The following is a 72,089-nucleotide window of genomic DNA, read 5'->3' on the forward strand; positions in this document are numbered from 1 at the left end:
ATCTTCGAATCTCCGGAATCAACGGGTAGAGTCCACGAACGCATCTACCTCGATACAGCACCTTCCTCGTTGCCTGATCCTTGATCAAAAAGAAGAAGGGGTGAAACTCAAGGAATACATGGTTATCAATGGCAATGCGATGAACGGAGAGAAGGTTCATTGAGGCACTAGGAACATGCAAGATTTTCCTAAGATGAATTCTCCTACGAGGGGTTTTAATAATTGAATGACCAATGTGACTGATCTTCATACCTTCTCCACTAGCAGTGTGGATGTGATCTTGCCCGCGGTATTTTTCCCGCATGGTCACCTTCTCGAGTTCACCGGTAATGTGGTTTGTGGCTCCACTATCCACATACCAGTTTGTGTCCATGCCATATGATCCATCTGCTGCACCCGCCATCTTCTCATCTTGATCTGAATCCTCATCTTCATCAAACCTGTACCAGCAGTCCTTGGCTGAATGGCCAGGCTTGCCGCAGGTCTGACAACGGATGGCGTCAGGGCGCTTGGTGGAGTTTTTGCGGCGGCCCCTGTTGTTGTTGGAGGAGGGACGACCGCCGCCGTTGCTGCCGTTCCCGCATGCATCGCTGCGAGAGTCGCTGCGGGAGTTGTTGTAGTTGGTGCCTCCTGCACTCCTGCCCTTCCCGCGCGGCGGCCCGCGGTAGCGTGAGCCACCACCGCGGCCGCGCATGGCTGCGTTAGCAGACGACTTGAAGCCGCCGTTGGCACCCTGGAACAAGGCCACCCTCTGATCGAAGTTACTCATCTGAGCAAACAGTTCGTCAAGGGTGACAGGTGAGGTGCGGGCATCGAGGGCGGAGACGAGGGGCTGGTACTCCATGTCCAGGCCGGCGAGGATGTAGGAGATGAGCTCGTCCTTGTCAAGGGGCTTGCCCGCCGCGTCCAGTTCGTCGGCGAGGGAGCGCATGTGCGCGAAGAAGGCCGCGATGGACTGAGTGCCCTTCTAAGCGTTGGAAAGCGCGATGCAGATGTTGTTGATGCGTGATAGCGATTGGGACGAAAACATGTTCGCCACCGCTGTCCACAGCTCGTGGGCATGGGCGATCGATATCACCTGCACAAGCACCTCCTTGGAAAGGTTATTGAGAAGGTATCCTAGTACCTGTTGGTCTTCCCGGAACCAGATCAGGTGAAGGGGGTTGGGAGTGGTAACCTCCTTCCCGTCTTTGTCCTTGTTGACGACGACCTTGGGCGGCTCCGGCGTGCTGCCATCCACATAGCCGAAGACGCCAGCACCACGAAGCTGAGGCGTGATCTGGGTCCGCCAGAGGATGAAGTTGGTGCGGGTAAGCTTCTCGGTGATCTGGCCAAAGAGACCAGGGCTGGTGGTGGAGGACGAGGCCATGGCGGAAGCTTTCTGGTAGCTAGATGCGATGGAGGAGTTAGGCTCTGTATACCATGTGAAACACAATGGTTGGAACGTCGTACCCTGTTCTGGGCGACGGCTTCATGTTATATAGCAGGGTCGCGACTCCCTGATCGCGTACATGAGGTGGTTCAGATTACAACTTGTAGTACAAGGAATAGACTAGGAGGTTACAAAGAGATAAGATGAAATCCTAACAACCTAGCTATCTGCCGTACGCCAAGAGGTCAGGGCCTTCTTGTCACGTACGTTTAACAATGCTTTCTTAGTAAGGGAGATTCAGAGCAGTATGGAGGAACGTAATACTAGTATTACTCATATTCGTCGTATAGGCAATAAGGCTAGTCATTCCATGTCTAACTTTGGTAGATTGCAAGGCCGGACGGCAGTTTGGCTGGGCTCTGGTCCAATGGAGGCCTTGAACATTGTTTGACAAGAATGTAATCCATATTCTGTTGAGTAATACAAGTGTTATTTTGCAAAAAAAAAAGAAGAAAAACTCCCAGAGATAGGAGTAAGGTCTTTACCTTCACCGTGAACAGTCATGTATACAATCTTCTGTCATCCACTGTGGCTCGTTAGATAAGCTCATTTCTCCTTCCCCTCTCAATGCCAGATTTAGCACCACGACAGCTAGCAATATCCTATGAATTATTATAATCTTCAAAGTTGAAGCCGAAGCGTCTTTCACCCTTCCATCGAATGGCGGGTCTGTCAAGATACTTGTTCCCTCTATTTGATATACATGGTATTTTTGTCAGTGTATATAGCCGTGCAAGAAACGGCACTTGCTTACCCAAATGTTGTCTACAATGAGCGCATTACTAGTCTACCTGACCCAAGAAAAGCAGGGTTCCGAAAGAATGCATGATGCTGATCGTAATGGGAGTACCATAGCTAATACTCAAGGAGGAGCATGCATGGTCCTGTCCAGATCCGCCGTGGCGTGGTCTTGGCCACGGCTGATGGGAGTATCATGCATGCCAATTAGACAATTTTAATGAGGCGTCATAGAATTAAATTAAGAAAGAGAGGGTTGAGTATCATGTCATGATACCGTATCATAATAAATACTTCCTCCGTTCTTAAATATTTGTCTTTCTAGATATTTCAACAAGTGATTACATACGGAGCAAAATGAGTGAATCTACACTCTATCTAAAATATGTCTTATATACATCCGTATGTGGTAATTCATTTGAAATCTCTCAAAAGACAAATATTTAGGAACGAAGGGAGTACTATGCTACTATGAATCATGCAACAATAAATAGAGTACATGATGCTAGTATATAATATTATGCATTAGGGAGATGGTATCATGCACTAGTATCATAATCAGCCTGATAATCACGATGGCTTGGACTAGTAAGCCGTTACACATGTGGCCCAGTAAAGACATGGTACTCCCTTCATTTTAAAATAAATGTCTCAACCTCAGTATAACTTTATACTAATTTCAGTACAAAGATGGGAGACTTATTTTGAGACGGAGAGAGTATTAGATAGTAGTGGGATACGATTCGATGGAGGCTGGACATGCATACTGCAACAAAACTGTCCAGCTCAAGCAGGAGCGATAGACAGCAGCGGCAGGAGAAAAGTAGCTGGAGACCTGGAGTGGAAGGCTCCGTTCACCCGGTAGCTAGCTCAGGTCAAGCTAAGATGATAAGGCGTGAGTGCTGCTGACAGTACGGTGTGTGGCGCAAACCTGCGGTAAAAACTGCATTTAAACCGCTGGGGAAATACAGTGCTAGCCGAGCATTTGAAACGTATGCAAACAAACCTCCTACCGGCGAAGCCAAGCTGCGGAAGCTGCCGCTTTGTGCGCTCCTGTCGACGAGCAGAGGTACGCTACTCTCTGTTCTTGATCGCTTCTTGCGTGTGAAAATTTACACACCCTGTAGAGGTATTAGTAACTGAGCACACTCTGTAGAGGTATTAGTAACTGAGCACAAGTTAGGATGCCTGGATCATAGTGAATTCCAGAGCGTTAATTACTTGTAAGTTTTGGCGTGGTTTGCCATGTGATCCGCCGGTGAACATGATAGATAAGCTGCCATGTCTGTGTGCTCTGTATTTTTGCAGGTAACACATACGTACAGGGCTCCTTCATGTCTGTGACGCGACTCAGCATGGTTAGTCTGCGGGCGTTTCTGCTGCTGCTGTTTTATGGAGCTGGCAATATAAATTGCTCAACGGTCAACCACGGGAACAGCACAGACATGCTCGCGTTGCTCGATTTCAAAAGGGCTACCAGCGACCCAACAGGTGCCTTAAGATCATGGAACAGAAGCGTCCACTACTGTAACTGGACGGGTGTCATTTGCAGCTCAGTGAATCCAGGGCGCGTCTTCGCTCTGAAACTCCCCGGTAAAAGCTTGTCAGGCGAGATCACCCCCTCACTTGGGAACTTGACGTTCCTTAGGATCCTCAATTTGTCCTACAATGGCTTCGCCGGCCATTTACCTCCCCTGAACCTGAACCAGCTCCGTGAGCTGATCCTCCTTGACCTCAGCTCCAATTCATTTCAGGGGACAATTCCTGACTCACTCACAAACTGTTCAAACCTAAAGCTCCTTAATTTGTCCTCCAATGGCTTCTCCGGCCAGTTACCTCCCCTGAACCTGTACCAGCTCTGTGAGCTGGTCAGCCTTGACCTCAGCTCCAATTCATTTCAGGGGAGAATTCTCGACTCAATCACAAATTGTTCAAACATAATGGTGATGGATCTGTCTAGAAATATGCTACAAGGCCCGATCCCCACCAAAATTGGTTCGCTCTACAATCTAATTGCTATGGATCTTTCTAAGAATAATCTCACCGGGGTCATCCCGCCAAGCATTAGCAACGCCACCCACCTTCAAATTCTCATTCTTCGAGAAAATGAACTAGGAGGGAGCATTCCTGATATGTTTGGAAAATTGTCAGACATGATCGGCTTTACTGTAGGTGCAAATAGCCTTTCGGGTAGAATACCACCTTCAGTCTTTAATTTGACTTCTCTCCAAACACTAGGCTTGTATGCAAATAAGCTACAAGGGGAATTGCTGCATGACATTGGCGATACCCTCCCTGAAATCATATTTTTTTCGTTGGGCGATAACATGCTTCAAGGGCACATCCCAGCTTCACTAGGCAACACTTCAGGGCTAGAACTAATAGATTTATCATCTAACAGTTTCGTTGGAGAAATTCCTACTTTTGGAAAGCTACCAAACCTTGAGTACCTAAACCTTGGGCATAATATGCTTGAATCAAGTGAAAGGCAAAGATGGGAATCCTTGTATGGACTAACAAACTGTAGTAATCTACATGTGCTCACATTAGATAATAATCAGCTGCAAGGAGCCATACCGGATTTGGTCGGTAGGTTGTCCACTCAACTCGAACATCTACACCTGAGTGGAAACAATCTGTCGGGAATAGTTCCTTTAAGCCTAGGAAACCTTAGTAGCATAATCGATTTGAATCTTAGCAACAACAGTTTAACTGGTAGAATTGAAGGATGGTTAGGGAGTCTAAGAAATGTGCAATCAATAGATCTTCATGGAAATAACTTCGTCGGGCCAATTCCACCCTCTTTTGGCAACCTTTCAGCACTCTTTAAGCTGGACCTTAGCTACAATAATCTCCAGGGTTTCATACCTCCTATATTAGGAAAACTTTCACAACTCGAAAAGCTGGACCTTAGCTACAATAATCTCCAGGGTTTCATACCTCCGGCAATTAGTGAGCTTAAGCAACTCAATGGACTATATCTCTCATCTAACAGGCTTTCGGGGAAAATCTGATGATAATCTGGGCCATTGTCAGGGCCTAATAACCATCCAAATGGAGCACAACAATCTCACGGGTGGCATTCCAACCTCATTCGGCAACCTTCTGAGCTTGAACATGCTCAACCACTCCAATAATAATTTATCGGGTACCATCCCAGTAGTTCTAGATAACCTTCAACTTCTAAGCAAGTTAGACCTATCTTATAATCGTCTCCGAGGAGAAATCCCAAGAAATGGAGCGTTTGAGCACGCCGCAGCCGTTTCACTTGATGGCAACTGGGAACTTCATGCCCAGATGCTTCTCTGAGAACAGGAAGACACTATTTTATTAGGGTGTTGATCCCAATAACTGGCTTCCTGTCACTGGCATTGTTGACTTGCTTTATAATCCATGAGAAGATACCACAAGCAACATTTTCAATGTTGCCTTCTCTCGGGGAGAAATTCCCTAGAGTTTCTTACTGGGATCTAGCTCGAGCGACAGACAACTTCTCTGATATTAACTTGATTGGCGAAGGAAGTTACAGTTCAGTGTACAAAGGAAAGTTGAAACAAGTTAAAACGAAATAGCAGTCAAGATACTTGACCTTGAGATTCCGGGCGCCGAAGGAAGTTTTGCATTAGAATGCAAAGCACTGAGAGGCATTCGTCATAGAAACATTGTTCCTCTCATAACTGAATGCCCTGCAATTGATAACAAAGGCAATAATTTCAGAGCTCTAATCTATGCTTTCATGCCCAATCGGAACTTGGACAGTTGGTTGCATCCTCCAGGGAATCAGGCAGCTAGAGGGCATTTAGGCTTAGCTCAAAGAATAAGCATCGCTAGTAACATAGCCGATGCATTGGACTATCTACACCATGATACTGGGAGGCCCATCATCCATTGTGATCTGAAGCCGAGTAACATACTCCTAGACATTCATATGAATGCTTGTCTGGGAGATTTTGGCATCGCGAGGTTCTACATTGATTCTAAACTGAGAACAGTCGGAGATTCAAATTCAGTTACTGTAAATGGAACTCTGGGATATATGGCTCCAGGTATAGTTGTTTGGCATATAATTATTTTTTCAAAGTGTGTGCATATAATTATTTACCACTTCCATGATTATTGATTTGGTCTCTGTTTTTAGAGTATGCTGAAAGCGGTCATGCATCTACTTGTGGGGACGTATATAGTTTCGGAATAGTACTCCTGGAGATGCTGACAGGAAAAAGACCAACAGATCATATGTTCAGGAATGAACTCACTATTGTCAGATTTGTGGAAACGAATTTTCCTGATCACACATTAAATTTTCTGGATTCCTGTCTGCTAGATGAATGCAATGATGCTGTCAACCAAGTAGCAGCAGGACCGGAAAATCCGACGATCTTTCAGTCCTTGTTGTCTTTGCTACGGATAGCGCTTCTTTGTACATGCCAATCCCCAACTGAACGGCTTCACATGAGAGAAGTAGCTACCCAAATGCGCAAAATCAACATGGTGAACAGGGGAGGGAGAGTGAGGAGCTCAACTTCTTTTAAGAGACTTGTCAGCTGGGCTTCTCAAAGGAGCTAAAGAAGGAAAGGAGGTGCAATTAGAGTGTGTTGATAAAATGATCCCTTCTAAGAATGTAATGTACACCAACTTGAATTGCCTTTCTGGATTAATATCCTATTACGGTTACAACAATTGTCTTCTATTATGTGCAAGCCAAAAGCTGTGTGGAAAAACCAAACTGCCCTGGCATCGGTGTGGTGGCCGTGGCCTGGATGCTATAATCGTGTGCTGCTATAGGGATGTCGGTGGCGGGGTTGTGCGGGGTCGCAACCGACTAGCAGGCAACCGATGTGTGTGCACTGAGGCAGACCCACACCCCATGACGGGCAGACCACACTGGGTGTTACCTTTCGCAACATGCACAATGAAAGTCATGCACTATTTTTTATAATTTGTTGACATATTTCAAATTTCAATTTAGTTCTCGAATTTTATGAACTAAATGTGCTCCCCAGAGCAGACTCCACTGTCTATTTTCCATATATATATAATGAAAACAGAATATAAGTTGAAATGACACTCGTCAAAGGAGACATTTGACATCATGCCATGGTTGTGCCATTTGACAGCCCATGGAGACGGGAAGGCAGTTGCTATTAACATAGAACTGTCTACTGCCCTGTCTCCTGCCCCCGATGTTAACTGCAAACGTGCCAATAACCATTTGTTAACAAAACTCGGTGTAGTCTGCGCTCCCTCAGATACTAGTTTCATTAAATGTTTGAAGTTTAAATTAGATGGACAACCTGTCTGCTTAAAATAGTACTGGTAGAAAATGGCAAAAGGGGGAAAAGTTATGAATGGTTTGCCCAGTTTAAACTTGTGACCAATCCTAAAATGGAAAAATAAAGTGGGCAAGTGCAGAAATAATAATATGTACTCTCTAAAATTAAATGACGCGCATTTTGTTGCACGTTCCAGAGAAAAATGATTAGTCTAAAAAGTAGCTTTTGCTGCAATCTGAATAAACCTAACTAGTTAATATTTTCCAAAAGGAAACATTTAGAAAGTTACCATTTCAGTTATTATGCAACAGAGAATGACCACACGCCATTATTTATATGATCCCCAAACTCGCTCACACATAAAATGCACTTCTAAAACAACAAGGAAAGATTTAATACCAAGCTGAAAAAAGCTAGAAACATCATCGATTAGGAACAGAGATAAAGAACCACCAGTTTGGGACTTGTACGTTTCTAGGTACAAGTCGTCTCTAAAACGACGCATAGTAGATGAAACTGAAGACCAGTCATAGGAATACTGATAATGGTTTATTCAGCTAACGTCATCACAGTATCTAAAAGCTAAAGTACCAACGCAACAAGAACTCACTTAGTCCTGATAGATGGGCTTATTCAGCTAGCGCAGAAAGCTCTCCATAACTTCCTCTTGCACATTTTCCACCAGTTCTCTGTTTTGATCTTCTGTCTGTAGAATTCAGAGTCTGCACCCGCCCTCAAGACACGATCTCTCACAGTTATTAACAGTTCATCTAAAGCAATGATTTTCCTCACAAGAGAGTTCTTCTCATCCTCAATGTCAATACAAAGCGAGAAGGCCTCTATCTCTGCAACATTTGTGTCACCATCCTTAATCAAAGCTTCTTTATATGATCTTAATGCTTTTATAAGGATAGATGAATCCTTTTCTGTGCCCTCAGAACCAACATCTTCAACACTGTTTCCAGTAACCTCAGATTTTGAGTCCTCCTATGATAAAATGGAAATTCAGTGTAAATAAGAATTCAAGTGTTTATGCAGACAAATATGTGCAAGGGAATACAATCTAGAGATTCTGATCATTTTGTCTAGCTTTTACAGAGACAATGAAAATGAAATAAATTACTGATACACCACTGCCATCTAAATCTACTATATCATTATATAATACAAAAGCAATTGAAAGATAACAGTTCATACTTGATGAAACTAACGAACGGTTAAATTTAATTAGATTTGAGTGCCTCATTAACTATAGAAACAAACCAATATGTAGGCTAAAAAAATGTGAAGATTTTACGGACTTAATGGATGGCTAATATATATGCACCTATAGCTAGAAAGCACAGATATATGTTGTGCGCCTCCAAAAACATGGAAGATGTTAGATAGTGCCGTTGGGATAATCATGTGCACATATATATAGCAGTTGAAATCAAAGATTGAATCGTGTTGCGTATGAATGAATATATTGGCAAATGCTCAGTTCTCACTGACATCAAATTATGAAGGACATATTTCTTAAATAAGACATAAATTTGAAACCGATGTAGAAGACCAAACAATTTTAAAAGGAGAAAGAAAACCTAACTTACCATTGGGCATAACTTATCATATCTGAATGCTTAAACACTACTGCAAAAACTAGCTATTCGTATGCTAGTTATTGATTATGTATGTGGAGCTTTATAATAATGCTATCATATAATCTGTAGAAATCCTCCAAATATTTAAACACTTCTTATAAATCTAGGCTATTAATGTACTAATTAAAGATTCTGTACGTGGAGCTTTATATCTCAATGCTACTGCTATCATACGACCTGCATAAACCCTCTTATAGTAATGTACAAGTAGTCGAGGTTGTCTATTTCAACCTCCGTCCCAAATTACTTGTCTTTAGATTAGTCTAGATAATGTATGTGGAGTATTTTTTTGAAGGAATGGGAACAGCACTGCTAGCTCCTCTAGTACGAGTTATTCAAAGACATGTTACTTTGACTAAAACTGATAGCATATCTTCATATATAGCAATACAATCGCCTTAGAAACATCATTGCATAATATTTATGGACCAAACACAAAAAGGAATCCTTAGCACCAAGGTCACATTGCTTACCGAGATGTATACCATAGAAGGAGGCCAGGCCGAGTAGGGATGGACGGGGAAGATAGGTTGCTTTCTATTCTTCAAATGCTGCTTCAGCTCCGCTGTTTTCAGAGACATGGACATGAACCACTCAGGGGATTCGTACTGATCCGTATAATTCCTCCATGGGCGAAGTGCAAAGTACACAAAACCATTATAAACCGTTATAAGCCGCACTGAGATTTTCTCTTTCACTGAACAGCTGGTGACCTCCATAAAGCTAGCGTGCAACGCGAACATCTTGTCCAGCACAAATCTCTCGATGCCGTCATTGCCGGCTGTCGAGATCCAAATACTAAATGTGCATTCCTTCTCATTCACAATACAGAGCCTCCCATCATTGGTCTGACCAATCTTAAATGTTTGGTGTACCACTCTCAGGGGCGGCGGCATATACATTCGGTAGAACTGAAATGTGTCTGTGTTGAGCACGAAAATGTACTCGCTGACAACCACCCCGCTCATGGACTCGCATTGCCAACATATAAACCTATCCAACACGGTGCAGGCTGTTCTCCTGAAGCCCTGAGGCAGCGGCGTCGAAGTCTCCGGGAAGATCTGCCACTCCATGGTGTCCGATGAGAAGACAGCGAACCGTGCGCAAGGCCGTGAGTAGTCCTGACGGACACATACCACACGGGACGGCATCTGATCCTCTTCGCAGGAGAATGTGTGGAACCCCAGGGTGGTGCCGTCGGGCATGTCATGATGATCCTTGGGGCGGAGAAACAGAGCCATCGTTTCGGGGTTGTACCGAACTCTCTGCTTGGCGCTCTGGTGCTTGATGGCGATGCAGCCGCCATTGTAGGAAACCGACGGATCCGAGAAATCGAAACGCCAGTCTGAAGTGTCGTCGTCTTGGAGGTGGGTGAATCCGGCGGAGGGGCGGCCTGAGGCGGGGAAGGGAGCTATTGTGTGTGCGAGGAAGCGAGGGAGGAGCCGGGGTGCTTGGAGCGCCTGGAGGCGGCGATGGAGGCTGGGGAGGTTAGGGAGGCGGAGGAAGATCTCCCGGAGCAGGTCGTCGTCGAGGTCACTTATGGTGGTGGGAGCGGGTGGTATGGGGTGTTCCGGCGGCGGCGGCGACGGGTGGGAAGCCATGGCTGGTTGGCTGCCGAGGAAACAAAGACCTATCCGCCCTTGGAAGAGGAATGAGGAGTCAACGACACAAGAGATAAGGGGAAGTATTAGCGAGATAGAGGCAAAGGATAAGTTTTGACTTCCACGTCTAACTGCCTCCTTCCTCTTCTCTAGCGATGTAAATTCTTTCTCAGATACAATAGCTCAATTTGTTGGGGCAACTCTAACCGATCCCTTTAAAATTTCGCCGCACCTAGCCGATGCCCTAAAGTTACCAGAGTACAAATAATTTGCATGAATTCAATCAAATTTAAACCAAGAGATGATGCATTTAAACATAAGTTCAACACATAAAGTTCTCGCAACCGAACATTAAACATAAATTTAAACTAAAACTACTTTCGGCCGAAGTGGAGGTTGAGCCAATCCTTCCGGGTGAGGCCACCCTTGGTGACAGCTGGATCCGGGTCGGTGCCGCCGTCGTCGTCACCGGGGAAGACGCTCCGCCACTCCTCGACGTCGATCTCATCGTTGTCACCGTCGAAGTTGCCCTCCTCGTCGGAGATGACGATAACTTCACCGTCATTGACAGCGAAGATCGCCCGTTGCATCTTCACTAGCTCCGGGTACTGCCGGCGAAGGTCATCCATCTAGGCCTTGGCGGTGGCCTCGGCCTCGAGGCGCTCCCTCGCCTCCCGGTCCTCCCATGCCATCCGAGCGGACACCGCCCCCGGCTTCGGGGGACGAGGTCGAGCGGATGAGTGCCGACGGGAAAATTGAGCCTCGTGTTGCTGCCATAAAAATTGAGCCTCGTCCATTATGCATCATGTTTTCCTATTGATATTTATTGCAATATGGCTTGTTATTCCACTTTATAATACAATTATTATGCCTTTTCTCTCTTATTTTATAAGTTTTACATGAAGAGGGATATTGCCGGTAGCTGGAATTCTTGACCGGAAAAGGCTATATCGGAGACACTTATTCTACACAACTCCAGATGACCCGAAAATTGACGAAGAATTATTTTGGAATATATAAAATTTATTGGCGAAACAAGTAACAGAAGGGGGGCCCACCAGGCAGCCACAAGCCTGGGGGCTAGCCCTACCCCCCAGGCGCACCCCCTGGACTTGTGGGGCCCCTGGCAGGCCTCCGAAGTCCATCTTTTGCTATAAGGTGCCATTTGACCTAGAAAAAAGCAGAAGGAAGGTTTCGAAACAGAGCGTCGTCGTCTCGAGCCAGAACCTGGGCAGGAGCATTTTTGCTCTCTGGCGACTACGTCAGGGAAACTTCCCTCCGGGAGGGGTAAATCGAAGTCATCATCATCACCAATGATCCTCTCATTGTGGGAGGACAAATCTTCATCAACATTTTCACCAACACCATCTCATCTCAAACCCTAGTCCATCTCCTATATTCAATCTTTGTCTCAGAACCTGGAAGATTCTGTAGATCCAATTCGTTTTCAAATTTGAATAGTATAAATTTGAATTTGATCAAATTGGATTCAAACACTATATTGCTAATATCTCTTGTTTGAAAATAGATTTTAAAATTATTCTTTTTGCACTTTGTCACTAAATTTGTCGTGCATCTAGTAGCACTTAATTTTTTTTTGTTTTATTTTCAAATTTGTTTATTTGCAAAAACAGTACTGTTTTAGTAATTGCTAGGTTAAATTCTATTTCTTTTAGTTTTAGTTGCTTTCAATTATTTTTCTTTTGTCATTTTTTGATAAGTTTTGAATTGTTTCTGTTAGTAACAGTAGGCACTTTTATTTTTAATTAAAATATTTTTTTTATTTTGTATGAAAACTTGTTTTGATCATAAGTGGAATTTTATAATAGCTTTTAGGTTGATTCTTTTTGCATAGAAAACTTTAGGTAAAATTATTTCTGTTATTTTAATAAAAAATATTTCTTTTCTGTTAATTTATTAGATTAGTATTTTATTTTATGTTAAGTTTTTAATTAGGATAAAAAAACTAATTTGTTGAGTAATTAAGTCATAGAATTTTTTGTTATAGTTTTCTTCATAGTTTTCTTTGAAGTTTCCTTTTGAATTTTGATTTGGTTTTTCTTATCGATTTTCCTTGTTGTTTTTATTTATTGACTTTCATATATATTACTAGAAAATGATTGCTAGATTGAATGCTTATATGAATGCAATGTTTGTTTAATATAGATTTCATCAAAGAGTGACGAATAGTATCAAGTTATTTCTAAGAGCGTTATAATCTTCATCAACTTACCAGGCAAGTTCACTTTGACTATATGTTTATACCTATGTTTTTATTGCATTTAGTGTCACCTTTGTAACATTTCCTCCAGTACTGATATTGATTCTTGTAGTTGGGTAGAAGCATGAGGTAGGAACCCACACCCTTGATACTTTGCCCCGAGAGTGTTATTTATTTTATGCACGCTATAATAGACAGGGATTGGTACGAGAGCTTGGGAGTGGTGTGAGAAGGAGGACTCTACATCAATGACGACAACTTCAAGAAGGCAACTATAAGACCTGCATCTACAAGACCTCAAGACTTCGAGACTCAGGACAAGAATTCAATACACACTACTGGGTGCGAGATGGTTTTGATGGACACCCTCAAGCAACCAGTGGATGACCCGGGATGCATGGAGAAGTGCCCTGTCATCTTGCAGAAAGCTTCACCCTGACTCAAAAAGATAGAAGAATACTTCATACCCGGAAGCTTACCGGTGCAGCCACAAGTCAATATGGGCTCTGGCTTGGTTGATCTTAGAGGTGACTCTGGCTGGACAGTTTCTAGCAGATGTAGTTGAAAGGTAGGATTGGATGGGCACTGTCAGCGGTCAAGGAAACTCTTTGAAAGACCATGTTTCAGTTATCTTGTTCTCAAACAGCATGAAGTGCGAAAACGTAAAAGGAGGGATCGAATATTGTGGGATACGTCTCCAACATATCTATAATTTATGAAGTATTCATCCATTTTATTATAATTTTGTATGGTTCGGTGCACTTTTATATTATTTTTATGGACTAACTTATTAATCTAGTGCCCAGTGCTAGTTCTTGTTTTTGCATGTTTTTTGTTTTGTAGAATTACCATACCAAACGAAGTCCAAACGTGATAAAATTTTACCAAGATTTTTATGAAATATATGTGATTTTTGGGAGGAAGAATCAATTGAAGACGGTGCCCGAGGGCCTCACAAGGCACCAAGGCGCATCCATGTGGGCACGTTGTAGGTCAGTTGATGCCCTTCTTTCACCGCCTTCTTTCACCACAAGAAAGATAATATCCAGAGAAAAATTCCCTCAAAATTTTAGCCCAATCGGAGTTACGGATCTCCGGGAATATAAGAAATGTTTTTCGGCTAGACACAGGAGCGTAGAAACAAAAGAAAATGGAGAGAGAGAGAGAGAGAGAGAGAGAGAGAGAGAGAGAGATCCAATCTCGGAGGGGCTCTCACCCCTCCGGACACCATGGAGGCCAAGGACCAGAGGGAGAACCTCTCCCCATCTAGAGGGAGGCCATCGAGGATCAAGCCGGAGGAGGAGCCTCTCTTCCCCTATCTCTCGATGGCGCCGGAGTGCTGCCGGGCGAACCATCGCCGTGGTGATCGTGTTCATCAACATTACCTTCCTCATCTCTTTTCAGCGGTCCACTCTCCTGCACACCGCTGTAATCCCCTACTTGAACATGGTCCACATCTCCTATTTTGACTAAGACAACAGGCATGCCAACAACAAGTCTATGCTTATCTTTTCATCGGGTTTGGCAATCCTAGAAGCTTCATCACAGAAATAAATAACATGACCATCAATATTTTCTACCAGGAGATATTTAGTCCCTTACGAAATAGCATATAAACTAGGGTTTAAGCTTTTGTCACTCTAGCAACCCATCATCTAATAACTACTCCACAATTCATTCCCTTAGGCACAAATATGGTGAAGTGTCATGTAGTCGACGTTCACATGACACCACCAAGGGAATCACAACATACATATCATCAAAATGTCGAACACATATCAAGTTCACATGATTACTTGCAACAAGATTTCTCCCGTGACCTCAAGAACAAAAGTAACTACTCCCAAATGATAATCATGCTCAAGATCAGAGGGGTATTAAATATCATAATGGATCTGAACATATAATCTTCCACCAAATAAACCATATAGTAATCAACTACTAGATGTAATCAACACTACTAGTCACCCACTGGTACCAATCTAAGGTTCTGGTATAAAGATTGAACACAAGAGATGAACTAGGGTTAGAGAGGAGATGGTTATGTTGAAGAGTTGATGAAGATTAGCCTCCCAAAGATGAGAGGGTTGTTGGTGATGACGATGATGATGATTTCCCCCTCCGAAAGGGAAGTTCCCCTGGCGGAATCGCTCCGCCGAAGAGCAAAAGTGCTCTTGCCCAAGTTCTGCCTCGAGACGGCAACGCTCCATCCCGAAAGTCCTCCCCTTATTTTTTTTTCTAGCTCAAAATGACTTATATACCAGAAGATGGGCACCGGAGGTGGGACGAGCAGGGCACAACCCACCAGGGCGCGCCTGGGGTACCTGGCAGACCCAGGTGGGTTGTTCCCACCTGGTGGGCCTCCTCCGGTACTTATTTGCTCTGATATTTTTCATATATTTTAAAACAAACCTCCATAAATTTTCAGCTCATTTGGAGATGTGCAGAATAGATAACTCTGATGTAGCATTTTTAGGTCCATAATTCCAGCTGCCGGTATTCTCCCTCTTTGTGTAAACCTTGCATATTATGAGAGAAAAGGCATTAGAATTACTCCAAAAAGCATTATTATGCATAAAAACATTGTAAATAACAGTATGAAAACATGAAGCAAAATGGATGTATCTAGTAGTTGCGGATGCTTGCTAGAGGTAGAATCATAAGTTCATATCATCCAAATATGAAAAGTATGTTAGCTCATGCCTCTCTCTCATACAAAATTGCAATATTGATTACCGATCTTGTTATCAATTGCCTAGGACAATTCCACACACCGATCCATCATTATTCCACACTCGCTATTTGTAATATATTGTAACATATTCTAACTTTATTTAGGCAGCACCTATTTTATGTTTTAGCTCTGTGATGTACTGCAAAGCTATCCTAGTTATACCCACAACGTAGATTTATCTCCCGTTTCTAGATGAAAGCAAGCGCTCGGTGTACGAGTCGTATCAGTGGCAGATAGGACTTAAGAGAATATTGATCTTACCTTTATCTCCTTATGGGTTCAACATTCCATACTTATTACTTCCATCTTTCGATATTGCTACGATGATTCCTTGCACTTGGGGATTATCAAGCTCTTTTCGTGCGCCGTTGCCGGGGAGTAATGGCTTGGGATTAATATTTTTGTGTATGCTTGTTTGCTTTCTACACTAAGTAGATTATATTTTTCCTTATGATTTTGTTCTTGCTTTCTTTCTTTAGTTGTGGGTGAAACAAAAAATTAAATGCAAAATACAAAAAATCCACTTGCCTCTTATGCCTAGCTTAATGGCTTTCAACATAGCGCTGCTTGGGAGACAACCCGGAAGTTTTGGAGAATATTTTTCTTATTTTTTGTAATATAAACTTTATCATGTGTGCCATTTAAATATTTAAAAACAAAAATATATAGAGGGGAACCCAAAAATATTTCCAAAAGAGAAGTGATTGGAAGGTTATGCATTGGAGAAGTGAGGGTCGACCTTGAACACTTGTGTTCATGCTCATGGAAAAAATGTATAATTTTTCATGTAAGTTTCTCATAAAAATAATTATACCCTTGTATACCACTGTACCATAAGACTAATGTGCCAAGATTTACCTTTAGGATGCTTAAATTGCTTGTTTGGTGTGTGCAGTGCAAAAACATAAACTTTTGCTGTAGTATTTGAATTTACATTTTTTTACTGAACATGCAAAAATTCTGAAATTTTTAAACAATACTTCTATGCAAAACAATTTAGTTTTTCCTATTTATTCAGAATTTTTTTGAGTTATTGAAGTATATGTACCATCTGCATCATTACATACTATCCTGTTTTCACAGATTATTGTTATAGTTTCTTTATTTGCTTATGTTTGAAATCTTCTTGAGCCCCATTGACTTTGGAGCCATAGAATTGTGATAGCAAACAATGGATAATTTTTTATTATAAGTATACAATAATGTTATAGCAAGACATGATGGGATTTGATGTTATATGTACTAACCCCTCTAATAAAAAGTTTGGTTAAGTTTTGTGTGGATGAAGTGTTCGAAGATTGAGGAGGTATCGATATGAGAAGAATAAAGAGAGGAAATTGTTCAAGCTTGTGGATGCCTAAGGCATCCCAAGTAAAATATTCAAGTATACTCAAGCATCTAAGCTTGGGGATGCCCCGGAAGGCGTACCATCTTTCTTCTTCAACAATTATCAGTATGCCTCGGTTTTTGTTTTGTTCATATGATACACGTAAATTCTTGGAGCATCATGTGTTTTTTATTTTTATTTTAGTAATGCAACATGCTGGTATGAGATAGTCCTTGGTTGATTTATAGAAGGTTGTTCGTACTTCACTTAAAAAAAATTGAGTATGGCTTTATATAATGCTCTTTATGCTTCACTAAAATCTTTTGAGTATGTCTTCATTGAATGCTTTGTGTGCTTCACTTATATACTTTGATCTTGGATATTGGTCTCCCTATATTCATTGTAGAATACTCTATGAAATTCACTTATATCTTTTAGAGTATGAATAAAATTATGAGTGTCGTTTTGGTGCTCGGGCTCAGCTGCACCCGAAATCTGAGCCACTAGCAGGTGCATCGGGATGGACGAAAGAGTGTCAGATGCGTCAGGGTTGGAGCGGCGAAAAATGAGGATACACTCGATATACGGCTTTGCACAGTGCGTACAGGTGGGTCACTTTCGTAGCTGGCGGTGTCTGTCCGTGAGTGTTGGGTCCTGAGCCGTGGCCCATGCCGTAGGACGAGACTTGCCTTCTCCTCGCGCGTGTGCCCATCCATGCTCCCGCATACGTGGCTTGATTTGATTGGAACAAAATAAGGCCCAACCCCACCCCCTTAAAATCAGGGGGAGATGATTAGATTAGAAAAGAAAAGAGGAAAAAGACAGCCGTAAGATGAAGTGGGAGTACGGATGGGAGCATGGGGAGGGAGCATGCAAGCCGGATCCCACGCCGTAAGCCCAAGTAGCCCAGCTCGATGGTCGAAGCTGAGCCGTCCTATCTACTGCGTGGGCTTTGCAAGGGAGAGAAAAAAGTAATTACACCGAGAAGTGCGTGATGCTCGCAAGCATGGCGGCGGCGTCGACGGTGGCTACGACCCCTTCCGGCGGAGCTGCGATGGAAGCCGACGGGTTCGAGTTCTTGCTAGATCGAGTAGACCGGTCAGTTTTTTCACACCATTAGCTCGTCTGAAGATCTGCTTCCGTGGATCGCCGTCATCCCATCGCCACCGCTTATTCCAGCGTCGGTTTCAGGTTCCTGCTTAGGGAAGAATTCACGGACAGCTTGGAGCACCCATATCATGTGCCACTGGCGCTACTGTCGTCACGTGAGGAGGCGCCTGCTTTGCCGGCGGATTCCAATTTGGGGCTCCGGCTGTGCGCAACGGGTAGGGGGCTGCAGCACAGGGCGGTCTGCAGGCGAGTGTTGCCGGGGGAAAGATGCCTCGCTGACCCAGTCTGCGCAATTCACTGGGAAGGTGAATCCCGAAGCCCCTGATGGACGAATAGGTAATCCAGTCAACTTTTGTTTGTTTGAATCCTGTTGTGCGTGGCCATCCTATAGATGCTCGAAATCCTCAGGGTTAGTTCGTATAGTCGATTTTATGATTGGTCCCATGTGTTTGGCTGGTTTTTGCCGCCTGTTCCGCGTGCTCAAATATGGGTGTTAGGTGATTTTTTTTCAGAATTTTGGAAAACTGTTGATAGTTGATAGAACTTTCTGGGTAATTCAGGTTGTGCTTCGGTAGTGCACCACCAGACCAGACGCCGTGTGCCTCGCGGATGAGTGTGTTTGAACAATCTATCCACAAATTTCCAGAAGAACCTGCGAAAAGAGTGGTGAAACCTGATATTGGGTTGAGTTTTTACTCGTTGGGTGACGCTTATGATTTACAATTTGTATTCTTTGGTGTGTTGTCTGATCTGTGTTGGACGCTTATCCATCCATGTATTAAGTGTTTATTGTTTTAAAAATTTGTAATGATCCCAGGTTGGGATATATATCTAGTTAGTAGTGACCTGAATAAAAACAGAGACTTAAGCTTTCAGGTGAACTAGTTGTGTATTTTGCTTGGGCGCTGTGGTCTGTCAGTTTTGTTGGCGATTTTGCAGCTGGTGAACTGGTTTATGTATTTTTGCTGGCCCGCGTGAGGTTGGCCACGTGGAGTGGGAGAACATGTGGTGCATCTAGTTAGTAAGCCTACGGTCTCGGTTAGTGTGATGTAATTCAAAATTGGAATAGCTAGCTGCTCCGGTTTGAACAGGCTTGTTGGTTGCAGAGCGGTTGTGTGTGTCCATGGCAACGGTGGCTATTGTTGGCGAAGCAAGTGACATGACTACGACCACGCAGTGAAAGGTCAACGCCGCAGAAGGCGCACTGGATCATGGGAAGAAGTGCATCATTTGGCACTAGGGCGGAGGAAGACGAGCACGCAAAGATGGTGTGTTTGAGTACGAGCAGTCGGCGGCTAAAGGAGGTGGGGCGAGGGAACGAGTGGACAGGGTTTGTTGCTGGGCTTGAGCGAGATGGGTAAGATAAGTATAAGTGGCAGTTGTGCATGTCCATCAGGCCATGCAGATGGCTCACGACAGCGCGGGAAAAAAGGAGGGTCGTGCGAGGCGGTATGTTCCGGCCGAGCGGTGAGGTCGCGCACGTAATAAATAAGGTGATGGCCCACTTCTTTTTCTATATCACGTACGCTATGAATACCGGGTGGAATACTACTTACGGCGGGAATCCACATGTGACTGGATGGCCAAGATATCAGGTACATCTGAGCTCGGGCTCAGAAACGAATTTTCGTAAAATTATTATCAAAAATGGGTTAGGAAGAGTGTCAACTTTATGTAACAACAATCCCACTATTTTGGAGGGTGTTGAATCATATTGCAATAATTATGAAAGTGGATTTTGAGAGGTCGTGACTTTATTTACTGATGAATCCACTACTTTGGAAGAGGTTTCAATCGATTATTATGAGAACAGAGTTGCTATCTATGATGATTATGGTGATGACATGTATGATATAAAGAATAATAAAAACCATGATCCTTGTCATCATGATTTTAATGCACAAACTGATTATGCCAATCCAGTATCACATGATAGTTTTTTTTAGTTTGCTCCCACTAATATTGATGAGAAGAAATTTGCTTATGTGGAGAGTAATAAAAATCGTATGCTTGTGGATCATGAAAAGAATGTTTTATGTTATAGTTATATTGATGAATTCATTCATGATGCTACTGAAAATTATTATGAGAGAGGAACATATGCCTGTAGGCTTCTCAATAATATCAAGTTTCCTCTCTATGTATTGAAAATTTTGAAGTTATACTTGTTTTCCCTTCCTATGCTAGTTGATTCTTGCTCCAATAAATTGTTTGCTCACAAAATCCCTATACATAGAAAGTGTGTTAGGCTTAAAAGTTCTAGTCATATGCTTCATGCTCCCGTTATGTTTCAATTCTTTACTTTTATGTGAGCATCATTGAAATCATCAATGCCTAAAAAGGTTTACAAAAAAGTGCTTGTGTGGAGGCAACCCAATATTCATACCTACTATTTTTGTGTGTTCACATGATTAAGATACTATAGTAATCATGTTTTATAGCTTTTGTTTCAATTAAGTGCCAAGTAAAGCCTTTGGGATAGTGTGGATGATAGTTGACTTGATTTTGTGCAAAACCAAAACCTTTGTGACAAATTTTGGAATTACCATAATTCATTTGGATGTGATAAAATTCTGAAAATTTTACACATGATTTATATACAAATTGCCTACTTTTTATTAATTTTTCAGAATTTTTGGACTTACAGAAGTATGGTTCTAACTCAGATCATTAGAGACTATTCTGTTTTTGACCAAATCTATTTTGTTTGCATAGTTTGCTTCTTTTATCATTTCCTTAGCTTATATTGAGTGGTATAAATTGTAGAAATGATAGACTACAGTAGGCATTATGTGAAAATATTGAATCTTGTCTTGACAATACCAAAGTGAATGATTTATATATTATCATACTAACCTATCTCACGAGTTCCGTTAAGTTTTGTGTGATTGAAGTTTTCACGTTTTGGGTGAGGTATCGATATGAAGAGAATAAGGAGTTGAAAGACCTAAGATTGGGGATGCCAAAGGCACCCCAAGGTAATATTCAAGGACGACTCAAGCTTCTAAGCTTGGGGATGCCCCAGAAGGCATCCCCACTTTCGTCTTCAAAAGTATTTGTATATCTTACTTGGAGCTATATTTTTACTCATCACATGATATGTGTTTTTCTTGGAGGGTATTTTCATTTTGATTGTTGTTTTAATAAAGTAATTAGATCTGAAATCTTGATTTGGATAGTCCTCACATTGCTACTTAATTGATTAAATACTCATCTATCTTCACTTATATCTCTGAGAGTAGTTTGTCATTCACTCAAGTGATTCACTTATATCCTAAGAGTAAATTGTTGAATGAATTGAATATCATAAAGTTGAAGTTATATGTGCTTCATATGCTTGCATCATCACTACAAAAAAAATACATCCATGACACTTCTATGACGCTAATTGTGACAAAAACATGTATCATCATAGATGTGGTGGGCTCCTGCTTCTATGACAAAAAATCATGACAGAAAATGGGATTCTCGTCCTGGGCGGGCCTATACGCACCTGCATGGCATTCTTTGGACCGTCCATGACCTAAAAAATCAATGTAGAAGTGAGGGCGAGGAAATTTCGTGGAGTTATCTAACACCTGGCTGACTCCATCGCCTCCAAGGCTCCGTCCATCTGACCGATCCTTCGATCTAGGCCACCATGACCTTCTCCACTATTGTTTCCACCATGGAAATCGAGAAGCCGACATGTCCCAAGGTGTCATCAACGAACAAAGCTTCGCACCACGCCCTCAGAACCTTGTAGGCTGATATGGACGTGCACGACTGGATTCTAACCGATCCAGATATCCAGAGCAAGACCTCTGACGGTCGTTCTAAAACATGTCGATGGCCTGATTGAGAAGCACCGATCATGCAAGCCGTTGCCGTCATGCAAGAAAAGCACAAGGACCGTCACCTTTATCATCATGGTAGCATGCCCCCACACGCCGCCCCAATGTAGCCTGCCGCCACCTGGCCGGGGGCCGGCACCACCACAGTTCCTAGCTGCCAGCGCCGTCAGGCACCAATGCACCAGCCTGCAGTCATGTCCTAGAGCCGTCAACCCGCCCAAGCCCATCTGTATCGCCCAACATCGGTGCTCACGTCTGCAACAATAGGGGTGTCCTTGCCGCGGAGCAACCGCAAATCCGTTGTCAACGTCGGCTCGTGCTCTGCTTCGAGATCCCGTTGCTCCACGCAGCTGGATCACCACCAAATCACGAGATGCCACCGTCAGATAAGTACGGTGCCGCTACACGCGGGAGAAGGCCGACATCTCGCCCCACCTGGCCCGTGGTTACCGCATGCCAAATGTGATCCGGCGGCAGCGAGATCGGCTGGCGCCCAAAAATGGTGGCCTTCCTCCAGCCTCCGTGCTAGGGACCAAGAGGCATCAGATCCCCGTTGCCCCCTTCATCGGCGACGTCCGGCTTTGTCCGGCGATGGCCTGGGGGGGGGGGGCGAAGAGGGGCGGTAGCAGAGGGAGGTGGCGGTGGCTAGGCGAATAGAGTTTCAGCCCCCAATCGCCTGGAGGGGGCGACGCGAGGAGCAAGGTGCGTACTCCCTCTGTCCATATATATAGGGCCTAATGCGTTTTAAGGCTAACTTTGACCACATGTCAGAGCAATAATACATGACATGCAAGTTACACAAAGCGCTACCATACCGTCAAATTTGTACGTGAAAGAAACTTTCAATGATATAATTTTCATTATATATCTCATATACTATTAGTCTTATCAATAGTCAAAGTAAGTATCGAACAACGCATTAGGCCCAGTATGTATGGATGGAGGGAGTATGTGTGTTCGTTAGATCAAGCTCCTTTCTTCTACCCCTCTTACTGTTAGATTTAGCACCACGACGGCTAGCATACCGAAAAAGGGTTTCACAGCGCTTTATATTATAAAGTCAACATCATCACAACATCTGGGCAGACCGATACAACACACACCATCACCGCACACAACACACACACCCAAGACATGATACAAAGGTGTCGAGCACCGTCCCCCAATGCCACCGCCAACCAAGCTAACTAAAAATGACAAAGGATAACCACTTCAAGAGGACGGAGACCTCCACGAAGAAACAAGGAGGGGGGAGGGGATACGGTCATGACAGAGCAGGGACTGCAAGACAGTGCCTCCTAGAAGGGGACGCCCATGGATAGCTGCCACCGTCCGATCCGTAGATCAAGTTTTCACGCGGAGTCACATGCGAGGGGTAGGAGCACCGCCACGGCGCCTTCATGAAGGATACGACGACCACGGACGCCGCCGCCGTCGGCCAGTACAAGGACTGGGAAAGTGATGAACTCCGGCACTCCCACCCCTCCGACATACCCTCGCTCTGCCAACCAGCCGCAACCAAGCCCCCCGCGAGGCCATGGTTGCCCGCCCACACCCGAGACGTAGGTTCCGTCCACGAACACCACGCCTCCCACCGCCAGGGCCGCCGCCCAACATCCAAACACCCCCAAGTTCATCCAAAAGGATCAACTTTGGACCAAGGGGACACACCAGACCGACGAGCCGCAGAATGTATCCCACCTTGAAGATCGCCGGTGCTACAGCCGCCTGCACGCGGCTAAGGAAAGGGGAGGGGTGGGGGAGCCGACGCATCCAAACCGGCACACCCCTGTGCTGGTGACAGGGGCCCAAGCAGGTCGGAACCTCCCATCCCTCTAGCCCAATCCCTCCCCCCCGGACACACCCCCGTGCTGCCCCGCCACGGCGACCAGCGCAGAACCGCACAAGGCCACCAACACAGCCCCAGCCACCGGCAAGGAGTGCCCACCAGGACCGCCGCCCACCCCCGAGGAAGCTCACCGGGGAGTCCAACCGCGCCACCGTTGCTGTCCAGCCGGCGGGACGCCTGGAAACCGAGCAGCCCACCCACCTATCACCGCCGCTGCGCCTCTGCCCCTACCAGCCATGGCCACGGCAAAGGCGGGCGCGCGCAGCCCACGCTGCTCCCGGCCCGCGCCGCCTGGGCCCAGATCTGGCCGCACGCCGACAGGGTCAACGCCGCCGGAGCCCACCGCACCCCACCACGCCTCAGCCCCTTCACACCGCCACCCGCAGCCCGCGTCTTCGCTGCCTGCTGCTGCTGCCGCGCCTGTTGGGGAACAATTTCAAAAAAATTCCTACGCACACGCAAGATCATGGTGATGCATAGCAACGAGAGGGGAGAGTGTTGTCTACATACCCTTGTAGACCGTAAGCGGAACCGTTAGCACAACGCGGTTGATGTAGTCTGTCGGGGATATACCCCGCGGTATGACCCGGCCGGGGATATGACCCGGCTGGGACTTGATGTTTCATTGGTGACCCGACAGATTATAAGCCGACAGACACAGTCATGTAACCCGGCAGGCACAGTCATGTAAACCGGCAGACACAGTCATGTAACACGGCAGACACAGTCATGTAAGCCGGCAGGCACAGTCATGTAAGCCAGAATGTTAAGCCGGCAGACGGTAAGCCAGATGGTAAGCCAGATCGTAAGCCATTCGGTAAGCCAGACTGTAAGTCAGATTGTAAGCCAGATTGTAAGAAGCCCAAGACGTTAAAGAAGCCCATGGAGAGAAGCCCGTGATGAGAAGTCAGAATAGTTTAAGTCTTAGTCCGAGATTGACTCTACATGTAACCCGCCCCTCCAACTTATATAAGGAGGGGCAGGGCTCCCCAAAAGAGGGGGAAGAGATAAGAAACAATCTCTAGGGCTAGACAAAAAGAGTCGGCTTACCTGCGACTCCCTCATGATCATAATGAGACCTAGCCAAAAACATCATGTAGGGCTATTACTAGATGATGTTTCCCGGGGCCCGAAGCTGTCTAAATCCTTGTCTTGTGTGCTGATCCGCCTCGTGACTCTCGTCCCGCTTAACCCCTCTCAAGCTACCACATAGATGCGTTGGCCTCGCGACTAAGTCCTGACACTGAGGACATCTGTCGTGACAATTCCACGACAGTTGGCACCCATCGTGGGGCCCGCACACGGTGGTGTTGAGTTCTTGGAGGGATCTTTCACCGGGATCGAGAGGTTTGCAATTTCTGATGAACAAGAGCCGGATGGAAAGGATCTACATCAACCTCAATATTATAACTGCGCAAGTCGGCAATACCATCATCTTCCTCTATGGCCTATTTTGCCCTCGGTGTATCAAGTTTCCATCGATAAGTCGCTGCTTCGTTTCATGAGAGAACCGGCAATCCGTCGAGTCAGAAGATGAATCGGTATTTGCTACATTAAAACATCAAACTCTGGCAAGTCACGGTATCCTGGTCGGGTTCTATGTCAAGATATTCACTGAATAAACAAGGCAATAGCGCGACGGGAAGGATGAGAGTGAGTTTTTTAATATCAGTGTCCTGTGGAATTCCCTGCATGATCAGATGAGCCGTTAAACCGCCGCACTTTGGGCCATTGACCCGGCTCGCTGTGCGCCTCCGTCATCCTCAGCCATGACGAGCCACCGTACAATAACATTGTTGATCTGACAGTCCAAGTACAGATGATTTCCACCAGAGCGGCCGATGCTGTCCGGCAAGACCGAGGCCGATTCAGAGTATTTCTCCGCATGAAGAAACAGTTGCTTCAGCCCCGTGAAGTTTTTTCGGATCAACCTAGCACACGCACAGGAACCAAGGGTCCAAGTGCTGATCGATGCAAAAGGCAAAATCTGATGGATTTTCTAGCTCCAGCACGTGAAAAAAAAACATTAACTAAGTATAGCTATTATACACGCATGTACTTGAGGAAGGATGTAATAGCCAGCTCATACGTATAGCCTGATGGCCGTAGAGCCGCCGTCTCCGTTGACCCGCTTTGCCTCGTATGTTCCCTCCGCGTGGCCGCGCTGAAACGTGAGCAGAGGGTGTGGCAACTTCTCCTTCTACCACCGTTCAACCGCAACCGGGAGGACTTGGAGGTAGGCGCAGACTCAGCAAAGCCTCTGGTCGCGCCATCTTTGGGACGCGTTGAGCCATCCTCGCTCCGCCGTGAGTCGCCGCCGAGTGCCACGATCCGCCTGCCTTTGCCACAGAGCCGTCTTCGAGCACTGCCTCTGTCAGAGCTGCCGCGGGCCGCTACTTCAACCATCTGCAAGAGCCACCTCGTGCTTGCTTCCACTTCTACTGCATCCCCGACAGCGTTACGGGTGACCTCCGTCAACTTGCCGAGCCGCCACCGGGTCACGCCTTGCCGTCAGGCCTCGTATCGTCTCCGGTCCGAGTTGCCATCGGGCCTCATCTCGTCTCCTATCTGAATGGCCGTTGCGTCGTCGCAGTGTGTTACGCGTCCTCTACCGCGCCGGGTCTCCGTGCGCTGGGACTCCTCGAGCCGCCGTTCCACGACCACTCCATGGAGCCGCTCCGCGCCCTGAGCCGCCCGGTCCTGAGTCGCCTCCGCCTCGCCGCTGTGCCTGCCGGGTCACCCGCGCCTGAGTCGCCGCGTAAATCGCCAAGCCAACACGAGGAGAAGCTATCAGTCAGATTAAGCAATGCAAATTCCTACAAAGAAAATACTACCAGAAACTCCCACTTGGTCAGATGGAAAGTCAAACTAACCAGAACGAGAACAAGGACGTGAGATGGGAATTGGATTCGGATGCTGCCACTGTGGTCTCATTTTGAGAGAAAAAAAAAAGAGGGAATCGTCAAAACCAACAATGACCAGGGGCAGGAGATGGATATGGACTTTTCAACCTGACTCCGAGCCGCTTCCAATTCACGCGATCGCTGAGTCGATGAGCCGCCCTGGCCCCGCGCCGTCGCGCTTTTGAGTCGCCGTCACTGGCCTTCTCGTTTGATCCGGAGGTCACACCAGAGTCACCTTGTTTCGCGCTCCGCCGGCGCGGTCCGTTGCGAGCCGCCGCCCTCACCTGGCCTGACCCGCCTCCGGGTTGTCGCGCCCCGACGGCCGCTTCAGCTGCTGCGCTCCAAGCTTGCCTCGGCCACCGCGGTAGTTCGCCTCATTTCTCCGTAGTGAGCCGCCATCTGAGTCGATGAGTCGCCTCTACTTCTGCCGTGTATTCAGCCACGCTGCGAGTTAATACTATTACAAGCCCCGCCTCTAACGCTGGGGTCATCAGTGCTTGCGGTTGCAACCCGCCACGGCCTCAAGTCTCCGGCCTCTGCCAGTTTGCGAGTCGCTGTTATTTCCTGTAGGCCGCCGCCCGCCTCCATCTTCACTTCAGCGACTAGGCCACCATGGTAGCAGCCACTGCTGCGCGTAGAGCCGCCTGTCAGTTCCGAGCTGCTGGGGCCGCATTGAGTCGCCAGCCTCCGTTTCCAAGTCGCCACGCCGTTTGCTTCTGCCAACCGCCGCCGCGGGTCTGTGCCCGCGCACCTGTCGCCTCAAGCTTCTGCTGCCGGTTCACCAGCGCACTGCCGTTCCTCTGCCTGAACCGCCGTGAGCTGCTCGGGCAAAACCCGCTTCTGTAGTGAGTCGCCGCTCTGCCTGCGCTGTCCTTGAAGGGCGCCACCAAGCCGCCCTGGTTTTCCCACTACAGGTTGACCCGCCTCCGTCAGGAGTTCTGCGCCACCGGCTGCCCTGGTTTCGTGCCTCCCTGAGCCGCCGACCTCCGCAGTGAGGGGCTGCGCCGGCTCTCCATGAGCTGACCTGTCACCCAGTCCCACGGCTGAGTCGCCGATGTTTCTGTGTCCCGAGCGCCCGCGTCGTCCATACTGTCCCCGAGCCCTTACTGCGCCGCCCCCAAGTCTCCCTGGCTGGGCTCTGTTCTCATGGCACCGGGTCAAAACACCCGCTTCGTGCCAAGTCACCCGCTCCGGAATTCACCTTTGCTACAACCCGCCGGCCTCCAAGCCGTCGAGCGCCACGACCCGCCCGCTTCTGCCGCTGCGGTCCACCTTGAGCCGCCTGCCTAAGACGGCTGTTTCTACGGTTTTCCTACGCCGGCGCGTCGCCTCCAAGTCATTGTGGCTTGTTTTCTGCCACAAGCTCTTCTGATACTGCTAGGCAACCTTCCAAAAAGCGTCCAAGGAGAGGGAAAAATACAGAAGGGCATCTGTTTGCATAAACAACACTGGCAGTGGTGGTCCACTTCCTTAGAGTTGAGCTAAAAAACAAACAGGATTAACAAGCCAATAGAGGGACATGCAAAGATTTGATCCTGGGTTTGGATTTAAAAGAGACACGTACACTATTCAAACTTCCACGTGAAGACTGCTGCTGCATTCATTACAAAAAGGACAAAGGAAGACCGTGTGGTTACTAGGCCACATCAGAACAGTCAAAGTGAGAAGTGCATTTGTACGAGCTGTGTCCTTTGTCTGATTTTGTCCAGCATTATCAGCATCAGCATCTTCGTTCGTCTGAGAAGACATATCAGGTGATATCCATCTAAGTCTATTTTATTAGCACATATTATTTCTTCCAAGGACAATTACTCTTGTCCGCAATATGTTTTGTGCAGGACAATGATTCATTATAAAGATGGTGACATGCTTTGCCTATGAAGTATGCGTTAGCATCGTCATGCACCGGCGTACGCGCCCGCTTGCTGTTGAACGGGTGTACGCAAGCCGCCGCCCGTGCAGCTCGATCTACATCAACTCGCTGGGACCGCGCCCGTGATTGACTCACCATTCACGTGGCTTACCGCGCCGGCGATTGACTCGCCCGTCCGTACTAGCTTACAACGCCGCGGCCGGCTCACCTGTGAGTTGATTTCAGCTTCATCATGGTGATCATCAACTCCGCGGTGGATAATTACTGGCCTGACGTATCAGGTGAAATCCATCCAATATATCTGTATATTACATATTGCTTTCTATAAAAGAGCAATTACTTTGGCTTGCAAGTTGTCTCATGCAGGACTCAAACCGGTCTATATCACGCTAAACTATGGAGAATCTTAAGTCAACTCATTGAGTCGTCTTAAAGACTCAGGGGCTAAATGGACATAGCTCAATAAATGTTGCCAGTTTAAAGGTCGTCTAGAAAAATTCTGGCTCAAGAAGAATTGATCTCTCGTAAAGTTCAAGGTCTCAGGAAAAATTAAAGGTTGCCAAAAAGAACTTGCTGCCATGATGCGCGGTTCAAACATAGGTATCCTGCCTTACGGCTTATCTTATTATGGTCACTTGGGGGCTTCCTGTTCAAACATAGGTCATATTCGAACCAAAGAGAACATAGCTGTCGGTACCCTTTTGATCGTCACACTGCCAAACTCACTAGGGGGCTTCTTGATCGTATTCGAATCATAGCTCAACCCCTTTTGGGTCCGACGTCGATCGTATTCGAATCAGCGTCGTTAAACAACTCTCAAGGTCATTTGGGGGCTTCCTGTTCAAACATAGCTCGTATTCGAATCAAAGAGAACATAGCTGTTGGTACCCTCTTGATCGGCAACGCCAAAGCCACTGGGGGCTACATGATCGTATTCGAATCCTAGCTTAACCCCTTTGGAACGGTTTACTGATCGTATTCGAATCAGAAGCCTTGATTTTCTTTTTGTTTGGATTAAGTTTTTTGAACACAATCTTTTGGGTTTTGAGACTTTTTGCTCATATCTGAAGCATATATGTTGTTTCGATTAACCCGGCTTGACTTAATTTGGATGATAAGTCGCCATACATGACAATCATAAACATTTGGAAGTTTTTGGCTTCCAAAGATTGAGCTATCACCCTTAATGGACATGTATCCTAAACTGGCAGTATGATTCAATATCACAGGAACTGGTTCTCCAAACCGGATTATATTATTCAAATATTTAATAGCCAACATGGCTAGATTTTTATTATGGTTATCAATAGCCAGTATTATAATTGAGGTTTTCAAAGTCGCTTTAAGCGCAATGCCTATTATTTTATCAATGGATATGATTATTCTACAATGGAAGGAATAGTCCTGAGTCGCTGCAGGCTTACGACCCGACACTTGGGGGCTACATTATTCAAGTTGAGATTACATAAAATGTGCAAGTCTCATGTCGCTGCAAGCATGCACCATGACACTTGGGGGCTAATGCAAATCATTTTTACTGGCCTTATTGAAGGCCTGACTCATCATATCATAATGAGCCGGCCCTTGGGGGCTACACGTTGATGTTCAAGTCTACATGATCATATCTATAAAGTCCCTGCTCATTATTGCATAATGACCCGGCCCTTGGGGGCTACACTGGTTGAAGTAGCAATTTCAAGTCCCAGGTTACTGCAAGCATGACAAACCGGCACTTGGGGGCTACATATGTGGAACACTCAGTTTGGACTAGTAATTGAGATAAACAACATGGATTTCTTCAAAAGTGATAATATTTTTGTTGAAGCAAGTCTTAAGTCATTACTTTGTTCTGCTTAAGACTTGGGGGCTACAGGTAATATGGATATGAGGGAGAGAAATTTTCAAAATTCTCAGTTTTGACCCGGCATCGGCAACAATTATGACTTGGAATCATCTATTTATAAACCCGACAAGTTTTTTCATCCTTAAGCCGGTTGAAGGTCACATGAGTATTTCAAGACCAATATTTTTAAGCATTTGGGAGCTGAGTCAAATGAGTTATTCTTTAGTCTTTCTCTTTGAGAAACCAACGTCAGCAAATTGATTATGAAGTTGGCTTATTGACCCGGATTTTTGAAGAAGGAAATAACAAGGAGTTAAGGATGATCAGGTGCTGGCTTACAAAGATGTTAAACCCGGAGCATAACCTGTTAAAATTGTTCTTGTGTTTTGTTTACAGGATCAGTTTAACATGGATGAATCCAAATTAAATTGGGGGCTAATGTCGGGGATATACCCCGCAGTATGACCCGGCTGGGACTTGATGTTTCATTAGTGACCCGGCAGATTATAAGCCGGCAGACACAGTCATGTAACCCGGCAGGCACAGTCATGTAACCCGGCAGACACAATCATGTAACCCGACAGACACAGTCATGTAAGCCGGTAGGCCCAGTCATGTAAGCCAAAATGTTAAGCCGGCAGATGGTAAGCCAGATGGTAAGCCAGATGGTAAGTCAGATCATAAGCCAGACGGTAAGCCAGATCGTAAGCCATACGGTAAGCCAGACTGTAAGTCAGATTGTAAGCCAGATTGTAAGAAGCCCAAGACGTTAAAGAAGCCCATGGAGAGAAGCTCGTGATGAGAAGTCAGAATAGTTTAAGTCTTAGTCCGAGATGGACTCTACATGTAACCCGCCCCTCCAACTTATATAAGGAGGGGCGGGGCTCCCCAAAAGAGGGGGAAGAGATAAGAAACAATCTCTAGGGCTAGACAAAAAGAGTCGGCTTACCGAGGACTCCCTCATGATCATAATGAGACCTAGCCAAAAACATCACGTAGGGCTATTACCGGATGATGTTTCCCGGGGCCCGAAGCTGTCTAAATCCTTGTCTTGTGTCCTGATCCGCCTCGTGACTCTCGTCCCGCTTAACCCCTCTCAAGCTACCACATAGATGCGTTGGCCTCGCGACTAAGTCCTGATACTGAGGACATCTGCCGTGACAATTCCACGACATAGTCGTTCATCTTCACAATCTGACCGATCAAGTACCGAACGCACGGCACCTCCGAGTTCAGCACACGTTCAGCCCGATGACGTCCCTCAAACTCCGATCCAGCCGAGTGTTGAGGAATAGTTTCGTCAGCACGACGACGTGGTGATGATGATGATGTTCTACCGATGCAGGGCTTCGCCTAAGCACCGCTACAGTATTATCGAGGTGGACTATGGTGGAGGGGGGCACCGCACACGGCTAAAAGATCAAATGATCAATTGTTGTGTCTATGGGGTGCCCCCCTGCCCCCGTATATAAAGGAGAAAGGGGGGGTGTGGCCGGCCAAGGGGAGAGGCACGCCGGGAGGAGTCCTACTACCACCGGGAGTAGGACTCCCCCCTTTTTAGTTGGATTAGGACTTGGGAGGGGGGAAGAGGAGGGAGAGAGGAAGGAAGGGGGGCACAACCCCCCTCTCCTTGTCCTATTCGGACTAGGGGAGAGGGGCGCGCGGCCCAGCCCTGGTCACCTCTCCTCTTCTCTGTAAAGGCCCACTAAGGCCCATTTACCTCCCGCAGGGGGGGGGGGTCCGGTAACCTCCCGGTACTCCGGTAAAATCCCGATTTCACCCGGAACACTTCCGATATCCAAACATAGGCTTCCAATATATCAATCTTCATATCTCGACCATTTCGAGACTCTTCATCATGTCTGTGATCACATCCGGGACTCCAAACAACCTTCGGTACATCAAAACATATAAACTCATAATATAACTGTCATCGTAATGTTAAGCGTGCGGACCCTACGGGTTCGAGAACTATGTAGACATGACCGAGACACGTCTCCGGTCAATAACCAATAGCGGAACCTGGATGCTCATATTGGCTCCCACATATTCTACGAAGATCTTTATCGGTCAGACGCATAACAACATACGTTGTTCCCTTTGTCATCGGTATGTTACTTGCCCGAGATTCGATCGTCGGTATCTCAATACCTAGTTCAATCTCGTTACCGGCAAGTCTCTTTACTCGTTCCGTAATACATCATCTCGCAACTAACTCATTAGTTGCAATACTTGCAAGGCTTAAGTGATGTGCATTACCGAGAGGGCCCAGAGATACCTCTCCGACAATCGGAGTGACAAATCCTAATTGAAATACGCCAACTCAACAAGTACCTTTGGAGACACCTGTAGAGCACCATTATAATCACCCAGGTACGTTGTGACGTTCGATACCACACAAAGTGTTCCTCCGATTAATGGGAGTTGCGTCATCTCATAGTCATAGGAACATTTATAAGTCATGAAGAAAGCAATAGCAATATACTAAATGATCGGGTGCTATGCTAACGGAATAGGTCAAGTCAATCACATCATTCTCCTAATGATGTGATCCCGTTAATCAAATGACAACTCATGTCTATGGTTAGGAAACATAACCATCTTCGATTAACGAGCTAGTCAAGTAGAGGCATACTAATGACACTCTGTTTGTCTATGTATTCACACATGTATTACGTTTCCGGTTAATACAATTCTAGCATGAATAATAAACATTTATCATGATATAAGGAAATAAATAATAACTTTATTATTGCCTCTAGGGCATATTTCCTTCAGTCTCAAATTTGCACTAGAGTCAATAATCTAGATTACACAGTAATGATTCTAACACCAATGGATCCTTGGTGCTAATCAAGTTTTGCTCGTGGAAGAGGCTTAGTCAACAGGTCTGCAACATTCAGATCCGTATGTATCTTGCAAATTTCTATGTCTCCCACCTGGACTAGATCCCGAATGGAATTGAAGCGTCTCTTGATGTGCTTGGTTCTCTTGTGAAATCTGGATTCCTTCGCTAAGGCAATTGCTCCAGTATTGTCACAAAAGATTTTCATTGGACCCGATGCACTAGGTATGACACCTAGATCGGATATGAACTCCTTCATCCAGACTCCTTCATTTGCTGCTTCCGAAGCAGCTATGTACTCCGCTTCACATGTAGATCCCGCCACGACGCTTTGTTTAGAACTGCACCAACTGACAGCTCCACCGTTTAATGTAAACACGTATCTGGTTTGCGATTTATAATCGGCCGGATCAGTGTCAAAGCTTGCATCAACGTAACCATTTACGATGAGTTCTTTGTCACCTCCATAAACGAGAAACATATCCTTAGTCCTTTTCAGGTACTTCAGGATGTTCTTGACCAATGTCCAGTGATCCACTCTTGGATTACTTTGGTAACTCCCTGCTAGACTTATAGCAAGGCACACATCAGGTCTGGTACACATCATTACATACATGATAGAGCCTATGGCTGAAGCATAGGGAACATCTTTCATTTTCCCTCTATCTTCTGCAGTGGTCGTGCATTGAGTCTTACTCAACTTCACACATTGTAACACAGGCAAGAACCCTTTCTTTGCTTGATCCATTTTGAACTTCTTCAAAACTTTGTCAAGGTATGTGCTTTGTGAAAGTACGATTAAGCGTCTCGATCTATCTCTATAGATCTTAATGCCCAATATGTAAGCAGCTTCACCAAGGTCTTTCATTGAAAAACTCTTATTCAAGTATCCCTTTATGCTATCCAGAAATTCTATATCATTTCCAATCAGTAATATGTCATCCACATATAATATCAGAAATGCTATAGAGCTCCCACTCACTTTCTTGTAAATACAGGCTTCTCCAAAAGTCTGTATAAAACCAAATGCTTTGATCACACTATCAAAGCATTTATTCCAACTCCGAGAGGCTTGCACCAGTCCATAAATGGATCGCTGGAGCTTGCACACTTTGTTAGCTCCCTTTGGATCGACAAAACCTTCCGGTTGCATCATATATAACTCTTCTTCCAGAAATCCATTCAGGAATGCAGTTTTGACATCCATTTGCCAAATTTCATAATCATAAAATGCGGCAATTGCTAACATGATTCGGACAGACTTAAGCATCGCTATGGGTGAGAAGGTCTCATTGTAGTCAATTCCTTGAACTTGTCGAAAACCTTTTGCAACAAGTCGAGCTTTGTAGACAGTAATATTACCGCCAGTGTCAGTCTTCTTCTTGAAGATCCATTTATTCTCAATTGCTTGCCGATCATCGGGCAAGTCAACCAAAGTCCAACTTTGTTCTCATACATGGATCCCATCTCAGATTTCATGGCCTCAAGCCATTTTGCGGAATCTGGGCTCACCATGGCTTCTTCATACTTCGTAGGTTCATCATGATCCAGTAGCATGACCTCCAGAACAGGATTACCGTACCACTCTGGTGTAGATCTTATTTTGTTTGACCTACGAGGTTTAGTAACAACTTGATCTGAAGTTCCATGATCATCATCATTAACTTCCTCATTAATTGGTGTAGATGTCACAGGAACCGGTTTCTGTGATGAACTACTTTCCAATAAGGGAGCAGGTACAATTACCTCATCAAGTTCTACTTTCCTCCCACTCACTTCTTTCGAGAGAAATTCCTTCTCTAGAAAGGATCCATTTTTAGCAACGAATGTCTTGCCTTCGGATCTGTGATAGAAGGTGTACCCAACGGTCTCCTTTGGGTATCCTATGAAGACACATTTCTCCGATTTGAGTTCGAGCTTATCAGGTTAACGCTTTTTCACATAAGCATCGCAGCCCCAAACTTTAAGAAACGACAACTTTGGTTTCTTGCCGAACCATAGATCATAAGGCGTTGTCTCAACGGATTTCGATGGTGCCCTATTTAATGTGAATGCGGCCGTCTCTAAAGCATAACCCCAAAACGATAGCGGTAAATCAGTAAGAGACATCATAGATCGCACCATATCTAGTAAAGTACGATTACGACGTTCGGACACACCATTACGTTGTGGTGTTCCGGGTGGCTTGAGTTGTGAAACTATTCCGCATTGTTTCAAATGTAGACCAAACTCGTAACTCAAATATTCTCCTCCACGATAATATCGTAGAAACTTTATTTTCTTGTTACGATGATTTTCAACTTCACTCTGAAATTCTTTGAACTTTTCAAATGTTTCAGACTTATGTTTCATTAAATAGATATACCCATATCTGCTTAAATCATCTGTGAAGGTGAGAAAATAACGATATCCTCCATGAGCCTCAACATTCATCGGACCACATACATCTGTATGTATGATTTCCAACAAATCTGTTTCTCTCTTCATAGTTCCAGAGAACGGCATTTTAGTCATCTTGACCATGAGGCATGGTTGGCAAGTACCAAGTGATTCATAATCAAGTGGTTCCAAAAGTCCATCAGTATGGAGTTTCTTCATGCGCTTTACACCGATATGACCTAAACGGCAGTGCCACAAAATAAGTTGCACTATCATTATCAACTCTGCATCTTTTGGCTTCAACATTATGAATATGTGTATCATTACTATCGAGATTCATCAAAAATGGACCACTCTTCAAGGGTGCATGACCATAAAAGATATTACTCATATAAATAGAACAACCATTATTCTATGATTTAAATGAATAACCGTCTCACATTAAACAAGATCCAGATATAATGTTCATGCTCAACGCTGGCACCAAATAACAATTATTTAGGTCTAATACTAATCCTGAAGGTAGATCTAGAGGTAGCGTGCCGACCGCGATCACATCGACTTTGGAACCATTTCCCACTCGCATCATCACCTCGTCCTTTGCCAATGTTCGCTTAATCCGTAGTCCCTGTTTCGAGTTGCAAATATTAGCAACAAAACCAGTATCAAATACCCAGGTGCTACTGCAAGCTCTAGTAAGGTACACATCAATAATATGTATATCACATATACCTTTGTTCACCTTGCCATCCTTCTTATCCGCCAAATACTTGGGGCAGTTCCGCTTCCAGTGACCAGTTGATAACCCACAAGTATAGGGGATCGCAACAATTTTCGAGGGTAGAGTATTCAACCCAAATTTATTGATTCAACACAAGGGGAGCCAGAGAATATTCTCAAGTATTAGCAGCTGAGTTGTCAATTCAACCACACCTGGAAGCTAAGTATCTGCAGCAAAGTATTTAGTAGCAAAGTAATATGATAGTGGTGGTAACAGTAACAGAAGTAAAGACAGCAAAAGTAATGTTTTTGGTATTTTGTAGTGATTGTAACAGTAGCAACGGAAAAGTAAATAAGCGAGAACCAGTATATGGAAAACTTGTAGGCACCGGATCAGTGATGGATAATTATGCTGGATGCGGTTCGTCATGTAACAGTCATAACATAGGGTGACACAGAACTAGCTCTAATTCATCAATGTAATGTAGGCATGTATTCCGAATATAGTCATACGTGCTTATGGAAAAGAACTTGCATGACATCTTTTGTCCTACCCTCCCGTGGCAGTGGGGTCCTATTGGAAACTAAGGGATATTAAGGCCTCCTTTTAATAGAGAACCGGAACAAAGCATTAGCACATAGTGAATACATGAACTCCTAAAACTATGGTCATCACCGGGAGTGGTCCCGATTATTGTCACTTCGGGGTTGCCGGATCATAACACATAGTAGGTGACTATAGACTTGCAAGATAGGATCAAGAACACACATATATTCATGAAAACATAATAGGTTCAGATCTGAAATCATGGCACTCGGGCCCTAGTGACAAGCATTAAGCATAGCAAAGTCATAGCAACATTAATCTCAGAACATAGTGGATACTAGGGATCAAACCCTACCAAAACTGACTCGATTACATGATAAATCTCATCCAACCCATCACCGTCCAGCAAGCCTACGATGGAATTACTCACGCACGGTGGTGAGCATCATGAAATTGGTGATGGAGGATGGTTGATGATGACGACATCAACGAATCCCCCTCTCCGGAGCCCCAAATGGACTCCAGATTAGCCCTCCCGAGGGAGATTAGGGCTTGGCGGCGGCTCCGTATCGTAAAACACGATGATTTCTTCTCCCTGATTTTTTCTCCCCGAAAGCCAATATATGGAGTTGGAGTTGGCGTCGGAGGGCCACCAGGGGGCCCACGAGGTAGGGGGCGCGCCCTAGGGGGGGCACCCTCGTGAATAGGGTGTGGGCCCCCTGGTCTTCATCTTTGGCGAGGATTTTTTATTATTTTTTCTAAGATGTTCCGTGGAGTTTCATGTCATTCCGAGAACTTTTATTTTCTGCACAGAAAACAACATCATGGCAATTCTGCTGAAAACAGCGTCAGTCCGGGTTAGTTCCACTGAAATCATACAAGTTAGATTCCAAAACAAGGGCAAAAGTGTTTGGAAAAGTAGATACGACGGAGACGTATCAACTCCCCAAAGCTTAAACCATTGCTTGACCTCAAGCAATTCAGTTGACAGACTGAAAGAGAAAAAGAAAAACTTTTACAAAGTCTGTTTGCTCTTGTTGTTGTAACATGAAAAGCCAGCATTCAAGTTTCAGCAAATATTATGAACTAACCATACTAACAATAACACATAGGTCTCACAATTACTCATATCAATAGCATAATCAGCTAGCGAGCTACAATAACAAAACTCGGATGACAACACTTTCTCAAAATAATCATAACATGATATAACAAAATGGTATCTCGCTAGCCCTTTATGAGACCGCAAAACATAAATGTAGAGCACCTTTAAAGATCAAGGACTGACTAAACATTGTAGTTCATGGTAAAAGAGATCCAGTCAAGTCATACCCAATGTAAACCAATTATAATGAATGCAAACGATAGTGTGTTCTCCAGCGGGTGCGTTTTAATAAGAAAGATGATGACTCAACATAAAAGTAAATAGATAGGCCTTCATAGAGGGAAGCAGGGATTTGCTGAGGTGCCAGAGCTCGGTTATAAAATAGAGATTGAATAACATTTTGAGTGGCATACTTTTGCTATCAACGCAACAACTATGAGATGACGATATCTTCCATGCTAAACAAATTATAGGCGGTTCCCAAACAGAATGGTAAAGTTTATACTCCCCCTCCTCCACAGGCATCAATCCATGGCTTGCTCGAAACAACGAGTGCCTCCAACATTCAACGGGTCCCAGGGGGACTTTTGTTTGCAACTATTTTGATTTAGTTTGCATAAAGCATGGGACTGGGCATCCCGGTGACCAGCCATTTTCTCGTGAATGAGGAGCGGAGTCCACTCCTCTTGAGAATAACCGCCTAACATGGAAGATAAGGGCAACCCTAGTTGAAACATGAGCTGCTCGAGCATACAAAACAGAATTTCATTTAAAGGTTTGGAATTTGGCACATACAAATTTACTTGGAACGACAGGTAAATACCGCATATAGGTAGGTATAATGGACTCATATGGAACAACTTTGGGGTTTAAGGAGTTTGGATGCACAAGCAGTATTCCCGCTTAGTACAAGTGAAGGCTAGCAAAAGACTGGGAAGCGACCAACTGGGAGAGCGACAACAGTCGTAAACATGCATTAAAATTAATTACACCAAATACAAGCATGAGTAGGATATAATCTACCATGAACATAAATATCATGAAGGCTATGTTGATTTGATTCAACTACATGCGTGAACATGTGCCAAGTCTAGTCACTCAATTCATTTAAAGGAGGATACCATCCCATCATACCACATCATAATCATTCTAATAGCATGTTGGTATGCAAGGTAAATCATTATAACTCATAGCTAATCAAGCATGGCACAAGCAACTATAAACTCTAAATGTCATTGCAAATATGTTTACTTCATAATAGCTAACTCAGGAATGACGAGTCATCATATTTACAAAAACAAGAGAGGTCGAGTTCATACCAGCTTTTCTCATCCCAATAAGTCCATCATATATCATCATTATTGCCTTTCACTTGCATGACCGAACGATGTGTATAGTAATAAGAGTGCACGTGCATTGGACTAAGCTATAATCTGCAATCATTCAATAAACAGGAGAAGACAAGTAATATGGGCTCTTAGTTAAATAAATAATCATGCATATAAGAGCCACTTCAACAATTTAATCATGGTCTTCTCCTACTGACCCCCAAAGAAAAGAAAAGAAATAAAAACTATTTACACGGGAAAGCTCCCAACAAGCAAATTAAGTACGGGAAATATTTTTAGGTTTTCTTTTTAGTCCTACAGCAAAGAAATAAACTACTACTATTTTTTTGTTTTTTTCTTAAGGTTTATTAAACACACAAGAAGAAAGCAGGAAAAAGAAAATAAACTAGCATGGATATTGCAGTGAAAGAGTATGAACACTGACATCTAGCAATGAGTGTGTGTGAACATGAATGTAATGTCGGTGGGAAATACGTACTCCCCCAAGCTTAGGCTTTTGGCCTAAGTTGGTCTATTGCCAGGGATAGCCTGGCGGATATCCGTAGGTGAAGCTGGGGTCGTATTGCGATGCAGCGGCTATCGCCTCCTGAGCTGCAGCATGGCATCGAGCAGCCTCCGCTCTCTTCTCGTACTCATCTGCCTCCTCTCTGGTAATAATATATCTTCCTTTTGTCTGAGAATCAAAGAAGGCATGAGCAGGAAGAGTAATATGGACCACATGTTGTTTGTTAAAGATTAGCCGATACTGGGGAGGTGGTTCAGTCCTCTCAACAAACTGGTGGGATACCATAGAATCAAAATATAAATAGGTAGGGGGTAACTCCATATCACCCTCACGAATGTCTATCTCAAGAAAATTAGCTAAGCGGGTTGCATAAATTCCTCCAAAGAAATCTCCGTTATATCTGTTATGATGCAACCTACGAGCTACGATGGCTCCCATATGATAAGATTGGTCTCCTAACACAGCACTTCTGAGAATGCTGAGATCAGGGGCACACATGTGACATGCTTCATCCTTAGCATTAATGCATCTACCTATAAAGAGAGAAAAATAATGTAAAGCAGGAAAGTGAACGCTCCCTAAAGTGGCTTGTGTTATATCTCTAGATTCCCCCACAGTTATTCTAGCAAGAATGTCTCTATATTCAGATTTAGGGGGATCCCTGACACTACCCCGTGATGGAAGTTTGCAAGCAGAAGTGAAATCCTTTAAGTCCATGGTGTAAGATTTGTCATAAAGGTCAAACATGACTGAAGGAGAATTACGCGAAGATGAAAACTCAAACCTCCTCACAAATGAACTTGTCAGATCATGATACTGGGGGCATTTGTCAGCTTCAAAGTCCTCAAGACCGGCGTTATGCAAATATGTGCTAAATTCTTCTTTGATTCCCACTTGTTTCATAAAATTTTCCGAAGGCCATTCACAGGGCCTCACAGGAGCGTCTCTTTGTGGTTCCTCGTCAGCATCACGCATTGCAAGCCTGGGACCTTGCTTCCTTGAAGGACCACCTTGGAACATCCTCCTAAACATATTGTTTCCTCTGAAAAATTTCTGAAATTTTTAGTAACTTCAAATAAAAGTGAACCAACTTCAATAAAATTGATAGCAACTACTCCCACAAGTGCCTAGGGCCTATATCAAGCATTAGAACTACTTAGAACCATATGAGTTTGACATGCAAGCTCAAGAACATGGTCACCTTAGCAGCATAAATTTGCAATGAATAGAGCACTAGAACAAAAACTAATTGGACCAATGGAGGAGTCACATACCAAGGAACAATCTCCCCAAGCAGTTTTGCGAGAGGTGCTTTGAGCAAGGAGATCGAAAATTACAGCAACAGGGGCTGGAACTCGTGCTTGAGTTGGTTTTTCGTGTTTGTGTGAGACAGAGGAAGAAGATGGGTGCAGGGATAAGTGGAGGAGGGCCACTGTGGGCCCACGAGGCAGGGGGCGCGCCCAGGGGGGTAGGGCGCGCCCTCCACCCTCGTGACCAGGTGGCAGCTCCCCCCGCGGTGATTTTTGCACAATAAATCCTCAAATATTCCCGAAAAAATCATATTGAATTGGCATGGAATTCTGAGGACTTTTATTTTTGAGATATTTTTATATTCCACGGATAAGTTAGGAGACAGACAGAAAAATACTATTTTACTTTATTTCTACTAAATAACAGAAAATATAAAGAGGGTACTGAAGTTTGTGCTTCTAGTTTCATCCATCTCGTGATCATCAAAATCAACCCACTAACAAGGTTGATCAAGTCTTGTTAACAAGCTCATTCCGAATAATCACGGAACCGGAGGAATTTCAAATAACACTAAGTTACCTCAACGGGGATATGAAAATCCCCAACAATAAGAATATCATATTTATTCTTGACAGTAGGGAGAAGAAATTCAAAACCTCCAAATATAATTGATGGAATTTTTCCAATAGAGTTGATACTATAAACTTGAGGTTGTTTCCTCGGAAAGTGTGCCGTGTGCTCATTGCCATTAACATAAAAAGTGACATTGCCTTTGTTGCAATCAATAACAGCCCTGTAGTATTAAGAAAAGGTCTTCCAAGAATAATAGACATACTATCATCCTCGGGAATATAAAGAATAACAAAGTCCGTTAAAATAGTAACGTTTGCAACCACAACAGGCACATCCTCACAAATACTGACAGGTATAGCAGTTGATTTATCAGCCATTTGCAAAGATATTTCAGTAGGTGTCAATTTATTCAAATCAAGTCTATGATATAAAGAGAGAGGCATAACACTAACACCGGCTCCAAGATCACATAAAGCAGTTTTAACATAATTTCTCTTAATGGAGCATGGTATAGTAGGTACTCTGGGATCTCCAAGTTTCTTTGGTATTCCACCTTTAAAAGTATAATTAGCAAGCATGGTGGAAATTTCAGCTTCCGGTATCTTTATTTTATTAGTAATGATATCCTTCATATACTTAGCATAAAGATTTGTTTTGAGCACATCAGTTAATCGCATACGCACAAAGATGGGTCTAACCATTTCAGCAAAGCGCTCAAAATCCTCATCATCCTTTTTCTTAGATGGTTTCGGAGGAAAAGGCATGGGTTTCTGAACCCATGGTTCCCTTTCTTTACCATGTTTCCTAGCGACGAAGTCTCTTTTATCATAACATTGATTATTTGATTGTGGGTTATCAAGATCAACAGCAGGTTCAACTTCTACATCATTATCATTACTAGGTTGAGCATCATCATGAACATTATCATTAACATTATCACTAGGTTCATGTTTATTACCAGATTCTGTTTCAGCATCAGACATGGAAATATCATTTGGGTTCTCAGGTGGTTCAGCAATAGGTTCACTAGAAGTTTGCAAGGTCCTATCATTTTTCTTTTTCTTCCTTTTAGAAGAACTAGGTACATCAATATCATTTCTCTGAGAATCTTGCTCGATTCTCTTAGGTGGCCTTCAGGATACAAAGGTTCCTGAGTCATTCTACCAGTTCTAGTAGCCACTCTAACAGCATAATCGTTTTTCTTACTATTCATTTCATCAAGCACTTCTTTCTGAGCTTTAAGTACTTGTTCTACTTGAGTGGTAACCATAGAAGCATGTTTGCTAACAAGTTTAAGCTCACCTCTAATATTAGCCATATAATCACCCAAGCGTTTAATCATATAAGCATCTTGTTTTAATTGTCTACCAAAATAAACATTAAAGTCATCTTGCTTAAACATAAAGTCATCAAACTCATCCAAGCACTGACTAGCAATTTTAGTAGGAGGGACTTCAGCTTTATCATATCTATAGAGAGAATTTACCTTTACTACCTGTGTCAGGATATCCGAATCAGGAGGTTCTTCAGTGAATAAGGAATTGAGATCATATACTTCTTCAACAGGCGGTAAATTAAAACCATATATTTCTTCAATAGGAGGTAAATTCTTAACATCTTCAGCTTTAATACATTTTTCTTTTATAGATTTCTTTGCCTCGTGCATATCTTCAGGACTGAGAAATAGAACACCTCTCTTCTTCGGAGTTGGTTTAGGAATAGGCTCAGGAATTGCCTCAGAAGCTGGCTCGGGAGGTGCCCAATTATTTTCATTTGTCAACCTATTATTCAATAGAATTTCAGCTTCATCCGGTATTCTTTCCTTGAAAAGAGAACCAGCACAACTATCCAGGTAATCTCCGGAAGCATCGGTTAGTCCATTATAAAAGATATCAAGTATTTCAGGTTTCTTAAGAGGATGATCAGGCAAAGCATTAAGTAACTTGAGAAGCCTCCCCAAGCTTGTGGGAGACTCTCTTCTTTAATTTGCACGAAGTTGTAGATTTCCCTCAAAGCAGCTTGTTTCTTATGAGCAAGGAAATATTTAGCAGAGAAGTAATAAATCATATCCTGGGGGCTATGCACACAACCAGGATCAAGAGAATTAAACCATATCTTAGCATCACACTTTAATGAGAACGGAAATATTTTGAGTAAATAAAGGTAGCGCGATCTCTCATCATTAGTAAACAGGGCGGCTATATCATTTAACTTAGTAAGATGTGCCACAACGGTTTCAGATTCATAGCCATAAAAAGGATCAGATTCAACCAAAGTGATTATATCTGGATCAACAGAAAATTCATAATAATCCTTATTAGGAACACAAATAGGTGAAGTAGCAAAAGCAGGGTCGGGCCTCATTCTATCTCTAAGAGATTCTTTACTCCATTTAACTAGCAGCCTCTTAAGTGCGTATCTATCCTGGCAAGCAAAAATAGCTGCAGAAGATTCCGCATCAAAAAGATAACCCTCAGGAATAGCAGGCATATTTTCATCATCACTCTCATCATCGTATTCAGATTTAATAATTTCTCTTTCTCTAGACCTAGCAATTTGTTCATTGAGAAATTTTCTAAGGGGCACAGTATTATCAAGCATAGAAGTAGTTTCATCACAAGTATCAAGTATAGCAAAAGTGGCATCATCAATAACATGCGACATATCAGAGTTCATAGCAGTAGCAGGATTAGGTGTCGCAAGCTTACTTATAACGGAAGGAGAATCTAGTGCAGAGCTAGATGGCAGTTCCTTACCTCCCCTCGTAGTTGAGGGCAAAATAGTAGTTCGATCGTCTTTCAAGTTCTTCATAGTGTCCAGCAGATATAAATCCCAAGTGACTCAAAGAATAGAGCTATGCTCCCCGGCAACGGCGCTAGAAAAAGATCTTGATAACCCACAAGTATAGGGGATCGCAATAATTTTCGAGAGTAGAGTATTCAACCCAAATTTATTGATTCGACACAAGGGAAGCCAAAGAATTAGCCTGATTCAATTTAAAAGAAGACAAACAGAAGTATCTCGCCCAGGCATCTGGATTAGCCTGGTCCAGGCGTCCCTTTGCATGTGCCTGGGTACTACAAACACTAGCCTGGAAGTAGTTTATGTCTAGAACTAGCTGTACATCTTTTTTTTAATACTTTAAGCAGTCAAATCACATCAACCAGGCAAGGACATGAACCAAACACATGAGAGGCAGGCTAGCCTGGCCAGGCAAATTTTTGCATCGGTCCCAGGCTCGTTTCAGGCAGCTTATTTTCTCAGGCACACTAGCCAGGCCTCAAACCAAACACGCCCTGTTTCTCTAACCCTTGGGAAAACACTTTGTCTCATGTACGTTACTCATTCGAGAGCAACAGAATAAACATTTGCAACATGGCTTTTTCTCTGCCCAGTTCTAATCATCCCAACCCCATCCAGCTGTTAGAACTTGGACATGGTCACTAACTAGCCATATGTATGAGATAATATTCATAGAAATACAGATATGCTTTTTCAGATCTTCGTGATGATTTACAGGTGAAAAGGAAGCTAACACCATATACTTCCGAGCAATGTTAAAGAAAGCGAATTTAGAATATATAATACATTACATATTATACTTTTCAGTTAATAGTATACTGATTTTTAAAACGAGGTTGCTGTCTTGCGTGCAGATTTTGTTTACAAGATGCGAGGCTATATGCATATCCATTTCTTTGCAAGTTTCTCTGTCGCGCATAGCTGTTCCTCTTCAAGCAGTGAGAGTTCAGTACAACCACTTCCTCCTTCACTTTTCTTTCTCTTGCCTCCTACCGGCAGATACATGTTGTACGAGCTAAGTCTAATTTATTGGGATGTACAAGATTGCCGCAAGCACAACTGGCTGCCGGAGACAAGAATTATAAGCTGCTAGGATTGATGCCCATTTACCAGGGAAAAAGTACTAACAACAACAATGTTTTGTCTCAGGATGGCATCATCCACGTCTATTGATGTGTTTGACACTTGCGACAGTACTCGCTCCTCCTCAATTGATGTAAGTTTTTATCTCTATAGAAGTTCATGGACGAAACTGGTGATCATGTATTAATTGGATGCCTCATGGCTATGTACAGTGTTCCATACAGATGGTTTGTTGGACTGCTATTTCTTGAAATATTGTATCCATCAGATCGTTATATGTTTTAGTTTATTTCCTTTCTACAGTTGACGTTGTTGATTTCTTGACTAAAGGATATGAAAGGATGCATGTATTCATTAGAAGTAGAACATGTCTTGCGTTCTAAGTTTCCTATGTTCTTTCTGACAAATATTCCACTTGCTTCATCTGCGCATATACATGCCAAATTGTGCATGTTATCTTCCAGCGAAAGAGATAGGAGAAACTAGAAGGAATAATATAAATATGCACACACTAGCAACTTCAAATTTTATATTTGAGATCATGGCCATTTCTAATACTTCTCTTTTGATGTACTGGGACTTGGCGCATAATATATTGTAATATAGGTTCGGATTTGGGAATTTTTATTTATGTTTTATAAAGTCCTATAGCTTATTCTTATAATATATGTTGTATACAAATAAGTAAGGCTTGATCAGAAGTTTTCCGTTTGTTTGAATATTTTTATCTATACGCAGAATATGATGCATGTGTCACTAAGGCAACAGAAACATACCAATGTCATATTTTTGATAAAAATAATAATTATATATCTACGTCTATTACTTTTTCTTTCTTATATTTCATATGAATATTGTAATATATTATTTTGTCTTTTGTTCGCAGGATTCAAATAGTCACAAAAATAAATCTAACCCCACTCTTAAATTTGAGAGAATCCTGACTTTATTCTTAACGTGTAAATGTTTATACTAACATCGGATTATCAAATAATTTTCGTTACTAGCTTACAAAAAAATATCAATGTGTCGAACTAAAAAAACTGATGCAGTCATTTCTCTTTCTGTTAAATACAACAAAGAAAATGTTTGGTTATGAAGCTTTAGAATGCGCTTCCACTCCTTTTTTATAACAAACTCAAAGGAGGCATTCAGGATTGGCACACATATCATGCTATATTAGTGCCACCAGGATATAGACAGTACATTTACCAAGCACAAAAATTTAATCGCACAATTTACGGAAGGGAAAGATAGTACTTATTTTTGTGATGGCATTTTATAGAGCTAGGTATGAAACTTAATTATTTTTCAATAGCTAACAAAATTTCGTATCAGTGTAGCATAATTATAAAACCTACTTATTTGTAAATTGTCCCATTAGAAATTGATTGAGAAATAGATCCTTTCTTTTGTTTAGCATAAAATAGATCCTTTATATCACGCATGAAACAATATGCAATGTTGCATGCTATTACTGGTAGCCACTAATTATATAGTAAGTTTATATTTGCATTTCAGAAAAATATCACATGTAACAAATGCTAACAGATGTTCAACCCACATACACCTATTTAAAACAGGCTAGCCCATGCAAGCGCACGGGTTGACGACTAGTGGATAATAATCAGCTATGAGGAGACATACCGGTGTCTCTCGGTAAATTGTCCACTCAACTTACAAGTCTACAACTGAATGGAAACAATCTATCAGGAACAGTTCCGTTGAGCCTACAAAACCTGCGTAGCATAATTAATTTGGATCTTAGCGAAAACTGTTTAACTGGTACAATTGAAGGATGGTTAGGGAGTCTAACAAAATTACAATCTTTACATCTTCATGGAAATAACTTTGTCGGGTCCATTCCAACCTCCTTTGGCAACCTTTCAGGACTAACATTACTTTCTTTAGCAGAAAATGAATTTGAAGGTTCCATCCCTCCCATATTAGGAAAACTTTCACAGCTCTTAAGGCTGGATCTTAGCTATAATAATCTCCAAGGTGACATACCTCCAGAAATTAGTGACCTTAAACAACTCATTGCACTATATCTCTCATCCAGCAGACTTTCTGGAAAAATTCCTGATAATCTGGGCCAGTGTCAGGGCCTCGTAACCATCCAAATGGACCACAACAATCTCACGGGTGGCATTCCAACCTCATTCCGTAACCTTCTGAGTTTGAACATGCTCAACCTCTCCACTAATAATTTATCAGGTACCATCCCAGTAGTTCTAAGTAACCTTCAACTTCTAAGCAAGTTAGACCTATCTTATATTCGCCTCCGAGGAGCAATCCCAATAAATGGAGTGTTTGAGCACGCCGCAGCCGTTTCACTTGGAACCGATTTCCATGTTCCCTCATGCTGAGATGCTTCTCTGAGAACAGGAAGACACTATAATTTTATTAGGGTGTTGATCCCAATAATTGGCTTCCTGTCACTGGCATTGTTGACTTGCTTTATAATCCATGAGAAGATACCACAAGCAACATTTTCAATGTTGCCTTCTCTTGGGGAGAAATTCCCTAGAGTTTCTTACTGGGATCTAGCTCGAGCGACCGACAACTTCTCTGAGATTAACTTGATTGGCGACGGAAGTTACAGTTCAGTGTACAAAGGAAAGTTGAAACAAGTTAAAACGGAAATAGCAGTCAAGATACTTGACCTTGAGATTCCGGGCGCCGAAGGAAGTTTTACATTAGAATGCAAAGCACTGAGAGGCATTCGTCATAGGAACATTGTTCCTCTCATAACTGAATGCTCTGCAATCGACAACAAAGGCAATAATTTCAGAGCTCTAATCTATGCTTTCATGCCTAATGGGAACTTGGACACTTGGTTGCATCATCCAGGGAATCAGGCAGCTGGAAGGCATCTAGGCCTAGCTCAAAGAATAAGAATAGCTACTAATATAGCCGATGCATTGGACTATTTGCACCATGATAGCAGGAGGCCCATCATCCATTGTGATTTGAACCCGAGTAACATACTCCTAGACATTCATATGAATGCTTGTCTGGGAGACTTTGGCATCGCAAGGTTCTACAATGATTCTAAACTGAGAACAGTCGGAGATTCAAGTTCAGTTACTGCAAACTGCACTCTGGGATATATGGCTCCAGGTACAGTTGTTTGGCAAATAATTAGTTTTTCAATGTGTTCTGCATATAATTATTTACCGCTTCCATGATTATTGATTTGGTCTCTGTTTTTAGAGTATGCTGAAAGCGGTAATGCATTGTACTTGTGGGGACGTATATAGTTTCGGAATAGTACTCTTGGAGATGCTGACAGGAAAAAGACCAACAGATCATATGTTCAGGAATGAACTCACCATTGTCAGATTTGTGGAAACGAATTTTCCTGATCACATATTAAATTTTCTGGATTCCTGTCTGCTAGATGAATGCAATGATGCCATCAACCAAGTAGCAGCAGGACTGGAAAATCCGGCAATCTTTCAGTCCTTGTTATCTTTGCTACGGATAGCACTTCTTTGTACACGCCAATCCCCAACTGAACGGCTTAACATGAGAGAAGTAGCTACCCAAATGCGCAAAATCAACGTGTTGAACACGGGAGGGAGAGTGAGGAGCTCAACTTCTTTTAAGAGGCTTGTCAGCTGGGCTTCTCAAAGGAGCTAAAGAAGGAAAGGAGGTGCAATTAGAGTGTGTTGATAAAATGATCCCTTCTAAGAATGTAATGTACCCCAGCTTGAATTGCCTTTCTGGATTAATATCCTATTATGGTTACAACAATTGTCTTCTAGTATGTGCAAGCCAAAAGCTGTGTGGAAAAACCAAACTGCCCTGGCGTCGGTGTGGTGGCCGTGGCCTGGATGCTATAATCGTGTGCTGATATAGGGATGTCGGTGGCGGGGTTGTGCGGGGTGGCAACCTACTAGCAGGCAACCGATGTGTGTGCACTGAGGCAGACCCACACCCCATGACGGGCAGACCACACCGGGTGTTACCTTTCGCAACATGCACAATGAAAGTCATGCACTATTTTTCATAATTTGTTGACATACTTCAAAATTCAATTTAGTTCTCGAATTTTATGAACTAAATGTGCTCCCCAGAGCAGACTCCACTGTCTATTTTCTATATATATAATGAAGACAGAATATAAGTTGAAATGGCACTCGTCAAAGGAGACATTTGACATCATGCCATGGTTGTGCCATTTGACAGCCCATGGAGACGGGAGGGCAGTTGCTATTAACATAGAACTGTCTACTGCCCTGTCTCCTGCCCCCGATGTTAACTGCGAACGTGCCAATAACCATTTGTTAACAAAACTCGGTGTAGTCTGCGCTCCCTCAGATACTAGTTTCATTAAATGTTTAAAGTTTAAATTAGATGGGCAACCTGTCTGCTTAAAATAGTACTGGTAGAAAATTGCAAAAGGGGGAAAAGCTATGAATGGTTTGCCCAGTTTAAACTTGTGACCAATCCTAAAATGGAAAAATAAAGTGGACAAGTGCAGGAAATAATAATATGTACTATCTATATGTAAATGACGCGCATTTTGGTGCACGTTCCAGAGAAAAATGATTACTCTAAAAAGTAGCTTTTGCTACAATCTGAATAAACCTAATTAGTTAATCTTTTCACAAAAGAAAAAAAATTAGTTAATCTTTTCAGAAAAGAAAAATTAAGAAAGTTACCATTTCGGTTATTATGCAACAGAGAATGACCACACACCTTTATTTATATGATCTTCAAACTCGCTCACAAATAAAATGTACTTCTAAAATAACAAGGAAAGATTTAATACCAAGCTGACAAAAGCTTAAAACACCATCGATTAGGAACAGAGATAAAGAATCACCAGTTTGGGACTTGTACGTTTCCAGGTACAAGTCATCTTTAAAACGACACATAGTAGAAAAATAAAAAGAGACACATAGTAGATGAAACTGAAGACTAGGACTCCTGCCAACCAGTCATAGGAATACTGATAATGGTTTATTCAGCTAACGTCATCACAGCCTCTTCTAAAAGCTAAAGTGCCAACGCAACAAAAACTCACTTAGTCCTGATAGATGGGCTTATTCAGCTAGTGCAGAAAGCTGTCCATAACTTCCTCTTGCACATTTTCCACCAGTTCTCTGTTTTGATCTTCTGTCTGTAGAATTCAGAGTCTGCACCCGCCCTCAAGACACGATCTCTCACAGTTACTAACAGTTCATCTAAAGCAATGATTTTCCTCACAAGAGAGTTCTTCTCATCCTCAATGTCAATACAAAGCGAGAAGGCCTCTATCTCTGCAACATTTGTGTCACCATCCTTAATCAAAGCTTCTTTATATGATTGTAATGCTTTTATAAGGATAGATGAATCCTTTTCTGTGCCCTCAGAACCAACATCTTCAACACTGTTTCCAGTAACCTCAGATTTTGAATCCTCCTATGACAAAATGGAAATTCAGTGTAAATAAGAATTCAAGTGTTTATGCAGACAAATATGTGCAAGGGAATACAATCTAAGAGATTCTGATCATTTTGTCTAGCTTTTACAGAGACAATGAAAATGAAATAAATTACTGATACACCACTGCCATCTAAATCTACTATATCATTATATAATACAAAAGCAATTGAAAGATAACAGTTCATACTTGATGAAACTAACGAACGGTTAAATTTAATTAGATTTGAGTGCCTCATTAACTATAGAAACAAACCAATATGTAGGCTAAAAAATGTGAAGATTTTACGGACTTAATGGATGGCTAATATATATGCACCTATAGCTAGAAAGCAGAGATATATGTTGTGCGCCTCCAAAAACATGGAAGATGTTAGATAGTGCCATTGGGATAATGATGTGCACATATATATAGCAGTTGAAATCAAAGATTGAATCGTGTTGCGTATGAATGAATATATTGGCAAATGCTCAGTTCTCACAGACATCAAATTATGAAGGACATATTTCTTAAATAAGACATAAATTTGAAACCGATGTAGAAGACCAAACAATTTTAAAAGGAGAAAGAAAACCTAACTTACCATTGGGCATAACTTATCATATCTGAATGCTTAAACACTACTGCAAAAACTAGCTATTCATATGCGAGTTATTGATTATGTATGTGGAGCTTTATAATAATGCTATCATATAATCTGTAGAAATCCTCCAAATATTTAAACACTTCTAATAAATCTAGGCTATTCATGTACTAATTAAAGATTCTGTATGTGGAGCTTTATATCTCAATGCTACTGCTATCATACAACCTGCATAAACCCTCTTATAGTAATGTACAAGTAGTCGAGGTTGTCTACTTCAACCTCGGTCCCAAATTACTTGTCTTTAGATTTGTTTAGATTATGTATGTGGAATATTTTTTTGAATGGATGGGAATAGCACTGCTAGCTCCTCTACTATGAGTTATTCAAAGGCATGTTACTTTATATAGCAATACAATCGCCTTAGGAAACATCATCGCATAATATTTATGCACCAAACACAAAAAGGAATCCTTAGCACCATGGTCACATTGCTTACCGAGATGTATACCATAGAAGGAGGCCAGGCCAAGTAGGGATGGACGGGGAAGATAGGTTGCTTTCTATTCTTCAGATGCTGCTTCAGCTCCGCTGTTTCCAGAGACATGGACATGAACCACTCAGGGGATTTGTACTGATCGATGTAATTCCTCCATGGGAGAAGTGCAAAGTACACAAAACCATTGTAAACCATTATAAGCCGCACTGAGATTTTATCTTTCATTGAACAGCTGGTGACCTCCATAAAGCTAGCGTGCAACGCAAACATCTTGTCCAGCACAAATCTCTCAATGCCGTCATCGCCAGCTGTCGAGATCCAAATACTAAATGTGCATTCCTTCTCATTCACAATACAGAGCCTCCCATCATTGGTCTGACCAATCTTAAATGTTTGGTGTACCACTCTCAGGGGCGGCGGCATATACATTCGGTAGAACTGAAATGTGTCTGTGTTGAGCACGAAAATGTACTCGCTGACAACCACCCCGCTCATGGACTCGCATTGCCAACATATAAACCTATCCAACACGGTGCAGGCTGTTCTCCTGAAGCCCTGAGGCAGCGGCGTCGAAGTCTCCGGGAAGATCTGCCACTCCATGGTGTCCGATGAGAAGACAGCGACGCGTGTGCAAGGCCGTGAGTAGTCGCGACGGACACATACCACACGGGACGGCATCTGATAATCCTCTTCGGAGCAGAATGTGTGGAACCCAAGGGTGGTGCCGTCGGGCATGTCATGATGATCCTTGGGGTGGAGAAGCAGAGCCATCGTTTGAGGGTTGTACCAAACTCTCTGCTTGGCGCTCCGGTGCTTGATGGCGATGCAGCCGCCATTGTAGTTGTAGAGAACCGAAGGATCATAGACATCGACCCGCCAGTCGGAAGTGTCGTCGTCTTGGAGGGGGGTCAATCCGGCGGAGGGGTGCCGTGAGGCGGGGAACGGAGCTACCGTGTAAGCGAGGAAGCGGGGGAGGAGCGGGGGTGCGTGGAGCGCGCGGAAGCGGCGGCGGAAGGTGCGGGACGAACGGACGGCGCCGAGGAAGCCGCGGCAGCTGAAGGCGGCAGAGGCGAGGCTGGGGAGGTCCGGGAGGCGGAGGAAGATCTCTCGGAGCTGGTCGTCGCTGAGGTCACTTATGATGGTGGGAGCGGGTGGTGCGCGGTGTTCCGGCGGCGGCGACGGGTGGGAAGCCATGGCTGGTTGGCTGCCGAGACCACCGGTTTATTAGCGAGACTAAAAGAACGCCCGTGCGTTGCAACGGGGCCACATTAGGGTTAAGAGTTCAATATTAATCATGTTAATAATACATTTAATATTCTCATACATATCAAGTAACACTGGCAACCTTTTTTGTCAATTTAGCAACGGGCTCAGTTGCAACGGGCTCTTTATACATATCAGACAACTCACTACTACTTAAACTACAACTATGGCTACCAATATTTTTTTGTCAATTTAGCTCAGCAATAGTGTCTGGCTTAATAGACTGCTTTGCATTCACCCCCTCAGAAGACAGAGAGCAAGCTAGCAAGCACGCACGCGTCCAACCCCGCCGCTGCATGCGCTTGCAGAAGGTGAGGCAGCAAGGGAGACTGCACATTGAAGCTGTCCATGCAAGGCTGGAGGTGCTGGGCCGGCGACGGCGGTGTCGGGATGGCGCTTGATTCGTTCCCGGTGGCGTGGAGCTTGGGGCGGCAACGCGGCGATAGCTAGTGCTCGGGGATGGGGGTTTGGGGCGGGGGCAGTCGACCCGATGGCTGGCGAAGTTAACGGGCTCGGGCGGCTGGAAATTCGGCGGGTGGCGGCGGCACAGCGCGAGGATGGGACAGGCGGAAAACCTAGCGGGCGTTCAACTACCAATACCCACGCCTTTTTTTTTAGGGGAATTGCTTGTGAAAATAACGTGCGACGACGACTTAGCGAGCGGATCCCCTTAAAAAAGACATAGCGAGCAGATTCCCTTAAAATTGATAGGAATGGATACGATTGATGACGTTGATAAATAGTGGTGAATGTTGGCCTAATTTACTATCATCATGCATGGAAACGAATCATCAAGAAAAAGAATACTTCCTATTAATACACTCATAGGAAGCTTCCTAATCGTGTATACCAAACAGTTTCTGCCCAAACAAGGAAGGAAAGTTATGGACGTGATTCAGAAGGAAACAAACGTTATGAAGATTAATTAATTTAGATTTGATATTTAAAGATTGATTGTGATTGATTCTTTTACATAAAGACATTACTAAATAATTTGCGTCAGTATGGAAAGTTCTGATCCGTTCATTTTTTTTCGTTGTGTGAGAGGGTGAAGTGAAAATAAACCGATGAAGTAGGGGAGGCGACGAAAAAAATCTACGACGGTTAACCTACGAAAAAAACCGGACGAAAGTGGTGGGACGAAGAAAAAACCTGGAAGCGAGACTACCAACTGCTCCATTAGGCGGGTGGCGGCGGCACAGCGCGAGGATGGGACAGGCGGAAAACCTAGCGGGCGTTCAACTACCAATACCCACGCCTTTTTTTAGGGGAATTGCTTGTGAAAATAACGTGCGACGACGACTTAGCGAGCGGATCCCCTTAAAAAAGACATAGCGAGCAGATTCCCTTAAAACTGGTAGGAATGGATACGATTGATGACGATAAATAGTGGTGAATGTTGGCCTAATTTACTATCATCATGCATGGAAACGAATCATCAAGAAAAAGAATACTTCCTATTAATACACTCATAGGAAGCTTCCTAATCTCTGCTACCAAACAGTTTCTGCCCAAATAAGGAAGGAAAGTTATGGACGTGATTCGGAAGGAAACAAACGTTATGAAGATTAATTAATTTAGATTTGATCTTTAGAGATTGATTGTGATTGATTCTTTTACATAAAGACATTACTAAATAATTTACGTCAGTATGGAAAGTTCTGATCCGTTCAGTTTTTTTCGTTGTGTGAGAGGGTGAAGTGAAAATAAACCGATGAAGTGGGGAAGGCGACGAAAAAAATCTAGGACGGTTAACCTACGAAAAAAACCGAACAAAAGTAGTGGGACGAAAAAAAACCTGAAAGCGAGACTACCAACTGCTTCATTAGGAGTAGAGATAGAGGGAAGGATAAATTGTGATTTCCACGTCTAACACTCTCCCTCTTCTCTAGCGATGTATATCCTCTCTCTCAGCTGAATAGCTCAGTTTGTTAGGCAGTGTTAATTTTACATTCACTTCTGTATAAGTGCACGCACCCTAAACACAAAGACACTTAGAATAACTCATAATAGCCCTTCAATAAAAGGGTAGGATGGTCTTATTTTAGAAAGCCGTCGCCCGCTTATCTTTTTTTTGCAGGGGCCTATCTTTTTTTTAACATAGTACAGACGCGAGCGCTCATATACACGCGCATACACTCACGCCTGTGAACGCACACACGCACATCCCTACCTCTATGAGCACCTCCAAAAGACTGAGCCGGCATATTATCTTGAAATTTACGAAGTCGCCGTAGCCACCTCGTCGTCGACGGGAACGTCTCCTCCCACTGAATGCGCATCGCCGGAAATCCTGAAATAAATCCAAAAATAAATGCGAGCAACAGGATTTAAACCCTGAAAGGCTGGGAATACAACAGTCCCTCTAACCATCTGCCCATCCTCAGCGATACGTGTGTTGCGTATGTATTGTGCGTTCGCGCGGCTAGCACTACATACTCTCAACCGGCCCTACCTGGCAAGGTGAAGTGGGGGTCAGCGGGTCAATCATGTCGCCCAACGTGGCGTGGCGAAGTGGGCGACCGTTGGCATGTGGGTGTGAGTCGTTGTTGCGGATTGCGAGGCGGCCGGTTGGACGCCGCGAGACGTGGCTGGCCAGCTCCCGAGGCTGTGGGGGTTCCCGTGGCGCCCCATTAGTGACGGCGTTACTCTGTCTACTGGCACCCATCGGCCTCCCCTGCTATAAATAAAACCCTCATGCCCCTGTTCATCGCGGCTACAATGTGGCGCAACGACACTGGTGCCAAAAGCAGCTGGCAACTCGGCGCGGCTCCGGCGGGGTCATAGAAGAGCAGCCTGGCGGTGCCGCGGGTGGAGAGGTTAGGGCATCTCCAGCCGTTCAGCCTCTCAGGAGGCATTTTTTTCGTCGCTTGGGGGGCTGCCGACGAAAATTTTAGCTTGGGGTTGAAAAAATCTCCAGCCGTGAGACACCCCCAAGCGAAGCCGTCGAACGCGTCGCCTTCCGCTACTGCCGGCCCGCGCGTGCATGCGCACACCGGCCGCCGCCCACTTGCCAGCACGGCATGGATCCCGTCGCCGACGCGCCATACCCGCCGGGCTCTGCCGTGACCGTCCTCGACACCCTGGGCGAGGATATGCTCGCGGTCATGTCCCCGGTCTCCATCTGCACAGCGGTCCGCACGCCCGCCCGCCCGCGCTTGCAGCCCGTGCGCCCATGATGCCAGCCAACACGACGGCTCACCCGCACGCAGCTAGCACGCCTGTAGCGGCTCGCGCTGATCGACTCGCCGCTTTCCACGCCGCGCCGCTCCTGCGCCTCCGCGGATGCGCCCGGCAGCAGTCTGCGGTGCGCCGCCTCGCCGCTGCGCACGCATGTGCCCTTCTCCTGGGAGAGCTCCACCGGCGTGCCCAAGAGTAGGAGGGACACGCGGGAGGAGACAATGTCGCCGCCAAAGTTGTCGCCTGTGCGCTGACCGCCGCAGTGCCCCACGAGGACCAATTGGTGCTACGGCAACGAGAGCGAGGCCAGCAGCGACGACTGCAACGCGTCGTCCTTCTCCGACGCGCTGGACAGGATGTCCTCCTCGCCCGCGCGGATCGGCTCCTCAGCGTGCGCGCTACATCTCCACCCACGCCGGGGACGCCCATGGCCTTGATGTGCTTGGCCCGCGAGGGCGACGGGAAGGGGCGCTTGAAGAACCGCCTGGGCGTGGACCTGGCTGGTGAAGGCGACACCCCGGCCGGCAGCGGGCTGGTGCCCCGCGGGGTACGGGCTGGGCCAGGCGACCCCGGGCGTCTGGTGCGCGGGCGTGGTCGATCCGGAGTTGCGGCGGCGCGGGGTCCCGGTCCCGGCCGCGGCGGCCGGCGTGGGGTGCCGCGACGGCGGCGTCTGCGGCGCTGGCGGGGCCGGCAAGTGCGTCTCCGCTCGGCGGCGCCGCGCGAGGTAGCACTGCCCCATGGCCGGGTCCCCGCCTCGGCCTGCCATGCACGCGCTGAAGAAGGCGTTCGCTGGCCATGCACATGGTGGGCCTGGGAGGAAAAGAGGAGAGAGTGTGAGGTCTGAGGCTGACTTGTGGGGTTTTTGCATGCAAAATGGAGCGCTGGTGCCCCAGCTGCGCCCCAGCTCTTTGGGTTTGGGTTGGTACCGCCGAGCGTAACTTTCGTCAAACCCGGCGCTTTTTGGCCTCGTGGGGGCCTGACTGGGTGAAAAAATACGCGTCGGCGATGAAAAAAGCCTCCTGGGGGCTTTTTGGGGGAACGGCTGGAGATGCCCTTAGCCCACTACGTCATCCTGGTGCCGCCGGTTGCACGCCTGCTGACGAGGGTGGCACATCAGCGGTGGTGGGTACGTGGTCAAGGACCCCACCATCCCTCATGATAAACAGTGCCAACGGTTCGGCGGCCAGTGGAACGCCCAAGGCTGCCGTGGGTTTTGATCCCCAAGAGCACTCGATCCGCTGCGGGCTTCCTCATCCCATGACAGTTCTAACATAATAGTTTCATTGCGACCGATCGAGACCTAGCTTGGGACTCGCTGATAATTTGTAGTTGTCATCCATCACAATTATATCTGTTTTTGACCTCTTGGAATCCTGTGAAGCATACTCCTCGCTTCCTTTTCACCATCTATCAAACTGGTGTTGTTCTGGAGCTCCATGACATTCCCTCCCTCGACACCCAGCGAGGCATTAGCTTTCGGTTTATCACCTAGGTTCAGCTTCAGTTCCGGCACCACCACTTCATAATTTAGCCGTTTCCTGCTTGCATACTTATCACCGAAGGAACTAGTACTGTTTTTAAACAGACTTGTAGCAGTATCATCCAGGTCATCCCCTATATATACCACGTCTGCCACGGCCATGGCCTCCCATTCCACCTCCATGTTGGGTGCCGGAACCACCCAACCCCCTTTAGCCTTGCGCACTAGGCCTTAGAGATAACATCCATTCACCCCACTCCATGCTATCGAGGGTTGTGCTTTCTGTTCCCATGCTCCAAGTGAGTGTGCGGTAAGGGCATCTCCAACGCCCACCCACAAATTCCTCTGGTATATGTCTGTTTTTGTGTTCGGACGTGGTTCGTGGACATGATACGGGAGTGAACCATCCAACGCTATTATAAAGTATCCGGCTGGGAGGAGAAAAAGTAGATGAGAACCATGCATGTGGTGGCTATTTATGGTGTGATGTCCAGTTGGGAGGAGAGAGGAGAGGGCGACCATGCATGTGAAGAGAGAGAAAAGAGAATAGGACCACGTGAAGGCTTTTGGTTGGTCAAGTGCATGTCCAGACTCCGGTATGTCTCCCTCATTTTTGTCTCTACTTTGCCGGAAAGCGGACGTCCGGACCGCTTCACGGACCGATGCAGGTCTCCATTGGATTGCAAAAAGTGAACAAATCATTACAGGAAACAGGAACTTTGCCGTCCGCCACGGCTGACAGCAAAGGCACACATGGCGGACGGCAAAGACCTTTGCCGTCAGCCAGAACAACAGGTCCGGCTGAATAGGCTATGGCAAAGGCCTCTTTGTCGTCTGCTGGCGGATGGCAAAGATGAAAAAGGCTTTGTCGTCCGCTGACATACGGCAAAGAGCTTGGACGGCACACGTGGCAGTTCAGGTCCGTTAAGTGGTTAACGGCGTGCTTTGCCGTCAGCCAGCGGACAGGATGCAAAGGCCTTTGCCGTCTGCTGGCTGACGGCAAATATGTCAAATAGGCCAGCCCCTAATTCCCATGTTGCACAGGTAGCTACCATGTGGCATCTTTGCCGTCTGCTGACGGCAAAGTGTCTCTATAGCCCCTGTTTTTTCTGTTTTTTCTTAAATTCATTCAATTTTGACAGAATTTCATATATATATATATATATATATATATATAGACACACACATTTTAAAATAATTTCAACAATAAGTTTCCAAGAAGAGATATATATATAAGTTATAAGTTTCCAACATTTCCATATATACAATAAATTTGCAACAAGAGATATCCAGCAAGTTTCCAACCAACAACATATCCAACAAGTTTCCATAAATAAAAAGGAAGCACAAGCACAAGTAAAAGTTTGCAACAAGTTTCCATCAATGCTAGCTTCCTCATCTCAAGCAAATCTACAAATTAGGAAATATGAAAGTTGGAAGAAGAAGAAGACTAGCTAGAAGAAAGAAGAAGAAGAAGAAGAAGAAGAAGATTGCTTCTTCTTCTTCTTCTTCTTCCTTCTTCTTCTTCTTCTTCTAACTAAGGTAGGTAAATGAAGTAGCTAAGCTAATTCTAGATAATTATTGAGCTATCCTAGGTTGTTATGCCATTTTATACCTAAGTGAGCTAATTATGTCATAAATGAAGTAGCTAAGCTAATTATAGATCATTATTGAGCTATCCTAGGTTGTTATGCCATTTTGTACCTAAGTGAGCTAATTATGTCATAAATGAAGTAGCTAAGCTAATTATAGATCATTATTGAGCTATCCGAGGTTCTTATGCCATTTTGTACCTAAGTGAGCTAATTATGTCATAAATGAACTAGCTAAGCTAGCTATAGACCATTATTGAGCTATCCTAGGTTGTTATGCCATTTTCTAGCTAACAAAGCATTTGTTAAGCAAAACACTTGAGAAAACTTACCATGATCTGAGAGGTGAAGGGTCGGTCGGGGTTGCGCCACCGTGAGACAGAGAAGGATCGGTCGATCCTTTGTGGGAGGCGTGCTGCATGAGAGATCATTTGCAATGTTTAGTTAGCATGATGCAACTGAAATGTGAATACTAGTAACTAATGACCATTCAAATGAAACTCACCGTTTCCGCTATAGCAATCTAGGGCATCGGCAGAGGGGTCTGGCCAGTTTTCTCACACACGGACTGCACATTTTGTTTTCACGAGTCAGTCATATGAGTTAGGAATGAAACGAACATTGCGTGCATGATTTGGCTAGTATGTGGGAGAAACTTACCACGAGGATTTCGTATAGGGCCTAGTGACTAGCGCCGTTCCCGTTCCTCTCCGCCTCCAACAGATTTGTCGTCCTCTCCTCCATGTCCCTCACCTTCTCCTCCGCCTTCATGGTTGCCTCTGCCACAAGCTCCTGGGCCCTAGCCTCGATAGAGAGATCCACTGGCCATGGTCGAGGCCTCATCTCGAGAAGAGACTTCGTCTGCCGCTTCTTGATCTTCGAGAGACTTCTAGGATAACGTATGAGCCCATCCCCAATGGCTATGTGGCCTTGTTTCCTCCCATCACCAGATAGCATCACGAGCTCAGGATCAAAAGGACTCTAGCTCGGGTTGAAGTCCTCGCCTTTCATCTCCTTCCCCCAGTCTCTGTACCTCACAAGCCTGTTGTGGGAGGAGATGTTGGTGAAGCTATCTGGATGATTGAGGTCATCCTCCGAGAATGCCTTGGCCTTCTTGTACGGGGCACTATGGGCCATGGCATAGAGGTCGTACAGCGGCGGCACCTCCTGCTTGTTGTGTCGCGCCTGAAAGAGAGGAACAGGGTAAATTAGTAATTAAAGCTAGCATGAAGAATGAAATTGCATGAATCGAACCACATACCCAGTGATCCCCGTACTCAAACAGGTTGGAGCTCCCTTGATGGTGCGGCACACCTCGCATCTAGGCACTCTTGTCCCTGGCCTTGTTGTGGGTGGCTAGCCATTGGGGAGAGCACCACTCATCCACCAACCTCTCCCAACAGTCCATCTTATCCGCACACCATCTCGGGGGCACCTAAGTTAGACAAAGAGAAATTTCAGGGCTATGCTTATGAATCAAATCAAGGAAACTAATACAAGGCCTTAAGAATAGGTAATTATCGTCATGTACTTGTCCTTACTCAGATACTTGAGGCGGCACTTCTTCTTCTCCCTCCTGATGTTAGTCGAGGTGTAGTAGTCTCGGACAGCCTGGACCCGAGCCTCGTGTCATGTGTTCTGAAGTAGGCGCTTGCACACGGCTTCAAGAACAATAGCCGCGTCCGCGCCGTGTTCCTCAAGACACCTATAGAAGGTCTGCAATCAAACAAGACAACACCGATCATTAGTACAATCACTGGGTATTGTTGATTTTTAATTTTGTAAAGGATAACTTACCCAAAACCGTCGTCTCACAATGTCGGCCACCGTCTTGCACACGACACCGTCGACCATCTCCCCCGGCGGGGCCGCGGCAGCCTGGTACAGCTCCCAGGTGAGTGCTAGCTGTGCAATCTCACCATCATCGGGTAACATGACCCACCCCGGGAAGTGGTGTCGGACTAGAGTACCAAGGACCTGGTTGGGCCTGCGGACACCATCTGCGTGTACCCAACCCCTGCAGTATGACAAGGCCAACACATTAGATATTAATTTTGAACAAACATGAAGGCAAAAGGTTAAAAAAAGAGTAAATTAATGCACTTACTTCTCCCCATTAGGCTGAATCAACCACCTCTGGTCGTGGGTCGCCGGCACGGACGGTAGCTTAGTACCACCACGCTGGTAGACCTTCTTGCCCTCCTCAACCCGCTCGCTCTCGCTGTAGCTATCCTCAGATAAGGTCTCCTTGAGATCATCATCATGGTCGCTGGTCTCCGGAGTCACGTGTGATGAAGACTCTGGGACCCTAGTCTCCTGGGAGGAAGACTATGGGACCCGAGTCTCCTGGGAGGAAGACACTGGGACCTGAGGCTCGGCGACCAAAGGCTCGTCGACCTGTGGCTCGAAGGAAGGGGGCGGCGACCGGGCGGGATGGGGGCGGCGACGGAGAGGTGGTGGGCCGGTGGGGGCGGTGGCGGTTCTCGTCGGGTGGAGAGGAGAGGAGGAGAAAGAGAGATGGCAATGGCGGGGGCGCGAGCCGTTATCTTATTTTGAAGTGTTGTCGTCCGTGTCGCCTTTGCCGTCCACAAGCTAATGGCAACGGCCTCCTTGTCGTCTGCTGACGGACGGCAAAGAGGGGGCCCATTAGGGCTTGATAGCGAGTGGGCCAAACACCCTCTTTGTCGTATGCTGCCACTTTGCCATCTGTTTTCTCGTGACTGATGGCAAAGACATTGTTTGTTGTCCGCTAGCACACGACAAAGAGGTGGTAGACGGCAAATCTTCTGATTCCATTAGTGAATGTGTCCGGTCGGACATATACTGATTGCGGGTCTCTCTTGGGGATGTCCTAATAGCATAAGGTCTTCCGCAAGATCAGAGGCTTCCTCCACAACTGGAAGAACAAGAAAATTATCCGGCCTGGAATGAATTGATGGTCATGGTCTGATGTATATGGTCTATGGATGTTTAAATTTATGATATTGCTGGCTTGTGGTTGTAGCCCCGAAGTCTGGACTTGTTTAATGATGAATGCCTATGAAACTAATATGTTTGTGGCTAGTGCTTGATTATTCTGTTGTGTTGTGTCATCTGTTGGTATGATACTCACTGAATATTTGTACGGATGGACCGGTTATAGTTTATATGCTAAATAAATGACGATTGTTCAATCAAGTGCCATGTTTGTTGTCAATGGCCTACATACATAGTATTCTCAAGTTTATAAGTGTTTTTACAAATCCTCTATGCGGACATAGTGTCTGCAATATAGACCGATATTTGCATTTCGCTACTCCGACCTCAATCCGCTATTTAAAAGCTTGAGTGTGCCCCATATAACCACAAACATAGCAGAACATCGGCATCTTCTCATACAAAACTGAGTAATAGACTTCTTTATTACCCTTTGTGATAGACACGATAGAGGTTCGTTTATGTCTAGCTGAGACACGAACCCAGATAATCCTCCCATCTAGGATTAGGCATCAAACTATCCACTTTACCAACCTTCTTTGCCAGGGATCCAGTCACATGGTCCTTCCTATATAGAGGAGGAAGATCAACAATCTGGATCTGTTAGTCCATCAAGCACCACCTCATCAAGCTTTGTGTACCCGTCGTAACTTTCAATGAGCACACCATTGTCACAGAAGAGTCGTGGACCTTCCTCCATTACCCTCTTCCAATCTCCCAAACAATTCACAGTCAAGACGAATAAGTTCTCACCAAGAGCATTGAACATTACTCCATGCACTAGGATCTAAGCCATCTGCATAAAGTCATAGAAGGCTCCTCAGCTAAAGGGTTCATCCATATGAACCATAGCAATAGCCATGAACTCTGATCCTCAACCTCGTCAAGGAACTCTTCTTCAAAGTTGAGATCATCTTCCTCCCTGGTTTAGCTTCTCGATCATCTTCTCTACTGCCGCTGACTTAATTACCTTGGGTTACGTTGTTTGTAAAAGATTGAGATCCTAAGCCCGCCATCGCCAGCAAAAACTATCACAGAATAAACCCTAACACCTCGCCCTACTCGAGAGCCAAGGCTGGGCAAATATATAGGACAACCATCATCTAAATCACCTCGAGTTCCGAGATCAAGGAGTAGGAGGAATCCGAACTCTCGTGAGGAAAATCCCACGAGAGAAGTTGTAACCCTAGATGTCGCCATCGGGGGAGTTCCATCGCCTTTAGTACTTGTCTTCTTTTAGCTCACATGACTTTGACATGACCTCTAATAGGAATTGGTACATAAATTATTCAAACTTGAAGCCAAAGTATAAGTCTTCCAACCTTTTATTTAATGGTGGCTCTGTCAAAACTCTAGTCTGCATTTGAATGATACTATTTCCTTGAGTATATTTGTCGTGGAAGACACAATATTTGCACATAGAAGTGTTTTTTTAAAGACCTTTAAATTTATTCGTACTCATAATAATTACAAGTACACTGCTTTGGGCCTAAGATTCCAAGAAAATATAAAGTAACTCCTATGACTAAGAATTACAATAAAATCTCTTGAAAACACCTTCTTTGCGGTATCAATCTCTGCTCAAAGAAATAACCCAAAGACTTCAGTAAAGAGGTTGTAATTGGACTGAAGCAACAATTTTGCCACTCTTTCACCCGCACAAACATTACAAATAATGGTTTTTGAAAGGGCATTGAGTCGGCCATCCAAAAGAATGGAAAATCTTGATCGATGAACGTACTTGGGCCGGGGATGATCCTCAAGTGCAGGGCATCTTTGACTAGTTCACGAATCACTATAAAGTTGGTCAACCTTTACAAAGTTTGACTTCAGAGAAATCTTATATGCAGAGTAAAAAGGACCGAATCGGGAGTACCCAGATACAAGATGGATGTCTCTCCCACTCGTGATCCGGGGTTGTTATAAACTTGGAATTTTTTCCTTTGAGCTGTATAGCCTTACATTAGTGAAAAGTAAAATTGTCAGCGTTCAAATATGGACAGCTTAGTCATTTTTGGTCGTTGGATGCGTGATGGTGGGTTGCCGTTCCCAGTGACATCTTGACTGAGCGGTAAGTTGCCATTAGATGCAGATCACACGGCGGAAACTAGTCAAAGATGCGAACAGTAAAACTGTCCAGTTTCTTCAGTTAAGCTAAGCAAGAGGTCTGAAGTTAGCTTCTTTTCAATTCTTTCTGAATTTGCTGCGCTAGTCCGTTCTTCAGGAAGCAAATCGTGCCACGTCAGCGGTAGGTGTCGGATATCGGGTTCCGGCAAAACCCTTAATGTTCGAACTCTGGGGTGCGCGCGAAGATCTCTCCCCTACCAATCCACGTTCTAACGCCTCGCTGAGGACCTAAGCTACACGATGAACAACACAAGGGACGCAAGGTTTATACTGGTTCAGGTCACCATTGTGGTGTAATACCCTACTCCGGTGTGTGGTGGGTGGATTGCCTCAGGGGGCTGATGATGAATAGTACAGAGGAAGAACAGCCTCGCGAGGGGTGTTCTTGTGGTGGTTTTCTGCTTGGGAAGGATCCGATCCCTTCCTACTATGGTGGCTAGCCCTTTATATAGAGGCCCTGGTCCTCTTCCCAAATATTAAGCGGGAAGGGCGCCAACAACTGTCATTTTGAAGGGGAACATCTAGTACAACTTATCCTGACTAAAGTTGGTCTTCGACTGCCAAAGGCGCTGGTGATGACGCTGTCTTGGGCTCCATGGTGACCTCCGTCCTGTCGCTCTGCTAGTCTTGGTCTCGTTGCATTGAAATGGTAACCTTTACTTGACGCCTCGGTACTCCACGCCTGCGCTTGCTCCCTTTGCACCAAAGAGGAAACAAGGACACTGCACAGGCCGGCGCTCACCTGGCGCCCGCCTGGTCTTGATCGTCATGGCTTGCGTCATGGGCACCTCGTGAGGTACCCTTACCTTGATCTCTCCACCTCCTCGCGAGCTAGCCAGGCGAGGCCGCCCCTGACGAAGCGTTCTGTCGTCTGCCCCGCGAGGCCTGGCCCCTCGCGAGGGTCTTGAGTTTGAGAAGACGAAGGTGGGCCGCATTGGGCCACCACTTGAGCCACGCCCCATGCCGCAGGCAGGCAAGTCTGGGGACCCCCGTTCCCAGAATACCGACAGTAGCCCCCGGGCCCAAGGCGCGCTCGGACTTGGCTTACCAGGGAAGCGAAGGGGCAAGTGCGGAGCGCCGCGGGCCCCAACAGCCTGTGGCCTTGGGCGTCGTGTGGCGGTTGACTGGACGTGGGTGTCTCCGCTTCCCCATGACGCCTCGGCAACTGCCCAACTTGATAGGTCCCTGCCTGCAAACGAGTCATGATTACCTGCGATCGTGGAGGCCGACGGTTGGCCTCCTTCGGCTATAAGTACGGAACAGCGTGAGCCCTCCCAGTCCATCTCTCCTTGCTCCGTCTCTTCTTTCTTGCTCCCTCTCCACCAGCTTGTTGTGTCTTATGGCGCCTACGAAGAAGTTTTCGGCCGCAGAGAAGGGGAAGGCTCGCCGGGAGGGGCCCGGCTCCCCTCCGTCCAAGCGCGGCCGAGGTCGCCCACGCAAGCATCCCGCGATTCTTGCGGTGGCCGCTCGTGGTCGCGGCGGAGGTCCCTCGCTCGGTGGAGGTCGCTTGATTGATGGGGGGAGGCACGTCGTGGCTGCGTGGCCTCCCCGCCCCCGCTTCCAGTCGGCGGAAGTGTTGCCGGAGTTTGTTGTTTGGTCGGAGGATCCGGCCGGTACCTGGCTTCAGCTCCCCCTCTTCTTCATGAGCGAACTGCCGGCCGGTGCTACTGGCGGGCTCTGGCTTTAGGCGGATGGCTGCTGTAGCAGAGCCTCTTGGGTGGCAGTGGAGGTTTCCATTGCCGGGAACGTGGCTTTGGCCCGCGGCTGGCAGACGTTTGCCCGTGCACGTGGCCTGGGCCAGCGGTGCACCCTGCACTTCAAGTTCAACGGCGACGCCACCCTCTTCGTGAAGGTGTTCGGAGAAGATGGCCGCCGCGTCGGGTGCTGCCCCGAGGGTGATGACGGCGACGAATGCTTAGCCTCGGCGAAGGCCGCGGTGAAGACGAAGACGGGCCTACGCCAGGCGGTGCCTGCAGCTCGGCAAGCTTCGGTGACTCCCCTTTTGACGGCAGCTCCTCCAATGACGGCCGTGATCTGCCACCGCATCGCCGCACCCACTTCGAGGGGGATGGTGGATCATCCCGCCGTCGCACCTCGGTGAAGCGTGAGGAGGGGTCCGTTTGAGCTCCGGAGGGTGATGCGAATCCTCTTCTGCGGGCTATCGCTGGGTGAGCCGTGCTCATTTTGTTTTTTCTCCCTTTCCTGCATAGAGGACAGAGAAGTGTGGAGTCCCGTGGGGGCATGCTAGACTGTTGCCTTCAATTATCAAGTCGTTTCTATTATTTCTATGCCATGTTACGGTATTGCATGTTCATGTGTTGGAATAACTTAGCTCGGGGGGATTTGTCGCGGCCTTCGCCTCGGGAGGCTCCGGCCAGAGGCCTTGTCGTGCGTCTTGAGGCCTGCAAAAAATTAGCCGGAGGGACAGGCTCTGTCCCTCAGCTGTGAGGGCGACCAGCTCAGGTCCTGCATTCGTGTCGCGATGCCCGTGGGGCATGGACCGGGAAGAGTGCTCCCGCTGTGAACTTAGGTTGGGAAACCTCACGAAATTAAGCCAGAAGATACTCGCGAGGGCGCCCGTGCAGCCCCCCCCCTCGTGAGGTTTGCGAAAGGAAAGACGAGTCATGCGAATAGCAAAGACAGGAAACCACAGGCTGGGGACAGCGTACAACATCAAAAGAAACTCCAACCAAAGCCCCAAACAAAGATGAACTAGCCAAAAGATTGAAGAGTGGTCTATTTTTGTTGAATCTCGATAGTAGTAATATCTTTTATGGTCATGCACCCTTGAAGAGTGGTCTATTTTTGTTGAATCTCGATAGTAGTAATACACATATTCATAATGTCAAAGCCAAAAGATGCAGAGTTAATAATGATAGTGCAACTTATTTGTGGCACTGCCATTTATGTCATATCGGTGTAAAACGCATGAAGAAACTCCATACTGATGGACTTTTGGAATCACTTGATTATGAATCACTTGGTACTTGCGAACCGTGCCTCATGGGCAAGATGACTAAAACACCGTTCTCCGGTTCTATGGAGAGAGCAACAGATTTATTGGAAATCATACATACAGATGTATGTGGTCCGATGAATGTTGAAGCTCGTGGCGGATATCGTTATTTTCTCACCTTCACAGATGATTTAAGCAGATATGGGTATATCTACTTAATGAAACACAAGTCTGAAACATTTGAAAAGTTCAAAGAATTTCATAGTGAAGTAGAAAATTATCGTAACAAGAAAATAAAATTCCTACGATCTGATCATGGAGGAGAATATTTGAGTTACGAGTTTGGTTTACATTTGAAACAATGCGGAATAGTTTCGCAACTCACGCCACCCGGAACACCACAACGAAATGGTGTGTCCGAATGTCGTAATCGTACTTTACTAGATATGGTGCGATCTATGATGTCTCTTACTAATTTACCGCTATCGTTCTGGGGTTATGCTTTAGAGACGGCCGCATTCACGTTAAATAGGGCACCATCAAAATCCGTTGAGACGACGCCTTATGAACTGTGGTTTGGCAAGAAACCAAAGTTGTCGTTTCTTAAAGTTTGGGGCTGCGATGCTTATGTGAAGAAACTTCAACCAGATAAGCTCGAACCTAAATCGGAGAAATGTGTCTTCATAGGATACCCGAAAGAGACAGTTGGGTATACCTTCTATCACAGATCCGAAGGCAAGACATTCGTTGCTAAGAATGGATCCTTTCTAGAGAAGGAGTTTCTCTCGAAAGAAGTGAGTGGGAGGAAAGTAGAACTTGACGAGGTAACTATACCTGCTCCCTTATTGGAAAGTAGTTCATCACAGAAACCGGTTCCTGTGACACCTACACCAATTAGTGAGGAAGCTAATGATATTGATCATGAAACTTCAGATCAAGTTTCTACTAAACTTCAAAGGTCTACCAGAGTAAGATCTGCACCAGAGTGGTACGGTAATCCTATTCTGGAAGTCATGTTACTTGACCATGACGAACCTACGAACTATGAGGAAGCGATGATGAGCCCAGATTCCGCAAAATGGCTAGAAGCCATGAAATCTGAGACGGGATCCATGTATGAAAACAAAGTATGGACTTTGGTTGACTTGCCCGATGATCGGCAAGCCATTGAGAATAAATTGATCTTTAAGAAGAAGACTGACGCTGATGGTAATGTAACTGTCTATAAAGCTCGACTTGTTGCAAAAGGTTTTCGACAAGTTCAAGGGGTTGACTACGATGAGACTTTCTCACCTGTAGCGATGCTTAAGTCTGACCGAATCATGTTAGCGATTGCTGCATTTCATAATTATGAAATTTGGCAAATGGATGTCAAAACTGCATCCTTGAATGGATTTCTGGAAGAAGAGTTGTATATGATGCAGCCAGAAGGTTTTGTTGATCCAAAAAGTACTAACAAAGTGTGCAAACTCCAGCGATCCATTTATGGACTGGTGCAAGCATCTCGGAGTTGGAATAAACGCTTTGATAGTGTGATCAAAGCATATGGTTTTATACAGACTTTTGGAGAAGCCTGTATTTACAAGAAAGTGAGTGGGAGCTCTGTAGCATTTCTGATATTATATGTAGATGACATATTATTAATTGGAAATGATATAGAATTTCTGGATAGCATAAAGGGATACTTGAATAAAAGTTTTTCAATGAAAGACCTCGGTGAAGCTGCTTACATATTGGGCATCAAGATCTACAGAGATAGATCAAGACGCTTAATAGGACTTCCACAAAGCACATACCTTGATAAAATTTTGAAAAATTTCAAAATGGATCAGGCAAAGAAAGGGTTCTTGACCGTACTACAAGGTGTAAAGTTGAGTCAAACTCAATGCCCGACCACAGCAGAAGATAGAGAGAAAATGAAAGATGTTCCCTATGCTTCAGCCATAGGCTCTATCATGTATGCAATGCTGTGTACCAGACCTGACGTATGCTTAGCAATAAGCTTGGCAGGAAGGTACCAAAGTAATCCAGGAGTGGATCACTGGACAGCGGTCAAGAACATCCTGAAATACCTGAAAAGGACTAAGGATATGTTTCTCGTATATGGAGGTGACAAAGAGCTAGTCGTAAATGGTTACGTCGATGCAAGCTTTGACACTGATCCGGACGATTCTAAATCGCAAACCGGATACGTGTTTTTATTAAACGGTGGAGCTGTAAGTTGGTGCAGTTCTAAACAACGCATCGTGGCGGGATCTATATGTGAAGCGGAGTACATAGCTGCTTCGGAAGCAGCAAATGAAGGAGTCTGGATGAAGGAGTTCATTTCCGATCTAGGTGTCATACCTAGTGCATCGGGACCAATGAAAATCTTCTGTGACAATACTGGTGCAATTGCCTTGGCAAAGGAATCCAGATTTCACAAGAGGACCAAGCACATCAAGAGACGCTTCAATTTCATTCGGGACCAAGTCCAAGTGGGAGACATAGAGATTTGCAAGATACATACGGATCTGAATGTTGCAGACCCGTTGACTAAGCCACTCTCACGAGCAAAACATGATCAGCACCAAGACTCCAAGGGTGTTAGAATCATTACTATGTAATCTAGATTATTGACTCTAGTGCAAGTGGGAGACTGAAGGAAATATGCCCTAGAGGCAATAATAAAGTTATTATTTATTTCCTCATATCATGATAAATGTTTATTATTCATGCTAGAATTGTATTAACCGGAAACATGATACATGTGTGAATACATAGACAAACATATAGTCACTAGTATGCCTCTACTTGACTAGCTCATTAATCAAAGATGGTTATGTTTCCTAACCATAGACATGTGTTGTCATTTGATTAACGGGATCACATCATTAGGAGAATGATGTGATTGACATGACCCATTCCGTTAGCCTAGCACTTGATCGTTTAGTATGTTGCTATTGCTTTCTTCATGACTTATACATGTTCCTGTAACTATGAGATTATGCAACTCCCGTTTACCGGAGGAACACTTTGGGTGCTACCAAACGTCACAACGTAACTGGGTGATTATAAAGGAGTACTACAGGTGTCTCCAAAGGTACATGTTGGGTTGGCGTATTTTGAGATTAGGTTTTGTCACTCCGATTGTCGGAGAGGTATCTCTGGGCCCTCTCGGTAATGCACATCACTATAAGCCTTGCAAGCAATGTGACTAATGAGTTAGTTGCGGGATGATGCATTACGTAACGAGTAAAGAGACTTGCCGGTAACGAGATTGAACTAGGTATTGGATACCGACGATCAAATCTCGGGCAAGTAACATACCGATGACAAAGGGAACAACGTATGTTGTTATGCGGTTTGACCGATAACGATCTTCATAGAATATGTAGGAACCAATATGGGCATCCAGGTTCCGCTATTGGTTATTGACCGAGAATAGTTCTAGGTCATGTCTACATAGTTCTCGAACCCGTAGGGTCCGCACGCTTAACGTTACGATGACAGTTTTATTATGAGTTTATAAGTTTTGATGTACCGAAGGTTGTTCAGAGTCCCGGATGTGATCACGGACGTAACGAGGAGTCTCGAAATGGTCGAGACATAAAGATTGATATACTGTAAGCCTATATTTGGACATCGGAATTGTTCCATGTGAAATCGGCAGTTTACCGGAGCACCGGGAGGTTACCGGAACCCCCCGGGGGGTTATTGGGCCTACATGGGCCTCGAGGGAGAAGAGGGAAGGAGGCAGGAGGGGGCCGCGCGCCCCTCCCCTTCCTAGTCCGAATAGGACAAGGGAAGGGGGCGGCGCCCCCCCCTTTCCTTCCCCTCTTCCTCCTCTTTCCCCCCTTCTCCTATTCCAACTAGGAAAGAAGGGAGTCCTACTCCCGGTGGGAGTAGGACTCCCCCCTTGGCGCGCCCTCCTTGGCCGGCCGCCTCCTCCCGCCTGGCTCCTTTATATACAGGGGTGGGGGGCACCCCATAGACACACAAGTTGATCTACGGATCGTTCCTTAGCCGTGTGCGGTGCCCTCCTCCACCATATTCAACCTCGGTCATATCGTCGCGGAGTTTAGGCGAAGCCCTGCACCGGTAGAACATCATCATCGTCACCACGCCGTCGTGCTGATGAACTCATCCCCGAAGCTTTGCTGGATCGGAGCCCGGGGATCGTCATCGAGCTGAACGTGTGCTGAACTCGGAGGTGCCGTATGTTCGGTGCTTGGATCGGTCGGATCGTGAAGACGTACGACTACATCAACCGCGTTGTGCTAACGCTTCCGCTTACGGTCTACGAGGGTACGTGGACAACACTCTCCCCTCTCGTTGCTATGCCATCACCATGATCTTGCGTGTGCGTAGGAAATTTTTTGAAATTACTACGTTACCCAACAACCGGGCCTTTCCTTGGGGGAGTCGAGCTTCACAGGCATTGGCCTTCTTCACAGGCATCGGGCCTTTCCTCAGAGCGG

General features: G+C 45.1%; 2 protein-coding genes and 3 pseudogenes across 2 annotated transcripts; 2 read left to right on the forward strand and 3 right to left on the reverse strand.

The window, feature by feature from the left end:
- Nucleotides 1–753: 753 nt before the first annotated feature.
- Nucleotides 754–892, reverse strand: LOC119266299 (annotated as a pseudogene).
- A 2,238-nt stretch (nucleotides 893–3,130) lies between these two features.
- Nucleotides 3,131–6,860, forward strand: LOC119365767 (annotated as a pseudogene).
- Nucleotides 6,861–7,861: 1,001 nt separating this feature from the next.
- On the reverse strand, nucleotides 7,862–10,710 carry LOC119368429. Its single transcript, XM_037633693.1, has 2 exons — nucleotides 9,560–10,710; nucleotides 7,862–8,430 (listed from the first exon to the last, which is right to left on the reverse strand). The coding sequence occupies exons 1-2, from the start codon at nucleotides 10,685–10,687 to the stop codon at nucleotides 8,077–8,079; spliced, it is 1,482 nt and encodes a 493-aa protein (XP_037489590.1). The 5' UTR covers nucleotides 10,688–10,710; the 3' UTR covers nucleotides 7,862–8,076.
- A 36,275-nt stretch (nucleotides 10,711–46,985) lies between these two features.
- Nucleotides 46,986–48,754, forward strand: LOC119361224 (annotated as a pseudogene).
- Nucleotides 48,755–50,295: 1,541 nt separating this feature from the next.
- On the reverse strand, nucleotides 50,296–53,249 carry LOC119368430. Its single transcript, XM_037633694.1, has 2 exons — nucleotides 52,056–53,249; nucleotides 50,296–50,951 (listed from the first exon to the last, which is right to left on the reverse strand). Exons 1-2 carry the CDS (start codon nucleotides 53,247–53,249, stop codon nucleotides 50,598–50,600), a joined length of 1,548 nt encoding a protein of 515 aa, XP_037489591.1. The 3' UTR covers nucleotides 50,296–50,597.
- Nucleotides 53,250–72,089: the final 18,840 nt, after the last annotated feature.

This window comes from Triticum dicoccoides, chromosome 2B (genome assembly GCF_002162155.2).
Source record: "Triticum dicoccoides isolate Atlit2015 ecotype Zavitan chromosome 2B, WEW_v2.0, whole genome shotgun sequence".
NCBI lineage: Eukaryota > Viridiplantae > Streptophyta > Magnoliopsida > Poales > Poaceae > Triticum > Triticum dicoccoides.

Coding starts and splice junctions, on each gene's coding strand:
- LOC119368429 (XM_037633693.1), bottom strand. CDS start 10,687: ATGGCTTCCCACCCGTCGCCGCCGCCGCCGGAACACCCCATACCACCC. Junction 8,431..9,559: donor CTTCTATGGTATACATCTCG/GTAAGCAATGTG, acceptor ATTTTATCATAG/GAGGACTCAAAATCTGAGGT.
- LOC119368430 (XM_037633694.1), bottom strand. CDS start 53,249: ATGGCTTCCCACCCGTCGCCGCCGCCGGAACACCGCGCACCACCCGCT. Junction 50,952..52,055: donor CTTCTATGGTATACATCTCG/GTAAGCAATGTG, acceptor ATTTTGTCATAG/GAGGATTCAAAATCTGAGGT.